The 58645-nt window shown below is 47.0% G+C and overlaps 5 protein-coding genes and 1 long non-coding RNA gene across 22 annotated transcripts in view; 3 read left to right on the top strand and 3 right to left on the bottom strand.

The window, feature by feature from the left end:
• baz2ba (bromodomain adjacent to zinc finger domain, 2Ba) overlaps positions 1–3210 on the bottom strand; it is a 77310-nt gene extending 74100 nt beyond the window's left edge. For 9 of the 12 annotated variants that reach the window (XM_035526553.2, XM_081710330.1, XM_035526552.2 and 6 more), the window contains exon 1: positions 2943–3209. The gene's annotated coding sequence lies outside the window, so the exon portion shown is untranslated. Of the gene's footprint in view, positions 1–2942 lie in introns of all 12 variants that reach the window. The other 3 variants (XM_081710326.1, XM_081710333.1, XM_081710331.1) reach the window with 2 other exon arrangements.
• Positions 3211–10559: 7349 nt separating this feature from the next.
• marchf7 (membrane-associated ring finger (C3HC4) 7) lies at positions 10560–20895 on the top strand. 5 transcript variants are annotated; one of them, XM_035526948.2, is made up of 12 exons: positions 10610–10674; positions 12363–12434; positions 12636–12833; positions 14020–14187; positions 14281–14452; positions 14884–15054; positions 16502–17597; positions 18314–18483; positions 18937–19040; positions 19277–19378; positions 19534–19582; positions 20010–20330. In XM_035526948.2, exons 2-12 carry the CDS (start codon positions 12408–12410, stop codon positions 20108–20110), a joined length of 2358 nt encoding a protein of 785 aa, XP_035382841.2. In that variant the 5' UTR covers positions 10610–10674; positions 12363–12407; the 3' UTR covers positions 20111–20330. The 5 variants fall into 5 exon arrangements, with proteins under 5 accessions (XP_035382835.2, XP_081566450.1, XP_035382829.2 ...); XM_035526936.2 differs by lacking the exon at positions 19534–19582 and having other exon boundaries at positions 10609–10674; positions 20010–20895; XM_035526942.2 differs by lacking the exons at positions 12363–12434; positions 19534–19582 and having other exon boundaries at positions 10560–10674; positions 20010–20895.
• A 182-nt stretch (positions 20896–21077) lies between these two features.
• On the top strand, positions 21078–28636 carry fam171b (family with sequence similarity 171 member B). 2 transcript variants are annotated; one of them, XM_081710325.1, is made up of 9 exons: positions 21078–21408; positions 22496–22732; positions 23251–23343; positions 23693–23851; positions 24322–24492; positions 25342–25458; positions 25676–25799; positions 26058–27225; positions 27771–28636. In XM_081710325.1, exons 1-9 carry the CDS (start codon positions 21216–21218, stop codon positions 27999–28001), a joined length of 2493 nt encoding a protein of 830 aa, XP_081566451.1. In that variant the 5' UTR covers positions 21078–21215; the 3' UTR covers positions 28002–28636. The 2 variants fall into 2 exon arrangements, with proteins under 2 accessions (XP_081566451.1, XP_035388506.1); XM_035532613.2 differs by having other exon boundaries at positions 26058–27896.
• On the bottom strand, positions 28610–34069 carry zswim2 (zinc finger, SWIM-type containing 2). The gene is given in 10 exon segments (XM_081707499.1): positions 28610–28745; positions 29112–29533; positions 29769–30005; positions 30632–30692; positions 30822–30958; positions 31079–31217; positions 31793–32018; positions 32188–32227; positions 32309–32383; positions 33001–34069. Coding segments are annotated over 9 exon segments (1479 nt in total). The 5' UTR covers positions 33151–34069; the 3' UTR covers positions 28610–28745; positions 29112–29119.
• Positions 34070–35620: 1551 nt separating this feature from the next.
• LOC145653710 (uncharacterized) lies at positions 35621–42075 on the top strand. The gene is made up of 2 exons (XR_014119866.1): positions 35621–36353; positions 41579–42075. It is a non-coding gene; the product is annotated as an uncharacterized LOC145653710 (long non-coding RNA).
• Positions 42076–45016: 2941 nt separating this feature from the next.
• calcrlb (calcitonin receptor-like b) lies at positions 45017–58233 on the bottom strand. Its single transcript, XM_027018705.3, has 13 exons — positions 57806–58233; positions 52628–52693; positions 52291–52423; positions 51445–51558; positions 51055–51167; positions 50563–50654; positions 50313–50439; positions 49865–50018; positions 49643–49703; positions 49439–49505; positions 48622–48840; positions 47051–47092; positions 45017–46868 (listed from the first exon to the last, which is right to left on the bottom strand). The coding sequence occupies exons 2-13, from the start codon at positions 52676–52678 to the stop codon at positions 46650–46652; spliced, it is 1392 nt and encodes a 463-aa protein (XP_026874506.2). The 5' UTR covers positions 52679–52693; positions 57806–58233; the 3' UTR covers positions 45017–46649.
• Between the last annotated feature and the right edge of the window lie 412 nt (positions 58234–58645).

Genomic DNA, 58645 nt, shown 5'->3' with positions numbered 1-58645 from the left:
GAGGCCGGAATCATCCACGCCCGCACAGGAGAGCGACATCCTGTGCTGAACACAATCCAACTCTTAACTGAGACTAAGTTTTTTTGTTGGTTTTTTTCCCCCTTTTATTTTGGGCTTACCCCCCCCCCCCCCCAACACACACACACTTATTTTCCCCCCATAGCTAGAGACGTTCGTGGGCTTGGGTGTGCTTGAGAGAGCACAGTATGAAATCTCTTCAAACCCCAACAGCAAAAACAGGTCCTGACAGATTTGCTCTCCCTAATTCACAGTAAGGGAAACAGCACAAGTGTATTAGAGGTCTTCTTCTGTGTGCTCAGCTGCAGCGGCACAGACACACACACACACACACACACACACACACACACACACACACACACACACACACACACACGCACGCACGCACAAAGAAAAAGCCAACAATAGACACATTTCTAATGGAAGAGGAGAGTGGGTGAGACTGTTCCGTTTCAATTCACTGATACCACTAATGGCTTCTTAGCGGTTCCATGAAATCAAGCAGCTGTCAAGTCGATGCACCAGGAGGAGGGAAGACGCGGCAGCGTTCCCACCAGAGAAAAGCATCACGTCAGGATGTTCGCCTCAACATCTGCTCCCCCTGCACTCGCCGCGCTCTGCAGCAGCACGCATCCAGACAAAGACGGCAGCCGGAAACGCACACTTCCCCGTCTCACACAGACATGTTGTTAAAACAGCAGCCTGGACTGTGTGTAACGGCTGAGGCGACGCGCTCGCCGGGGCGGAGGGTCGGCTCGGTGCGCACCGGCTGCAAGGCCGGCTCCCGTTAAGGACCTCCTGGCGTTCCAGAAAGCCGGCTGGTGTTAACACTACGGCGGATTGGTGAACGTATTAAAACGTACTACGAAAACAAAAACTTCTTGGGAGCTGGCCGTCACGCAATCTAGTCAAGACACAACCTTTTTCTTGGTGTTTTTTTAGACAGCTAGTCAAGTTCTGTGTAAGCCTACTGAAGCCAAAACGATCATTAAAAAAAACCTGTAGCTCACGACCGACTCTCACCAATAAGAAGAAACTAAAATCACAAGTACGGATGCACTAATGCTGCCTCTTTAACCAATCCAGTGTGAGAAACGTTACTCCGACTAGAGGTTTAATGGTTGAAGACCTGCCTCTAACACACTCTCAGATCTACACCCACTGATTATGCTATCCACAGCATCCCAGCAACATTAATTCACTTAATTATGCTGTGACATTTTGCATAGAGAAATCATAAGGAAATGTTTAAATTCAGTTATAAAGGTGTTTTCCATTAGAATGTTCAAAATAATTTGATTGATGTCTCCATCTTAGCAGCACATTACAATGATATATTATTTTTAAATAAGTAAACTGTTTCCTAATTATTGCATGGAACATATGGTAGCCTACAGATATAAATTCTGTGTTTACAACAGTTAACAATTATATAAATTATGTCATAAAGGCAATAACCATTATAGCTTGATTATGACAATTCAGCCGGGACCACTCGCAATAATTTATAAATATCGTTGTTCGGGAATGTATTTTCTTTCTAAAAATAGACTGCATAACCATTTGATTAACATAAACTTTTAAGACGGTTTAAAAAAAAATCAACACACCCTGTTTGTTTAAATGATCAAAATATGATAGCAATTCAACTGTAATTCCTACTCCAAGCGTAATATTCCGCAACTAACCGGATCAATTTAAGACCCCAAATGACATCATCGTGTCGCCTGACACCCAAAAGGCCACTAAAACAAACACCCCTGTGATGTCATCCACCTGTAAACGGAATCGATTATGATTCTCCACGCAACCTTGATATTAATATTTAACTTTGTATATGTGTCAAAACGACGCTCGATTTAAAAACAAACAAACAAAACATGGAAACGGGTCTCAGAACGGCAACCCCCGGTCGAGTCCCGAGCCTCCGGTCAATAACGCAATATTTCGCTTAAACTTCGCATGACGTCACCGCCGGCGCTTCAAGACGTTTCTAAACTTTCTGGCCGTAACCGCGCGTGCCGGTTCGGTCCTGCGACCGGCGGGCTCTCCGCCCGGGCGCGCGAGACAGCCAAGATGGCGAGAGGCTCGTTGTTTGGAGGGCAGGGGAGAAAAAAAAATGGAGGATATTGTATTATACACAAAGGGATAAATTTCGACAAGTCGCAGCTGCTTCTCTTGAAAGGAAGCCGCGGAGACGAGAGCGCGAGAAAAAGCCCCGGACTCGCGCCGCGCGCGGCGCCTCCGCGACAAGGCTGTTTTCCGTGCGAATAAAGCGTCGAAAGTGCACCGATTCCTGGCGAAAGGGACCGGGGGGGGGGGGGGGGGCGGAAAGTGCACGGACGGCCGCTTTATCTTGTTTTGTCGATGAAGATCCGTTCGCGTTTGCCATCATCTGAGAGACGGACGTTAAGTAGAGCAAAGGTAGCGTCGGCTCCCCCGTGCCTCCACGAAATAAACGCACAAAAATCCAAATATATTTTCCTAACTGTGCACGGTAATAACGGGGCGGCACGGCCGTGCGCCTCTGTACGTGTTTAGAAACGTTTAATGTCATTTAATGTAAAAAACAGAGCGGTTGAAGCGCACGGGAGAGGCACAAAGGCAGGATTCCTACTATCAAGTCACTCGCAACATCGCCAACAGCAGCAACATTGTTCCCGTCTGCAAAGTTCAACCGCATCGCTATATAACGACGTCTGTCGCTGTTCGTATCTCAGGCAAACGATTCAATCGCTCGGACAAGTTTGTTTTGTTGTTGTTGTTGTTTTTTTTTTAATCCGCGAACGTTAAACGCTGGAGGGACGCGCGTAGCCACGTAAAGAAACTATGGAGTTAGCGCCGTCGCTAAAGAAATCAAGCCAGCCAAGCGACGACCTCGATCCGCCCAGAGAAAGAAAGCTCGCGGGCGAACGGAAACTTACCGTCAGTTCGGAGCCCCGGGCGTAATCCCGCCGCGGTTCCGCTCGGACTAAACACTTCGCCTTTTCTTTCCCGTCCGCGATCGCGTTTCGTGAGAGGCCGGTGTAGCAGGAGATGATGAAGAAGCGAATTGGGCAGTAATTGAGTCTCGGTGTGAGTGACTGCGTGTGTGTATGTGTGTGTGTGTGTGTGTATGTGTGTGAGTGTGTGTGTGTGTTTGTGTGCGTGTTTGTGTGCGTTAGTTACGGACGGCAGATTGAAGGAGACTCTCCTCTCAAGGTTTATTCGGCTTCACTTCAAGGAATCAAAAGTGACGTCAGGTTGCAAGTCCTTTGTAATAAAACTTTCACTCTTGAGTCGGTAGTCTAAATGACACCATTAGATCGCTTAACTGTTCAGATCACACCTTCAGTTTCCAGAACCACGGTATAGCCACAATCCGTCTTTACGATGACAATACCTAACATTGATTCGTAGTGAGTTGCAGGCTGTAATATCTCATAATGTCTCTCTTATTTAACTACGGTCCAGACTGGCCTCTGGAATGACTTAATGAATGTTTTTGGTGTTGTTGATCACATTAGTGTATGATTGATATTCTGAAATCTTGAAATATCCCGTGAAATAATTTATTTAAATCCCTGATTAACTGGCATTACATCCATGCATCCTGTCACCGTTATTATTACATATGTGGGACATAAAACAAAATAAGAACCCATTACATCAAAACCAGAGGAGTCCATGTAATGACATTTTAATAATATTTTTTCAACAATATTGCTTTAAAACTAAAATATATAAAATCTTGCACCGTCAGATTTAAGTGCAAATTAAACATTTAGACCTGACTAATGTAGTAAGACTAACCCTGATGCAAAGCATCAAAGTTTATTGTGTTTCTCACATCTTTATACAAAAACAAAACGCAGGGATTACAGATTGACACAGCTAATCTGATCCCCTTTCCCCTCAAATTATTAACGGGCCGCACGAGGCGATGATGTTCATATCTAATGATGTTTTCCGTAATCCGAACGCTGGTGGCATCACAGGCGCTGATGTCATTCCAACACAAGGAACGAAAACTTTTATGTCTCCCTCCCCTGCCTCCTGTGTTTGGCTCAGAAGCCCAATTAAAGGTGGAGTAATTGCAACAGTTCGGTTTAGCAAGGCGCTCATCGATCTCTCCTCGGATTTACACTGAAGGGGAGAGACGTGGCCCTTCTCGCGGGGGGCGGCCGAGCTGGGCACTGCGAGGCAGGGGTGACCATCTGTGCCTGATTGCACGCTCTCTCTAGCCCTGCTTACAATCAGGACCAGGCACAGGAGGGGCTCTGACCCAGACCGGGGCCGGGGCAGGGGGGGAGGGGCGAGGAGGGGGAGGGGCGTGGCCAGGGCCAAAGAGGCGAGGGGACAGATTATTTCATTCAACAAGAAAACAACAACGGGGGGTGGGGGTAGGAGCGGCAGGCCAGAGAAGGTGGGGGGGGGGGGCAGTTCTCTAGAGTTTAGCCTCCATGGAGGCCACAGATGATACCACCATTCATGGTCTGGGGCGCACACATGGTGAATTTTTTTTTCTCTGCCGTGAGACAAACAGACCGGTTTCCGCTAGGCCACACTGTAGAAGGCAACTGCTACTCTGCCAACATTGCCAGTTTACCACATAAATGAGTACATTTGGGACCTTTCTAGTCAAATCCATGTTCAGTAATGTTTGACAGGAGTAATAACCCTGCCTAAATTATGATTGGTAGATGAAATGCATATATTACTATAATTTTGGTTACATTCTGAAAACTGAGTAATTTCCCATATTATGTCGCTAATAGCTTCTTCAATTTGCCTAATATGCATGTAAAAAAAAAAAAGCAGTTATTTATGGCTTGTTTATCTTTCTAGGCCATTTGACAACAGATGATCAGTTTGGTCTTTTTGAGTCCTTCTGAGTTTGATTCATGACTCTGCAATGTTCATCATCACTTGTTTGTCCTTCACCTATTGAGATGCAGGTCAGAGGACAGTCAGGAGACAGGCTACTGGAACTGTTGTGAAATACGGTTACACCCCTGAAATGCACGCATGCATGTACTTTAAGTAAACATGCATAAGTCTGATTTGTGTGTGTGTGTGTGTGTGCCCTTGTTGATACTCCCGCCTGCAAGGGCGAGTGTGTGTGTGCATACACTCTCAGTTCCCCGCAGTAGTGAGACACTGAGGATTGTAATTGTGTTGGTGGGTCCTCATTAGGGCCTTTGTGTGTGTGTGTGTGTGTGTGTGTGTGTGTGTGTGTGTGTGTGTGTGTGTGTGTGTGTGTGTGTGTGTGCGCGTGCGTGTGTATTGGTGTAAAGGAGGGAGCCTCTCATCACTGCTAGCTGCGTCATTAACGGAGGCCGGGCCTCGCCACATGCACCCAGAATGTCAGACGTACCTCGGTCATTTGTAACATAATAAGTGCAAGTACAATGAGTGCAATGCAAGACCGGGAGGGGGGGAGAGACATGGGACATGCAGTCTTTAAGGCTTAAAAAAAAGCCTGATTAGAAAGTATAATGAGGTACCAAAAGACAACTGGTAAGGACGACGTCCCCTGAGACTGATGGAAAACAAATTAATGTGGCGATTTGGATTTAATTATTATTTTTCTATTAGTGCACATAAAGAGAGAAGAGATGCCTATCAAGAGAGCGAGAGCTGGGTATGCAGTTATTGATTTCCCCCACCCGCTCTCTCTCTCTCTCTCTCTCTCTCTCTCTCTCTCTCTTTCTCGCGTTTTCTTTCTTTCCTTCCATTTGGGCACAACACATAGGGAATACGGATTTTAATCATCTTAGTTTACCACGTCCCCTAATTCTATTAAAAACGCAAACCTTCCAGCACCAGAAAAGCACTTAATTTTCAATGACACAAATTTCTCTCCAAGAGACGTAAACGGGTGTCTTTACACAAATTACTGGCCTGAGGTTTTGCTAGGGCTTCTTTGTGTGTGTGTGTGTGTGTGTGTGTGTGTGTGTGTGTGTGTGTGTGTGTAATTGAATTCCGGTTCTCTCACTTTGGCCCTCCGTGAAATCACATGGCTGAGTGCTAATAATTTAAGAAAGAGACAATAGTCGCATTGGTTCAGCTTATTAATCTGTGTTTAAAAGCAGATAAAGGGGACGTCTTTCCCGTCGCGGGATCCAGAACAAGGGTGCCCTTACGCGTACTTGGCCCAGACGCGGCAGGGCCCAGTGGAAGCGAACTGACTGCAGCCACGAATGTGCCGAGATGTGTTTCTGTTAGGTATTCACACTGTTTGCTCCTCTGTCTGCATTGCTATTTGTATCCATAAATAAAAGATGACCTTTAAATGTTTACATAATTTATACGGCTATAAATTCTTAATATATCAGACTGCGAATGAGAAAGCGGCCTGCTTGATTAGGGATAAAAGCTGAAATGACATGAAGCCTGTCTGGTGTGAAGGCCGCCTCACACCCGCGCCGGGCAGATTTGGGGGGCGGGGGGGGGGGGGGGTTGATCTCGTAACTAACTCCAGACTGGAGATCATAGCCACTGTTAGGACCGCCTGTCTCCGCCTATTCAAATGAAGCCCCGTCACTTTGCAAGCTAAACGCTAAACGATTTGAATCGTTTTTGTCTCGTAAGGTCGCTGAAGAGGAAGTGAGGGGAGGCTGACTGGCTCCGATGGCTACTGTACCCGTCAGGCCCCGGGGGAGTTCACAGAAATGCCGGTGCGCATGCTGACCTTTGACCTCTGGGACGCGAGACGCTCACTAGCCCTTGGTGCGAAAGCAAGAGCAGCCTCTCCTTCCGAGGCGTCCATTATGCTGTCGGCAGAGGCAACAATGGGTTGTGATCAAAATGGTGGGATGAAGTAAACAGTGATATAGTCATGGTGTGATCCACACTGGGGGATAGTCATGGAGGGAGTTGGGGGTGACAGAGCACTGACATCAGCCCTTAGTCACTCACTCTAGCGCTCTCACACACTCACACTCGCGCGCACGCACACACACACACGCACACACACTCTCTCGGGGAGAGGAAGTCATTAGTGCCAGGGAAAGAAAGAATCTACTCGAGGTTCTGGAGCAAAGCATCTTTACAGAAAGCAGAGAATCAGTCGCAACGTCCATCAGTCAACGGCGAAGCGAACCATGGAGGGGAAGAACGCAAATTCTTCTTTCTTCAGTTCTGATGCTTGCGCATTTCCTGCCATTAGTCACCATTAAAAATCATGTTCCAAGGTAAAGTTGCACATGGAGGACAAATTCTCCAAAAATGACCAACTCTGTGCCTCTGACATGCACACCCACGCTCGCACACTCACTAACACAAGCTGTGTGCTGAGAGCATATTGCCCTGACCCGTAAACCCCTCTCCAAAACCCGTAAGCACTCTGTCCGTCCTTAACACCAGCGCAGCAATTCGGCACTCGCAGTTAGCAACTAGAGTTGACGTCCCTACCCTTCTTCTCAGCTAAGCTACATCAACGGGTGCATCGCCAGTGCAAGAGAAAGAAACGTTAAGGGGGTTAATAAGAGGGTGGGTGGTGTAGAGCAGGAGTATAGATTGCGTGCTTGGTGAGAAAAAAAAAAAAAAAAAAACTTCTGTCAAGCAGCCTTGCAAATTGTAGTCGCCTGTAAAAACCGATTGTACGTTCTCATGCATGTAGAGAACCCCCTACCACCACCCACCCGCCTCCCAGCACAGCCTGTGAAGCAGATCAATTCTCTAAGATTAGCTTTCAACTTTGCTCCATGCTTCCATCTGTAAAGATAATTTCATTTATTAACTCCAGCTATTTATTTTACTGCGCTGCCTGCAACGCCATGCCCTGACGGATGTGGCCTACACGGGCCGTTTCCCGCGGTGACGAGCGTGGTGGTGCAGCCACTGGACAAATGTGCCCGCGTTTGGCCTTGACACGCCGCTCCTGGTCACATTCTGCTCATCGGAGGCCACGGAAGAGCCAAGGGGTGTCACGCCTGCGCTCTTATGTTGACCGACTGCCCTCGGCGCTCGACTCCGCGGCAGAACGCGGCTACGGAGCTGCCGACGCCTCGCAGAGACAAGGAGCCGGAGTGCGGGTGATGTGAAGGTGAACACGGGATGGCACGTGGCCTCGTACAGCGGCATTCCGCTTAGAAACTTCCCGACGCTTTGGCCCCTTATCATCAAACTAAGTAGCCCAGTTCTCCTTAACCTGCCTAAAGATAGCTTGCCATGTGCCGTGGGCCCGACTTCAGGCTCCGCTTCGATTTAAAGGAGTCAGGCAGAAGGAAGGGAAACCTGAGTGCGTCCTACCACAGTGAAGGTATGTTCCATGTCATTTACATGACAAAAAAAACCAAACCAAACCAACCCCCCTCAAACCTGCTGGTCTTTGTTTTCTCTGCATACTGTGTTTTGCTCCAGTGGAATAAGTGCTCAGGAGAAGACCCTGTTTCTAAACGCGTGTAGGGTGTGTGTGGGTGTGTGTGTGTGTGTGGGGGGGGTTAACGGACGTTTGTCTTCCCTCGCCCCGTCGCTCGAATCGAAAACGTTCGCGCCGACTGTCAGCGGGCATCAAACCCTCTCTCGTCTGCTTTAATTAGTAGTTTCAGGTCAGCACTGCCTGCGCTCCAGGCGGCCGCGGGGCCAGACGTTCACGGGAGCCTCCGTTCTGTCAGATCAAAAAATAGGCCATCGGTGGCGCGCGGAGAGTAGCCACGTCTCAACGCCACCCCGGCAACACCCGGCGCGCGCACGCTCGTGCGCTCATCCCCGACGAGCCGTCCACCTCCACGCGGCGGGGTGGTTTTGGGTGGAGCGCACATAATCACAGCGGTCGCTGTGCACCTGGTCGTCTGGATAACGCTAAACAGCACTCAGGCTCCACCGTTCAGATCTCTGCAAGACTCCTGCAGCAGCGAACAATATAAAAAACTCTCCGTGGACATACAGCGCTGATAAAACATTAAGCATTAAAACAGAAAAAAAAAAAATAAAAAAAAAAAAATATATATATATATATATATATGAGACTCTTGAGAATAAACTCATTTATGGATTAGTGGCTGTACCCAAATATGTTTTTGTCAATATTACATATTTAACCAGTGTGTAAAGCCTTGTTTGAAAGGATCAATGTAGACTGCATTTGTTTGTTGAAACTGGTGCAAAGGTGTAAACAGGTTTTGAGGTACAAAGTTCAGCCATCAGATGCTCTTTGGCAGACAGTCTCTGCTCAAGCCGACGTGCAGGCAGCAGTAGTCACGTGAAAGGGTGTTAGGAGAACATTTGTTCGCTCCGAATTCTATTTCTGAGCACCAGCCAGGCGGTGAGCTTGCCACTCGGACCGTGGCGCTGTCGTCGGGTTACCTCCGGCAAGTCCGGAGATCTGGGGAAAGGCGTGGGAAAGCTTGGCCCGTGTGTGTGTGTGTGTGTGTGTAACGCTGGAAAAAGTGGAGTGGGCTCCAGGCATTCCTTTGTGATTACACATCTGTGGAAAAGCAAGCCAGACATTCCTGCTGCTGTATGTGACGCCTGCTCACTTCAGACCCGATCCTTCCTCTCCCCCGACCCCGTCATCAGAACCAAAGGCCGACTGAGTCCGCGCGGCGGTGCGACCCGCGGAGACGCACCGTCTTTGCACGCGGACGGGGTCTGAGGCCTCGCGGTTGGTCCATTTTTACAAGCGTGGATCAGAGAACACAGTACGCAAAGTGCTACGCTGGGTACCCACATCACAAGTACGCGTAACACGTAAAAGGCATTTAAAGAATTGACCCTGTCCATGAGTAATTGAAGGTGGAGCAGAGGGCCAGACAGGCAGGGCCTACAACCCCCGGGCTGATGCTGGTAAGGTCTGGTTTTACTGAAGTACTTCCTTTTGTTTGAAGGTTGGCTTAAGAACAGGATGATTCACCTGAGTATAGTTACATAAAATAAGGTTTTGTGGTGGATAAAAATATTTTAATTGTACTTTATTGATGTGGTTAAATGTAGACTGGAGGTTGGTGATTTTAGGAAATAAAATGTGATTATAACTTAATGCGAACATAATTGTAGGTATTTATATTACATATCCTCGGTAATCAGTCTCACTAAAATGCCAAATCAAACATCCACAGACAGTAGGCTACGCATTAACATATTTATTATTATGAAAGCTTCTAATCGCTACCATGAGTGTATATTATTGCATTAAGAGCTAAAAGTACAATAGCTGATGTTTGTTATTGTAATTAATCTCTCATTATCGCATTCGCAGCATTTCCAATTACCTCCCTGATAGGGTAAATATGACTCCATGCAAACTGCACTGCAAAGCCAAGACTGTGTGAATTGATTACGCCACACCGCCCTCTGCTGACAAACGAAGCCAAAAACGAATATTTAATATTTAAATATTTAATCACAAAGGCATTGTGCTTAGTGTGTGATTGTTTCACTGCTTAACGAAAACAAATGCGCAATAAGAAGTTTTAAACATGTATATATCATTTATAGAACAGAACCTAATGTAGCTGCAATATTGCCTTTCCCGTTTCTGTCTCGCCAACGAAGAACAGAATCAGCACTCGCGACTATTCGATTATTATTTGCACGAGAGCGCGCCCGCGACCATAAACAGATGACGCGTTTCTTAAAGGTACGCGGCGGCGGCGACGGGAGTCACGTGACACGCCCTATATCAACACGCGGGGCGCCGTTCGTGCTTACACCGGAGACGCCGGAGCGGAGGTGAGCGGCGCTATAAGGCGCGTTCGCCATCCTGGTGACACGTTTTTATGGAGAAACGTATTTTTATGTTTTTCAAAAAAAATATTTTTGTGTGCGAACTTTATTGTCGTAGCCCTTGTTGTTGTTCGCGAGCTAGGCTAGCCTGTTAGCCGCTAGCTAACGGGAGGCAAAGCAAGGCCTTCGTGTCCGCCTGGCCGCTTCACTAACTAATGAAGTGCTGCTGTTATTTCTTATTGTTTATCTGTACGCGTAACGTCAAGCCGATTGTGTTTGTTTTTGTGTGTGTTTGGTTTTATTATGCGGGGGTCCTGTTTTACCTGCTAGCCGACTAGCTTAACTTAGCTTGTCTTAGCTAGGTATTTTCCACTTCCATGAGTTGGGTTTTAATTTTAGAAGCTCGTTGCTCTATGTAAGACGTGTTGTGAAAACCTGCTCTGAAGCGGTTTACCCAGAATATTGTCAATATAGTTTTTGCTCCAATCACTATCATTTTGCTTGGATATTAATAGTTTTGTAGCATGTTGGAGTAAGTTAGGTGAGCTCACCACGAGTCATACGGTGCCTAAAACCGGGCCTGAAGATTGTGTCCAGGCCAGAGAGACGTGTTGGAAAGGTGTGTGTTTGTGTGTGTGTGTGTGTGTGTGTGTGTGTGTGTGTGTGTGTGTGTGTGTGTGTGTGTGTGTGCGCGCGCGAGCGATCGCTCTAGGCTAATCACGAACAAAACCAAAAACTCCCAGCACATTAATTGCTTATTGTCGTGCACATTGTGACGATAAAACCCGGTACGGTGCGTTTTGAATGATTTGTTCAGTCCACGTCTTGTTGAAATTGGGTATTTACTTTGAAGGGTTAGTAAATAAACGGCAGGTCTCGTCTGTTTTGAACGCCGAAGCGCTCGGTTAAACTGTCAACGGGCGTTGCAGCTGCGGAGGAATGTAACGGACATCTCTGCAGATCAGGTTTGTTCGTTCGTTAGTGCACTAGTTGTGCAAGGATAACTGGATGCTCATTCTTCCCAATCCCCCCCCCCCCCCCCCCGAATAAGGGCTTTTTGGCTTGGTAGGGTGTGTGTTGGTGCATTTAATAAGGTGAATACACACCCTGGTGTGTGATTCATGGTTCAGGTCACACTTTTCACATCGAGTGTAACTGGTGTGAAAGGTTGTGCTTTGCCTAGATCATTATGCGCAGAGTCAGAGAAATGCCAATGGTTTAGTGTTTGTCAGAGAGAGAGGGAGAAACATTTGAAATGTAGCAGGTGTTCTCCACCGCTTTAGTTTGTTCTGGGAGAACTTTCCAGAATTAGCTGGTGAGCAAGGAAGGTTCCGGATGAAACTAGTAGCAACTGGAAGTTCTGTCGCTCTGTCTCTCTGCTAGCAGTTCTTAAGCATGTGGTGCTTTCCTGTCTGCAGGTTAAGTTTAGCCACTCACATCTTTGGCAAGCACGAGTTGGAACATGACTAGAGACCCCAGGCACAGGGTTTAAGCCCTGTTGGCAGGAGGGTGCTATTATAGACACTGCACTGTAGACGGGAGGGGCATTTATAGAGCAGCTGAGGTACGTTCGCGCCGATACTGCAGAGTTTATAAGATGATGAGACGCGATGGCTTTTTAACCTCGTGTTTTCGCGGGTTGTAAGGCGAAATCTCAGAACAGTTCCTAATGTATGACCGTTCTTTGGGTCCAGGGTTGAGGCTGAGATCTTCTAGAAACCAGCAGGGTGTCCTCATCCATGCAGCACGGTCTACTGCTCTCGATGGTGAAAACGCGTCAGATCATGTTTGTTGATGGCCTTGTTTGCTCATCATAACTCATTAACCCAACTACTCGTTGTCCTCTGTTTTGTCCTGACGACACAGATGTATTATTGTGTTATTACTTGTATATTAGTTGTAGCAAATATTCAAGTTCATCATTGTGTTGTTTTTTGATTCTCTGCCCCCACCCCCCCACCCCCTAGGTCCACTCAGAAATGGATTCGAAGTCTCGTCGGCTGCCGTTCTCAGTCTCGGGCCCTTCCTCCCTGTCCTCCCCCACATCCATCTCTTCCTCTTCCTCCTCAACTCTCGGTGCCGGGCGGCTGTATGGCAGGGCAGGCGTGCTGGCCACCGACAGCCTCAGCAGGGGAACCGTGGGAAAGCTAGACCCTGACTACCAGGTACGATCCAGACGTAGCTCAGCTGGACATGGTCAGCTGCTCACACGGCTCCGAAAGAAGCGGAACATCTGGGTCTGTTTTTATAGGATCTCCCGTCTCGGTATGAATCGGAGTCCCATTCGAGTCCTGCACCAGCTCTGTGAGCTACGTTAGCTTGACTAGCCCTGTTCGAGTCCTGCACTCAGCGTTTCTGCTGCACCCATGGAGAAGTCTCATCTTGTGCCAGCTTGGGGCGAGGGAGAGGTTTAGAGGCCAGGTTACCGCCCCTCATGGCATTCTGCCAGCTTCACACAGTGCAGCATTCTGTGTAGGGTTACCGGAGCCGCAAAAGTTGTTTTTCCCCACTGTGAGGGAGCAGAGCCTCCCATGCAGAAAAAACAAGCTGAACTCCGGGCCGTGACATTACCTGCAACTTGCCCTCGCCGGCCTCCAAAACACCACTGTTTGTCTTGTGGTCGATGGTTTGTGGGCCGCTGTAACATGTCTCTGAGGAGGCGTGTGCCTTCATCAGCCCTGCTGGCTCTGCTCTAATGCTGTATACAGAGTTAATTATGAGGATTTGGTTCTGGAGACGTGTGCGCGTGCGCTCAAGGGCACAGCTAGGCTAAGAGCAAAGTGTTCACTCTCATTGCCTGGTGCTGTGATACGAGTGTCACTGAGTCTGTGTGAACACCTACTAGCTATTTTTATAGTCTGCTTGAACTGGCTTCATGTGTGTGCAAGTTCACAAATTCCCATAGTTCCTAGGACCTGCCCAGTGAATTGATTTTGTTAATCATTCACTGTTGTCCTTTTGGTGTGCCACAGGTGATAGATTTCCTTAATGCACAGGTAACTTACTTGAGTGTGCCCAAGTCATTTACTTAATCACAAATGTGTTGTGCTATTTGAGCAAATGTGCTGCTTTCAGAAGATGTTTGCTTTGGGAGCAACAGTCATCATTGCGGCCCTTCTTTTAAACAATTGGTTTGGCAAAAATTTTTCTGTTCCTCTTAAGTCAAGCGTAATCCGTTGGCCCAGCCAAGTTTGGTGACTGTTGTCCAAAGTGAAATATTTGTTTGTTTTTTGTTTTTCTAAACCATTATTTTAATCATGGTGCAGGCCATTTTGTAATTTGAGTTCTTTAATATATACCAATATCACAACAGCATGATATTCCATATGTAATGGCAACCCTGTGTTCCAGAGCCCTTGCCTTCCTGGAATCAGCAAAGATTACATCTCCTCGGAGAGCTCCCACTCCAGATGGAGGCTGTCCACTCCCCACTCCTCCTCCTCCTCCTCCTCCCCCACTGTATCCCGTGATCGTCCATGGGCAGGGTCCTCTTACAGTGGAAGAAGCAAACCTCTAAACGTTAGCCATCTCTTTCTTTTCTTTGCTTGATCGTGGGCTGTTGATTGACTAGTTTGGAGTGACGGACACGTCATCCCCTGCTGTGTCCCGCAGGTGGACTCGGAGCGGCGGCTGGGCTCGTACTCCGGGCTCCTCTGTGCGTCTCAGGACAGCGAGTCTAAAAGAGCCAAGCTGTCATACACGAGTAGGGCGGCGTACAGCAGAAACCTGCCTCCCTCCTCCGCCAGAGGCTGCAGTACGCGTGCCAGCCTGGGCTCCATGCCAGGTACTCTCCTAGTCCGACGCGGGCCGTGGCCAACCTGGGCACGGCTGGGTTCGCGGGAGAAGCCTCCGTATCGACCGTGGCTCTCAGATCCACTACTGAAGGGTTTGAGCTATTGACTTCAGAAGTGTAGAGAGGTCATTTGATTTAAATGTGGAGAAACTAATGCATTAAAACCACTAGTGTTTGTTGATGCTAAGATGGTTGGGGATCTGTAGTTGGAGGGCATGAATATGAAATATAACATGGATTGTGTCTTGTTGCAGCACAGGTTATGCGGCTTTTGTTTCTGTCCTGTGTATCGGCTTGTTTTTGAATATATATGAAATTGATTCCACAAGCAGTTAATTTGGTGGTCATAATATTTTGCATGGCTGATGTAGAAAACATTTTTCTGACATGCAGAAGATTGACCAAGTGTCATTGTGTTTTAGACTCACTGTGGAAGTCCACCATCAGCCCTCTGTCCAGATCATCTTCAGCCTCCTCATCATCGTCTGCAGAGGGGCTGTGGTATCGCAGGGAGCCGGAGAAGAGGTCGGAGCCAAACCAGTCCAGTTTAGGAGAGCCCAGCTACAGACCCACAGTTCTGACCTCCTCACTGTGTGCGTATAGCTTTAGCCCCGCCCTCTGGTTTAGCTCTTAATCAAATCAGACCCACAGTCCTGACCTCACGGTATGTATGACGAGGCGGGTAGAGTGTTTTCAAATGGACATTGAAACCTGTAGGTCTAAGCATCAGCATGCTTTGATCAGGGACAACTTTGAAGGTGACCAAACTACTCCTCAACCCCTGGGTCCAAATATCCAAAATGTCTCTCTGTGCTCTTAAGTAATGATTTTGGTGTGGGTTTTTTTTTTTTTTGTTTTTTGTTTGTTTGTTTTTTTTAATTGATTTGTAGAAAAGAATTTAAGTTTACTAAGCAAAGCTGTTAAACTACTGATGAGTTCGTTAATCTTCACTGCACTGTAGGCGTCGTAGCCAAATCAGAACTCAGGATTTTAAGTCTCTTTCAGCTGTGTATTTACCATGAGGAGCCACCATATGGCTTAGTTTGCCTATTGGACAACTTCTACTTGTTAAGCGAGCTCTGTCTTGATTGCTGTGGAGGACCACTTGCTTCCTCCACCGCAGGTGGCTCTACATGAGGGCTTTCAGCAGGTTTGCCACACCTGTGTCAGGGCGAATCTGAGCGTGCTGTGCTAGTCCCAGCTTGCGCCAAGGGACAGATCGGTCGACTCCACCAACCAACACGTTTCCTTTTGTGTGGATGAACTGTAATTTGAACTGTTTGTCTACGTGACCCAGTGTGACCACCTGTAATTCAAATGAAGTGTTGCATCATCTAGAGTACTGTGGCTTCTGTTAGAATGATGGTCAGGCACCGTCTTGTCAGTATGTCTGCCAAGGGAGCGAATCGTACACGGTTTTGGCTCATTTAACAGCCGTTACCTGATCAGCAGGTTGTAGTTGGGCTGAAAAGTTGATCTCCACTGACAATGTTTGTCCCTCCCAAACTGTTGTACAGAAACTAGGAAAACTCACCTGAAGTTTTGTGCTGTAACTTCTGAAATGACTGAGCACTGCGTTTCTGAGTGAAGCGCAGTAGGTGTGGAAAGTGTCTGTGATGGGAACCCAGACCTAACAGTGTGAGCTCGGTTTAGCATGCGCTCCGGTGACCAGCTGAACCCGGCGCAGGCTGGGAGGGTTTTCACGAGATGAGCTGAGCGGAAACATCGAGTTGTCGCAGTAAACGAGCCACGTTGAACTTGTTGTCAAAAAGTGACATTGCGGTTTTAGCCACGTTGGTCCCCTACAGGGTACAGAAGTCCTGAACTCAGCAGATGTGAACAATAACGCAAGGGTACAAGAAAAGTGAAGCTGAATGGAAGTGATGGTAATACAATTTAAGTAGAGAAGGGATTTTGTTCCAATTTCCTCACTTTCATTTGATATTTGGATAATATTTAAATACATATGTGTGGGGCTGTGGTCCAGCAAATCTGAATATTTTTGCAGGTCAGTTTTCTGATGTCTGTGGGTTATTTCAGATCGCCCGGAGCGCGTGACTTCCACCTACGCGCAGGGAGCACGTCCTAAAGAGGGCCTGTACTCCTCACGCAGGGAGAGCAGCACGTCCAGCCGGCACCTCGCCACCGATTTCCTCCCTTCCCCTCTGCATCGCAGCTCCCGTAGACTGGCCTCTGACTACTCTCCCAGTTCCCGCCTCTCTCGGGACACGCCCGTCTCCAGCTCCAGCCAAACCTCCGCCTCCTTCTCGGACCCCTCTTTCCTCTACTCCTCGAGCTCTTCTCCATACACGCCCCTCTCTGAGCGCCATTCTAGTCCTCCTCAGCCAAGCCCCACCCCTGTCCCAGCACCATGTCCCGCCCCGGAGGACGGCGAACCGGACGGCAGAAGCACAACAAGGCGTCTGCTGTCCCGCCTCTTCTCCAGACGCTCCAGTCAGGAGTCTGGCTCCGCCTCCAGCTCCAACTCTGCCTCGAGGTCATTTGACTCCACCTCTGAGGAGGCATCGCCCAGTGAGACCATGCCTACACTCAGTAGCAGGGAGAGCACTGAGGAGGAGCCGAGGAGCTCCGACCCAGTGCAGGCGTTTGCGTTCCTGCGTCGACGCGAGCAGAACCTGGCTCCGGTGAGGGCAACTGTGGGGCCAGAAGTGGAATCAGTCAGGGCTCCCGGCGGCCTTCCCTGGCTCAACTGGTACCGTTACACGCCGCTGTTTTCCCGCCGCCGGAGAGACGGCCGTGATGAGGGTGCTCGCGCGGAGCCCCGCAGCTCGCGCTCGCTCCCGCTCACCAGCCCAGACAGGCAGAAGACTGCAGAACGGGATCCGTGTCATGACGAGGCGGAGCAGGAGGAAGACGAGGAGGAGGAGGGCGCGACAGCCGCTCCTCCGGCCGGAGCGTCGACTGTCTCCTCGGCCCTTGTGCAGGAAACCTCTCGTCTCCCTGGGCGGAGCCTTGTGGCTGCAAGGGTGATGTCCAGCCCCCTCTTCCGCCTGCCTGAGAATGTGATTATTGGATTGGATGTGGGAGTGGAGGGGCGGAGTCAGGCTGATGCGCAAGCGAAGGAAAAGCCCACCCCCTCCAGAGACCCTGAGAAACTTCGGAAGATTCAGGAAAGGTGAGAAGACGTTCACTGAAACGCTGTCTAGCTGAAAAAAAAAAAAAAAAAAAAAAAAAAATCACTGCAGCAGAAGTTAACCTTCACAGTTTACCCAAAACTACACCACCACTCCTTCCTCTGGCGTGGCCTACTGGCCAGGTTGTGTCCGGAACGGCTCAGTGTTGGTCTTGAGTTTGGTGCTGTGTAACGTACGAGCCCGTCGTTTCCATGGTTGACGCAGCAGAAATCGCTGGACAAGAGCTGCTCAGTAAAGTGGGTCTATAGGACAGCAGTGTGGGTTCAGCAGATACCTGAAAATTCTTAACTAGACACAGACATATGACAACTGGAAGCCTGTCCTGAGGCAGACTAGGTACTGGACTTATAATCAGAAGGTTGTGGGTTCAAATCCCACCACTGCCAAGTTTCCACTGTTTGGTCCCTGAGCAAAACCTTTAACCCCTCAAGTTGTACTCAGTCATAATTGTAAGTCACTTTGGATAAGTGTCAGCCAAATGTAAACTGTACTCATTCTTTTAGTCAATATTAGTCATCCCTTGTTACTGCTCACCAGTGAGTGTAATGGCAAAGCACTGCGGAGACGTCCGCTAAACAATTCCCTGTAGGCTAATTAGGAGTGCGCTCCAGGTCCAGATTCTCCTGCTCTGTGCCGTTTGGGTGCAGATGCCTTTTTTTGTTGCTCCGTGACTGACTGCTCCCCTGTTTCTCTTCAGCTTGCTGCTGGAGGAGTCTGACGAAGACGAGGGGGACCTGTGCCGGATTTGTCAGATGAGGGAGGAGTCGAGCTCCAACCCGCTGATTGAGCCCTGCAGATGCACAGGCAGCTTGCAGTATGTGCACCAGGACTGCATCAAACAGTGGCTCCGCTCCAAGATCAGCTCCGGTACGCGCCTCCTCCTCCTCCCGCTCTCTACACTCCCGGGGCTGTGGAATGCCGTCTGAATGGAGTTACCTGGCCTGTGCATTGTAATGCATGTAAGGCACAGAACTAATTAGAGGTGCGCAGTGTAACTGGCAGATATAAGGGAAATATTTGGTACAGGCAACCATGGGCAGAGGTCAGGGTGGGGCAGAGGCTGGGGTTGTGCTTATGCAGTATTACGGTTTCCTTTTGAAACATGAGATGTCGCGTTAAGACCAGATCAGACCACTAGGCACCAGGGTTTCAGTGGCTTGACGTCACCATGGTAAACGTGTTGCCAGTATTTTTGGTGAGATCGGGTTAATGAGCAATGGTCGTCTTATAATTTAAGATTGGGGGGGGGACTAACCAGTTAATGACTAGCTTGTGCTGTTGATGTCTCTGCTTCTCCCGGTCTGACCCTCGGCTTGGCAGGTTCCACCTTGGAGGCCATCACTACCTGCGAACTCTGTAAGGAGAAGCTGCATCTTGACATCGAGAACTTTGACATCAATGAGCTCTACAGATCCCATGAACGGGTAAATGTGTCTGCGTTTCACTGACCTGAGGGTGCAGTGGTGGCATTGTGCTTGGCCAGATAGCGTAAGCCAAAGTCTGAACTGGAAAGAAACTGTTGGTCATAACGTTACAATCTTGAAGTCTTCACACATTTAGAGATGGTTGGAAATCTGTACAGCTGGTAGCATCCTTGAAGTGAGCACAAGTTGATCCATAACTCCTGTGCTGTCCACTGCATGCCTCTGTGTTTGGCCAGTCGGAGTACGAGTTCATCAGCTGTGGCCTCTACCTGGTGGTGCTGCTACACCTGTGCGAGCAGAGGTTCTCCGACGTGCTTGGGGCAGTCAACGAGGCTGGGGTAAGCACGTTCTCCCCCTCAGGGGCCTCGGCCTGGCGGAGCCGGACCTCTGTGTGCAGCACATTTTGGCTTTGAATTGTGATCTTGCATAACAAATGTGACTCCTGCTTGGAAAAAAAATAGGGAAAAATCCCCTCTTCCCCTCTCTCGCTCAGTTTTTCAACTTGGCGAGAACCCTTCACGAACACATGGACAATCTTGAAAGTACGTTCTGAATCATTCTTCCTTCTTGTCTCGGTTGTTTCTCACAACCCCTCTGGCCTTGTCTAAAATTTGTAATAGCACGACACTGCCGTATCAGAGTTTGATAAACTTTGTGGGTAAGTACTGTTTGAGAGGACTGATGTATTTGTATTTGGGGTCTATTAAAAGGCAGTATAGTGCAGAACTGGTGTGCTGGGGCACAGCTTCTGTGATCTACATGCATGTTCGTATCCAGTAACATGCTGAGTAGTTAAGGGTGAAATGAGAAGGTTTTAAATCGTCCCTCAGTTACTGCCTGTCCTTAAGGCCGCAGAGTGCTGGCTATTCGCTCCACATATTGGGCAGAAAGGTTTATTTAAATTCTGTATTTTTCCCACTTGTAACTGCTTGCATGCTCATGTGGGTTTGTTTCCTCTCACTCGCTCAGGCTCCTACGCTGAGTCTGACGAAGAGGATGTACAGGACAACAGGCCGTCCATTGACTTCTCCGACATGGACAACGAGGGAGAGGAGGAAGAGGAGTTCTAGTCTTGACAAGGACAGGGGGGGGCGTACATCCACCTCTCGGCAGTCCACCTGGACTCTGTTATCCAGTGCACAAAGACTCATTGGTGCCCAGCGACCGCACCTAGACATCGACCATAGTCCGACGCAGGACTCTCGATATGCAGATGGACTTGTTGGGGGGTGGCCCCACCCACCAAGATTTTCTTTGTTTTTGTGTCTGAAGTTGCCGAGTGCACAGCCAAGCTTTGTAGAGCGTGAGGTAAGAACCATGGGAGGGGTGTGTGGCGAGGGTGCTCAGACCATGCTGAGGAGGGGGGTCCTGTGGATGGGCACTAGCATGTGGATCAGGAATGGGAAGCTTTGACTCTTTATTGAAAATGGTGGGGAAAAGAATAAATAATTCACTTTAATTTGTTTTATGTATCAAGTGGACTTGTGTTTGAAGTGAGTTTTCTCTGAATCGTGGACAAATGAAAAATGGGAGACTGGATGAGAAGTTTGTGGTTTTCCATCGTTTTAATTGCTTTCTGATTATAACTTGCTCTGCTTAATTATTTCCTCACTTTAATTACAATAAACGTCTTGGTGTACGGAGGTAAACCGCGTTACGTGACCCGCCTGCTTATTCCGTTCAAACTGGGCGCTGTGTGCAGGATTTGTTTAAAACCGAGCGATGAGCAACCTTGTTTTAAAAAAAGATCCGACTGGATGTTCTTATAATTTTAAGGTCTCCAAACGAATAAGATTATAAAACGTGCAATTGACAACGTTCACGGATTTAAAAAAATAAATAAAATTAAAACAAATCTGGCGTGTGTCGTGTGTGTTTTCAAACGGATGTTTGGTTCAGCTAGCACTCGGCTAAAAATCACACGTTAACAACGCTCCTCTCAAACAAAGCCCGTACCGCTCGGTGTGGCGAGCGACTTACTTCATCACGCCGGTAGAGGGCGTGGACTCTACCATGATGACGTAACGCGCGCGCGCACACACCCGACGAGCACTGGCTGAAACGGCGGCTCGCGCGTCGTAGGACGCCCCGGAGGAAAGCGGAGCCCGCGGGCCGAAGCAAATCTCCCCCACCACCGATTCCTGCCTCGTTCCGCGCAGTTATGTCTCTCTCGCCATGCCCTGTCTCGCGGCGCACCTGCTCCTCTCCGCTCCGCTGCTGCTGCTGCTGCTCCGCGAGGCTGGGGCGCTGAGGGCCGCGCGGGGTGGGCTGCATCCCCCCGGCCTCGCCTCGCCCTCGGAGCACAATGACATCGACGCACAGGCGTCCGCGCACAGGGGACGGCAGGACGGCACCACCGAGCCTCCAGGTAACGGTCGCATGGTGTAATATGGGACCTCTCGGTACCTTTTGGGTTGGGTGGCCCTCGGTGAAATTAACGTGTGTGTGTGTGTGTGTGTATATATATATATATATATATATATATATATATATATATATAGCAGTGACGCAAAATAAATGTCACGTTTTCAAATTAAAAGGGTTTTGGTCGTCGCCAAATGGGCGTGAGCCGATGCTTGCATTGTCGTAACGCAATTAAGTAACCTCTCCGATCAGGTTTCACCGTGCTGGCCCCATCGTTGCGCGTTTATTTCGTGCACAGATGTCGTGGACGTGGCGTGCGTGTGTTTAATCAGGTCTGCAGGCTGAACCGCCACGCTGGAGCGGATTGGCGACGGCGGCTAACGGAATTAGAGAGCCGGTCAGCCGTGTGTGAGGTTGTTTTGTGTACATCACGTGTCTGGCGTGTTCTTTCTCTTATACAAAAGACTGCTCCGACGATGCATTTTAACGTATCAAGCTATAGCCTTTGAGGGTTTTTAAAGACACTTTTCTATAAAGTACGAATCCGTTTAACTGGTTCTCTGGAGCAGTCTGTTTAAAGTGGTCGACACGATCCATTAAGTTATTTGACTCTTCTTAAAATGTGTAATTCTGCGTTCCTTCAGAATAACCTTGAATTCTGACTTATGTATCTCTACGGTGACCTTTCTGGTTGAAGCCAAAACCCCCAAAACCTCCAAATGAATGGATTTGCTTTTCCAAGTCAATGAATAATTTCATTATGGTCATGCCCTTTGACGCACTGGGAATAGCATTACCCCTAGATGCAGATGTGGGGTTCTTGCTCCTGTGCAGACAGTTGGCACTTTGATATATTTTTTAAATGTCTCTGTCGAAGATGCAGCTCTCTTCCACATTATTGTTTCGTGATGATGAGATTGAGGCAGGAGGTCTCTGACATTATTAAATAATACCGGACAGTAACAAACTTTAACCTCCCCAGTTGAAATATAATATACAGGATCTAGTTTTTGGATGTTAGGAGTGGCTCCTGCCTCAGGTGCACTACCCGCCTCCTGAACCGACTGTAACTCTGGACTCCGCCCCTCCAGAGCCCTCGTCACTGACCCTGAAGGTGTCGGTGAAGGACGCATCCAGCCAGAGGTTCCTGAGCGGCGCAGCTGTCCTGGTGTTTGTGAACGGATCGCGGCTTCGCTCCAGCCGCACCCAGGATGGCGGAGAGGTTCTCCTCACTGTGCCCTACCAGCTGGGCGCCACCCTCACTCTGGTGGCGAGCATGGACGCCTACGTGCCCTCTCAGTTCCGTTGGAAGACCACGAAGATGCCCAGTAAGCAGCGCACGGTCCTCCCACCCGCACGTGTGCCTCTACGCTTTGTCTATCCTCTTGCATCTTGCCTTGATGAGGGGAAATAACAGCTCCCCTGCGTGTGTTCTCCCCTGTCAGATCTGGAGTTAGTCTTAATGAAGTTTACACTGCTGTAGTAAATGCAACGTTAGGCAATATATATTATATATAAATATTACCAAGTAAATGCAACGTTAGTGTTTTCTGTTACACTAAGTGGAATTTTCACCCACCCAATCTATTTTTTTTGTAAGCCGATTATGAGTGCTGATTATATGCAGATCTTATTCTTCTAATAAGATTTTTAACCAGCTGTTCTTTGGCATCAGATACACGAGTATGCAGAACCTCATAATAATGGCGTTTTCACGCAGTGTTAGGAGAGAAGGCTTTGTGTGAGCTGAGCCGTCGTCGTGTAAAGTTCTGGCAGCGTTTTGACTAATGGGTGTTTGAGAGCTTCTGTTGACACGTTTGTTTTTTTTTCTTGTTTTCTCCTCCAGTATTTTCTTCCGTTACAATGTCCCTCCTGCCACAAACCCAAGGCAACATCTGGCTCTTTGAAGACAATGTGTTGATAACAAGGAAAACAGCTGGTGTGTTCCCATCAAATCAGCCTATTTTAAGTTCATTTGGTGTGCATCCACAAGGCTTTGTTTCCTGGAAAATATATAGTTTCAATGGTTGTTGTTTCTTAACTAGTCTTTCTTGTATGTGCTTGCTTTCTAAAAAAATAATGTGCGTGCTATCAGCTGCAGGTGATGTAATACTCTTATGGATATAGTGTTGATTTAGTGGGGTGTTCCGCTACCCAATTTAGTAGTTTAAATGTAGTAGTTTAAATTACACCAATGTGGCCTTCACAGTGACAGCATTCAGACCTTTCTGTTAAGATTACTTGCATATGCACATCATAACACGTTTACTGTATTATTTTTTCTGCAGATCTGTCATCTCAGCCAAACGTGCAGTTCCCCAAGGACCTCATCTCGCTCCCAGAGAACACGACCATCTCCATGGTGACTGCCTATCTGACAGTCACAGCCACACCCCCAGAGAAGGACAGCCACTTCTCTACACTGGGGGTCGTCAACAACAAAGGAGGTACACAGACATGGCCACTGCGCGCTCACAGTCGTGCACAACATCACACGGTCATATTGCTACTTTTGATCTTGCGTAATAACAAAATTTACTCGGTGCTACTAGCACCGAGAACTTTCGTCTTACACCATAACGGAGTAATTACCACTGGATGTGCTTTCTGATCTTTGAATAGGAATTACCGAAAGGCAACAAGCTGACAATCTTTTTATTGGACTCATTGTTGACGCGGTCAAGTCAATGGTTTCTGCGTTCCATAATGTTATTCAAAATAATTTTACTGATGAAACCATCTTTAATAAGTATTATAATTGAATTGATCATGTTTCTGGGTTTCATTGGATAGAACTAAATGATAAATATTTTGTTAACACATGACTCATTTTTACGGCTTATATTAAATATGTACGGTTTGTGTGCAGCCTCACCTGTTCCTAAACTAAAGGATATTATTCCATTAAATGTTTTAGGATACAAGAGTGTGAAACTGAGTCCAGTGGCAGTGCTCAGCGCTCAGCTGCTGTCCGGCGGGAAACAGCTGGATGTCAGCGGTCCCGTGCAGATCACTGTGCCTTTACCGTACCACACCCGCCTCCGAGCCTCCGACACACTGCCTGCCTGGGCTTTCGACATGACCACAGGTTGGTGGAGAACCTTCTGGAAGAGCAGATTCCTTCAGAAGAAAATGAATTTTCAAGGCAGATGTAAATAGTTTTTGTTTTTATTCCCCTCTGTCCCCCGAGCCCCGCCGTTTCCCGGTATAGACGCCTTTTTGAGTGCCGTTTTAAATACTGCGCTAGGCTGAATCGAAGCAAGATTTTCGCTCCATGCTTCATCAACGTCTACGGAGACACGAGGTGGTTGTGTGTGGAGGATTATGGGAACGAACGCGTTGTGATCTGTTGACGTGTTGAGCTTTTCTCAACTTTATGCACACGAGAAGCAAGTTTCACTGGATGGCAGCCAGTCACCACCAGGTGGAGAATCTTGTGTCCCGTCAAACCACAAACTGAGATCAGTCTTGTGTCAAGATGGAGAAGAAGATTATCACTGCTGTTGGGTTTTCCTGTACATATTCTATATTGTATAAAGACATACTTAAAAAAAAAAAATGGAGCATGAATGAAGGCTTCTGAAATAGTTGATTGTCCTGGTGGGTTTCAATATTTGTTTTATATTTTTCTAATTAAGCTATTAACTTGGAATTTTACATATGATGTTAACATACTTAAATAGCTGAGCAGGTTAATCATTGAGTAAATGGTAAAGCATTTCCTAACTTGCGCTGGATAAGAGCAAATGCCAAATGCCGTAAATGTTTGAGTTGGTTTTAGTTTTTGGGATGGTCGACACTGTGGGCGCTCCCCCAAACAGTCAGCAGGGGGCGAAAGCAGCGTGCCGCTTCTCTGCAACTTGATGTTAACGCATCTTCACCGTGTGCTCAGACTTGACTTCTGACGTTTCGCCAACACACGTTCTTTTGGCCCCAGGTACTTGGGTGAACAAAGGCATCGGCTCTGTTAAGATGGGAAAAAATGGTCTGGTGTGGACCTACGTGGCCCCTCACCTTGGATACTGGATGGCAGCGTCGTCTCCCATGTCTAACGGTAAACACACACCATTTTCCATACAGCATAACACACGTACATAAATCCATGCATGATTTTTACACAATCCATCCATGCTTTTACGGTGAAGATTTATGAGGTATTCGAGACCTGCGTTCACCATCGGATGCTTATATGTCCGAGGATTAAGAGCTGCTGATTTTTTTTCTTGTACAATACCAACCTGGTAACCAGATTTCTGCTTGTGAAAATCCAGGTTACATGGGACATGCAGCTTCGATGGATTTCATCTCGTACCATACGTACCTCCTCGTGGGCATTTTGGGTGGCACTCTTGTGATCATCATTGGATTTTTATCTGTGATTTTATGTCACTGCAGGTAATAGCTTTTAACACCCACTGCTGTTGTTAGTGCCTTAGTAACACAGAACCCATGGTTGGCTACATGCCTAAACTTTGACATTAAACTTCGTTTTAATCTCGTCTTAAATACAACCTTCAACCCATTTTGTTCCTTATGCTAACATTAACAAATTTGTTTTAGTCATCGTAAATTTAACTAGATTGGTAATCTGGCTAAAAAAGGTCATCTGCATATTCAAGTGAAGGGAAGTAGAATGTGCTGCTTGCTTTGCAGAGATTTGAGCCATGAGGTTGAGAGAAAACGATGGAACTCCACTCGTCTGTCAGTTCTAAAGAAAGACCAGATGACATCCACCACCTTGGATGAAGCCCGTGGGCCATTGTACCACAACGGCGACAGGACCTACTCAAGAGCCGTGGGCCATCCTGACGCGTCTGCCTCGCCTCGCCATCAGGCCAGCTATAACATTTACATTGAAAATGTCTGTCGTCCTGGAGGGAACCTGTATGAGAACACTGGGAGTGCAGGACTGGAAAACCTCAGGCCTCCAGTATCCAATCTGTACGTAAACGGCGAGGAAGCAGCCAGGCTTAGGGAGATTTCCGAGAAGAGTGGCTCGCGGCAGGCTCCCGAAGAGAACGTGGTATATCGAGATAAGCTGTTCCACATCTACAACCAACCCGTGGCCATCGTGCAGACTCCAGAACTCTTCGGCGCCCAGGTACAGGCTGATTCGGCTGGGAACAGAAGTGCCACGTTCCCCCGCAACGGCTTGGAGCACGGAGCCCAGACCGAGCGCAACTTCAAAGACAGCTTCACCCAGACACTGCCCAAAGTCCCTCAGCAGGATAGCGAGGACCGTGCTGCTTTGGAAGGCCCACCGACTTCCACTGCCAACCCAGGAATCTGGGGACGCTACAGCCACTTGCTGGAGTCGGTCTCCGTCCCAGGAACCCTGAACGAGGCAGCCGGAATGGGTCCATTCCACAGTGACCTGCAGGGGGTGTCCGAGCAGACGCTACTAGAGCTGTCCAAGGCCAAGCCGTCTCCACACCCTCCTCGGGCGTGGTTTGTGTCCTTGGATGGCAAACCGGCAGCTCAAGTCCGCCACTCCGTGATCGAGCTCCAGGGGAGGCACCGGCCGGGCAGCAGCAACGACACCAGCCTGGACTCCGGGGTGGACATGAATGAGCTGCAGCAGTCATTGCGGAAGAGCGAGCGTGAAGGCCCCTCCGTTGCCAGCATGCCCAAAGCCGCAGGGGGCCGCGGCCAAGAGGAGCACGACTTGAGCAGCAGTGAAATTGGAAGTCCCGAAGATGCGTCCCTGAGGAACACCCTGGAGGGCAGCAGTGCGGCGATCCCCAACATCCCCGAGGACAGGGACGCGGGCGACACGTCGAGCGAGTCCAGATCCACCCCTCCACCTCGCAGGCTGAGAAAGGTACGAGACAAAAGGCCAGATAAGAAAACGTCCCGACACGTGCGGGATGAGAGGCCGCAAACAAAACGCTAGCCCCACATCTGGCCAGCCTGCGCGCACAGCCTGTGTAGAGCTTTTTGGTGTTTGCCAAATGTATCTAGTTTCGATCGACTTGCCTTATAGTCTTTTCATCAGGAAGGGTGCCATGATTTAATAAAACAACAAAAACAAACCAGTCTGTCTTACCCTTTGGAGCGTAGCTTTCTAAACGTGAGTTTCCGTAGTCTTTGTGTCCCTCCTACAGCGTAGCTTCAGGTCTGACGCCAGCACATCATTGCTCCAGACGCGTTTGCATACAGAGTCCCGTGTTTACATTACAAGATTGCATTGCCGTAGCACACGTACTTGCATTCACGTTCACCTGTTTTTCACTGTGAGCACAGCATCTATATCCACAGAGCTTTTCCGAACGGATGAGGAGTCCGTGTAAGGAAGTGGGCGTTTATTTTAGGATGACGACGACGATGATGGAGTGTATGCGTAACGTGCTCTGTTTTTATCTTTAGTTCAGGTACAGAAGAGACATAACTGCCACAGAGTGCCATGATATGAGTAACAACACAGCACTGTACAAATTCCCAGCACAGAATTGCAGTACGTGTCTAATGTTGCGAAACGCACAAGAGTCACATGCGTTGCGTGTTTCGTCTGCATGCAAGGGACTCATTTCTGGCAAGGAAAGGGAGTTCAGGAAGAGGAACCTTTGGGGACGTAGGGTTTTTCCATTACTTATTTAATGTTGTTTGCATGCAGCTCATCATTTTTACAGGACAATTTAATGTTGTGTGTGAGAATGTAGCAGCAAATACCAGAGATTTTGCTCAGGTTCCGTCCTGTTTTACAAGGCCCTAAATATTTCAACCTATTTGATTAAAATAGAAGGTTATATGTACATAAAACGAGTGTGTCCTGACTCTGCTTTTTTGTGCATATTGTTTTGGTAGACAATATGAAAGTGACCAATAGTCTAAAATCTGTTTCTTTACTGAATGTGCTGGTTTGTATAGTTTTTTTGTTGGTGGTGTTGGTGTGTTTTTATGTAGCAGATCTTTTTTGCTGATTGTCAAAACACTGGTAGATGATTATGGATTAGCGGAAGAATTTGACGGGTAATTTCATTTGACATTACAATGATAACAAATAGATGTGCATGACTGAAAAGATTGTTTTCTTTGTAAGTAGTGTAAACCACATTTTTACAAACACTTTTCATATTGTATTGTGTATTATTTTTATTCATTTAAAAATATGTAACTTGTAAACATACCACTTCTAAAGGCGCTTAAGGGAAAATTCTCCCATTCCTTGAATGCTTTGCTGACCAACGTGTGCTTTGCCCTTTTTGTGCACATCAATAAAGGAACTACCCAGATTGTTGGCTTCCTGCTAATGTGACAGGACGTACCCATCACATCTGCACAGTGTAGCCTCAGGAAACGCCTCAGCTGTTCATTGCTTGTCCTGGTCACAGACACAATGAACTGTGCAAATGAAAATATGGGCACAATGATGGACAGACACAACAGTGCAGCGTGAGAGGTTAATGTCCTTGTGAGATATCTATCCTGTTAGCTTAAAAAGAGATGATCAGTCTATGACAAGTCAATGAAGAAATGTTGTATTAAATAATTAATCCAGAAATATCTGCTATAAATTCTTCTCATTATGAACACACCATAACTCTACTTTTGGTTTCTTTGGTGTTTAGCAGTGAAAGGTACGCTTCTAGTCCATGGTTCAAGGTCACTCGAATCACATCTGGGCTGCGGTCTTGCGCCCCAGCCTCTGTGCCTCAGAGGTCTAATCTGGCCATGGAGAGTGCTCGTTTTGGGTTGGGTTTTACTGACCTGCTCATTTACTGATCCGCTCTCTTCCTAGTGGCTGATCCTGGATCTTGTCCCAGAGGCTTGTCCCTTAATCCCAGTGGATCTGAGCTGTTAACTCCAGAATACGTGTCATTGATGCAGAGGCACCGGGTGCCTTGGACGAATGTTTCAAATGACAGAGGTGCCAGTGGACCTTCTCTAGGCAAGTCAAATCTTTCTGCCATCTGCAGAGCAGGTGCCCTGACGGCCCGATCCTGTAGGCCAACACCTGGGATGAAGAGGTCTGATCTCTGCTCATCAGTGACCCAGGTCTGGGCACCGTTCGCCGGGGCCTTTACCTTCCCCCGACTGTCATTCCATGTGAGGGGGTTGGAGATGTCCTGCCAGTCCAGTGGGCAACAGAGGGACTGATGTAGCCATGTCTCAATACACCCAGCATGGAACTGCCACACCAAGAAAATGGAGGGAATTGCAGTTTGGCACAGATTCTATCCTTATGCCTCAATATTCATCAGGTTTTAACATTTTAAAACCTAAGGTTTTAATATGAAACAGCAGATCATCCTCGACATTTTCACTGTCAAGAGTTCACAGTAGTTTAATTCAAGGTTGTTTACATTAAGAAGTATTTACATTAGCCAGATGTCAGTTAGACAGGGTGTGGAATATGTTAGCTACCTTGTGTCGACAGGGGAGGGTCTTAACAAGCTGGCCCAATCGGAAGCTGCAAAGGCAGAGGCGGCATTGCATGCCCACTTCCAGGAGTCTGGAACTCTGACCAACTCATGTTGCCGGCAGACTCCTCAAAACGCATTCCGGAAGCACATCTGTTATGACTTTGGCCTTGCTACTGCATGCGCTAGCAAGGTTCAATGTCAACTGAAAGTGATTTCGCGTAAAATACAGCAGCAGTAACTAAGACCAGAAGAACACAGTTTATGAATTGTAATGGTCCATGGTTGCGGGATACATTGTAGGTCCTAGATCACCTGGTGTGCACTGCCTGAGCGTCTGTTATCTGTGCTTGAGTGCATAGGGGACCTACACTGTGTTCCAACAGTGCCAAGGCTGGTTTCGTTTCTGCAGAACCACAAGGGCAAATTTATCTCAGCAGTGACAGACTGCAGATCACATGTTAAACCTTACACTTTTGGATCACCTACTACCTAGAGGATACTGTCGGATGTTCCGCGTCCCCACTGATAGCTGAGATTAGCTTTAGTCGGTTAGTTCTGCCCAGACGGAGAGAACGGAGAGGCAGAGCTCAGCTGTTCTGCTGTTTTTAAAAGGAACCAGTTATCAGAGTATGGCCAGTATGCTGGCTTTAGACTCAGGCTGAAAGCTGTCCTTATTTAGCCTGGCTTTAGACTCAGGTTAAACGCTGTCCTTATTTAGCCTGGCTTTAGACTCAGGTTAAACGCTGTCCTTATTTAGCCTGGCTTTAGACTCAGGTTAAATACTGTCCTTATTTAGGTTGGCTTTAGACTCAGGTTAAACACTGTCCTTATTTGACCGGTCTTTGAGGGAACATCTGAGTTAACACAGTGTTCACTCTCCTGTTTGGTCCCTGTGTTCTTCACCATCATGAGGGCTCTGAATCCACTTTATAAAGAACCAGTGCTGAGGAGCCTCCGGAGGCCCGTGGGTCAGGGGTGCCCCCTCAGCGTGTGTTAGATGCAGCTACGTCGGTCGATGGCTATCGTTAAAGCTTATCTTGGTAGAGGGACGTGCTAGAGGAAGAACGCGTTCACCCACTTGAAGCACGTGTCGACTACAGGACAGAGCCTGCAGTGACTGCACGGGACCCCGAGGTGCTTGTCCAGACGCGCTCTCTCTGAGATCATACACATTTGGGCTGCAGCCTTTACCTGTGGGTAAACAGAAGAGATGCGGCTTCTGTCGTGCAGCCGGCCACAGGATCACCACGGTAACCACCACCTCACCCGATTTAGCCTATAAGTGTCTCATCACTTCCAGGTCAGCCTTACCTCCTTCTGAAGCACAGATAAGGTTCCAAAGTCCTTCCGGCAGAGAGGACAAGTCACCGTGGCAACGGCCTCTGACCTGCTCTGATGGTCAGCCCATACTTTCATACAGCAGATGTGAACGTTGTTTCCACATCCAAACCTTCACAGTGACAAAATCAGCATGCACTTGAGGAAAAGGTTTCACGCTTTTTCCATGCTCAGAAACGTGTTCAGAAACACATCTGTCCTTCTAAAATAAGCCCCCAAATACCAGTATGATTTTCAGCTTTGAACCCCTTTCCCTCCAGATTCTCGTTCCTTATTCTTGTAACAACAACTTTCATATTCGTTTCAAGGTAGTTATCGAACACAGTAGTCACCAAACAGATTAACTTTAAAGTTATAACTAAATAATAAGCCTGGAGTTGAGGAAGTTAACGTGTGCTTTCCTTAAGCCAGAGGCATAGCCATTCAGCCTCAACGATGACGGTTTGCCAGGTCTACCAACTACATTATGGCATTTTAAAGTTCAAAAGATCAACAGCAAAAGAAATCTATGATGTCTAATCAAAAGGTTAACATTTCATCAGCTTACATGACAGAGAAACCAGTGACGTATTTTAATACTGGGTGTCAAAACTTTGCAGTACGTTACAATCCTAGTCTAGCAACAAATGAAATAATTAAGTCCACAAGGCACATGTGTTGGCATTTAAGTGAAAACTCGTACAGAACCTGCAGTGCGTGACAGGAAGCCTCTTCCTCAGAAGTTCCTCCTGACAGATGGGGCAGACATCCTCCTCTCCAACTGCCTTCTGTCTGAGTGTAGCTTCCTCCTGACTGGAATCAGGAGACTCCAGGGCACAGGGGGTGGTGTCAGGTGGCCAAGGGGTTCTGGTCCTGTACACGCCCTGTAACACCTCCAGGATCTGTCGTTCCACAAGACCCAGCTGGAAGCAGTCTTGGTGGGAGAAACCAGAGGAGGAAATTGGAGGACTTTATTTTCAGACACCAAAGTCTGACTGTAGGAACGAGAGAGAGAGAGAGAGAGAAAGAAAGAGAGAGAGCATGCGCTATGAGCAGTTAGACTGCTAAGCAACGCACATAAAGGGATAAAATATAAAGCTCACATTCATGATCCTTTGGGAGTCTAAATTTGCGCATCAAAATGAAGGGAAAGTACTTAGAGTGCTTAGACACGAGGAAACTAAGAAATGCAAATTAGTTTGTTAGACCAAATTAATGCGCTTACCAGCAGGGGTGCTTGCAAAGCTCCTCTTTTTGGGACGTGACACAAGTGCACGAATGAGGGTGACCGAGGCACACCTTCACCACACAAGCGCACGAATGAGGGTGACCGAGGCACACCTTCACCACACAAGCGCACTAATGAGGGTCAGCGAGGCACACCTTCACCACACAAGCGCACGAATGAGGGTGACCGAGGCACACCTTCACCACACAAGCGCACCTTCACCACACAAGCGCACGAATGAGGGTGACCGAGGCACACCTTCACCACACAAGCGCACTAATGAGGGTCAGCGAGGCATACCTTCACCACACAAGCGCACCTTCACCACACAAGCGCACGAATGAGGGTGACCGAGGCACACCTTCACCACACAAGCGCACGAATGAGGGTCAGCGAGGCACACCTTCACCACACAAGCGCACTAATGAGGGTCAGCGAGGCACACCTTCACCACACAAGCGCACTAATGAGGGTCAGCGAGGCACACCTTCACCACACAAGCGCACGAATGAGGGTGACCGAGGCACACCTTCACCACACAAGCGCACTAATGAGGGTCAGCGAGGCACACCTTCACCACACAAGCGCACGAATGAGGGTCACCAATGAGGGTCTTCACCACAACTTCACCACGGAAAAGCTGCACTAGGAGCCTGAAACGGCCATTGAAAACCAACCGCAAACTCACTTTGTACTTCTGGGGTTCCTCGTCTTGTTTCAAAAGGAATCCAGTCGGCCCAAATTCTTTCAAAATAAACATGGTCGTGTTCATGGCTCGATCTTGGTGCCAGCTAACGGCATCGCTGACTGGTTTCCTCCACGTCGTTTGACGGAACATGACCAGGTTCTGTTAGCTGGGTTAGAAGCTCCTGTTTTAAGCAGACTGAGTACCAAATAACTCTGGCACTATGAGCAAATGTGCTAACAAAAATAACGTTTGTTGGCTACTAAAATGTGAAGTACAAATACTTTTGTCAGGATTCCGTGTAAATGCTACCGTAGCTGTCGACACGCTGGATTCAGTGTTACTATGGTAACGCTCCACTCTGCTTGGCAGGCGGTTGTGAACAGTCCCGCTAGATGGCGCTGCTGGCCGTTAAAGCGGTGGCTCGCTGTTCCATTGTCTGATTAACATACAAGAACAACTGATGCCGCCGTATAGCAGCTGAGTGGTGCGTTTAGTAGGCCGACTATTTTTGGATTTTTTAATATGTCCTTTTACTAAATAACCTAAAAAGTTATATATGTCGGCTGTCACATGCTAACGTATTGAAATGCAATTAAACTATTTTATAGAAAGCTTTAAAAGAATGGGGTTTTTTTTTTATAAATAGTAATTTAAACAATCCGTTTTGTCCTCTGCCCTTTATTAAGCAGCCATTTAAAAGGACTTCGTCGGAAAATCTAGGTCACGTAGCCCGGTTGTGCTTGTTCCTGGCACGATGAGCCCCAACCGGGAGCTTCCGACTCCACCTCGGACGAGGACCGAGGCGGGGTTGCAGATTCCTGCAGAGCCGTATTGCCTCTTCTCGCTGTCTCCCGTTAGACGTCTGCAGAGGGAGGTCACGGCGAGCGCGCCGTCGGTAACGGCAAAGACGTGCACGCCTACGTCACGGAGGCGAGTGCGCGCGGCGTTGTCGGGAGATCGCGCGGCCCACAGCCGTCAGCCAGCGTCGCGCACCTGATCCGTCGGAGCAACGCCGGTCATTCAGCTCGTGCCAATGTGCGAGATGCAACTTTATCAACGATCACGACACCGCGAGGTCTGACTCATAGACGCGAAACTGCTTCATGTGATTTAAGGACGTGCACAGGTTCCGGTATACTGAAATGCAGTTTTAAAACATACCTTGTGAAACATGTGACACTGGCTCGTGAGAGCGGTAGTGGATGATACACGATGTTCCCACCTCTCTAAAACGGTCATGAATTACGTCATCAAAACATCTGTTCACCCAACTCGTGCGCGTAATTCACTTTTTTTCTTTTTTTTCTTTCTTTCATTTATTTATTTATTTATTTATTTATTTATTTATTTATTTTTTAATTTTTTTTATTTTATTTTATTTTTAAGGACGTTTCGGTTTTGACAACACCCATTTTTATTTCCACGTGAACGTGGATGAACGTTTCAATTAACGTGGCCGTTCCTGGGGCTGCCCGCGGTCAAACCCGATTCGTTTTCCCATCCACGTGTTTTCCGTTTTGGAGAATCCGACCGGCTGCTCCCGTTCCGTTCCGCGCTAGGCCAAAACGACCGGAACGATCTGGAACGCCGTGTGGGGAGAGACAGCAGGAGACAGGTGGAGAGAGAGAGGGGGGAAGGCCTGCGTCCTTATAAACGCTTCATGGCTATAGAAGTAAGGACAGTCCTGGAGTCTTGGCTTTGGTCCAGAGGTTCTCCCCAGACTAACAGCACTCCTAGCAGTGCCTACAGTGCTCCTGGGAAACAAACTGAAGCCATCAGGGTAATAAAAGCGTGCCGTGTGTTTTTGCTCAGGTCGGAACTCTTTATCTCAACACTCTCCCCATAACATGTCCAACCAAGAGAGAACTCCCGTTACATGTCTTGAGTCAACTGCCCCACGAGATCTCAGAGCTCATCTGGCGGTTGCACATCACGCTTTTCCCCCCTACCATGCCTCAGTGTGAGTGTGTGTATGAGTGTGTGTGTGTGTGTGGGTTGGTGAGGAGGGGTCTCCCCGTGGGGACCTGACGCAGACACAGTCCTTGCTGAATGCTCCAGCCATTCCAGCAGGGCCAGCCAGGAGTGTGTCCCCACGTGGGCGTGTGCTGTGACCCGGCACGGCCACTGGGCCCCGAGCTCCTCCTGAGCAGGACATGGAGTCAGGACATGGATAAAGAGTGAGACATTGTGGTATATGACGGGTAACAAATCTATTCATCTATTATAGTCCTAAAGCTAGCTCACACACACACACACACACACACACACACACACACACACACACACACACACACACTACAAAGCTTCGTAAATCACATGAAAGAGACCTAAATAATGCTTCATGTGTCATTTATAGGCTCAAAAATCCACAGGCAACTACGTTTTTAACACTCCCAGAGAGGGTAGACTCCATTGTCCCAAACATGAAACTGTTATGAAACCAAATTCTAAACGTCCACTACAATCTTAGAACTGCTGGTTTTTATGAGTAAAAACCATCACTGAAAACCATAATTGAGATGCAAGAAATCATGTCCAACAGTGCATGCACATTCATAACAGGTTTGTGTCTCTGGTTCCACCCAGTCACATGACCCCTAGGGCCATGTGTTGATGTGGCTGTAGTCATTTGTTACTTATATTTGATCAGTGAGTTTTTTTTAATTTTCAGAGGAAGGAACCACACAGGAAAGGAGTGAGCTAAAAGTTCACGCAACACATGTTGCAAGGTCACCACCTCATTCAGCACCAGTGTGTGTTCCCTCGCACACCGACATGCACTCCCTCCCTCGCACACCGACGTGCGTGTTCTCACACACTAGCAAGCTTGCACACACTTTCTTCAACACATTTATTGACACGGCGCTGTGAAGAAACCATCCGCCACAGGAGATATGAAACAGCTCCGAAGGCCATGTTCGCCGTGTCTGAATGAACCTACGAATCCTAGAGTTCTTCATAACCTCTGTCTGGAACATATTTACCAAAACGCAGTTCAGTTCATTCTCAATGCTGAGGTCAATGACACGCCAGGGAAACACTGGAGCTTTAATCAGCACCGTTACAGCTAGTTTTAAAAAACCAGGGTGGCCGCTCGCATTCATTTTGAAGTTTTCGGTCTCCGCGGTGCCGTTGCTGGTTATTCCCCGGCTGGTATGCAGAGGGCGTGGAGCGCCGGAGACCTCTTCGACCCCGATCAATTGCCGAAACACAACACCCACGAGAAGGGAACTGGCCGGGCGGGCCAGGGACCGCCCCGCGGGCTCTTGTTCTGGAGCTCCCCCCCGGGGGTGTCGCCGGGCTGCGGTGGAGCTGCTCACGACCGCCACCCGGAGGAGCAGCTGCATCAACAGGTGCGATGTGGTGTATCGCAGCTCGTAGCCAAGCGTAACGCGTGTCACGATGGCCCTCGGGCCCAACGCAGGCCAGCCGAGGAGAATAGATAAACTGACTCGATATGTTTTGGCTACGGAGTAAAACTCACGAGCTTCTCATTGTCTTCTCGTTCGTATGCATTGTCTCCTTTGTTGCAATACTTAGGTGACTTTACAGCATTTTCAACAGTTCCGCCTATTCTTCTCGGGCCAGACATGTGTTGTCGACTCATAGTTCACTGGTACTGATGGTTCTGAAGACAATAGAAATTGTTGACTTTCTCGGTGTGTTGGAGGTCCATAAGGACAGTGCTTGGAAAGGTGATGGACATCAATTACCAAACAGCCCCAGTGCTGCTCTGTTTACCACCAGAGTACTCTGTACATCATCAACCTTTTGCAGAGACCTTGTATTTCCAAGGTTTTCAGATTCTTTCTTTTTCTTGGGAGATTTCGCGTGGGTATGTCTTAGTGGGTCTCTTAGACCGAAGTCAAAAATACTCAGACTTAAAGTGAGGATTTGTGAATATGTGAGTATTTAATTTCAATGCTTCTTCAGACCTAGAGCTTTCCTTGAAGAAGCTGGTCCTAAACGGGTCTGCTCTGGTCTTAAACTGGTCTGCTCGGGTCTTTAACAAGTCTACTCTCTTCTTTAACAGGTCTGTCCTGGTCTTTAATGGGTCTACTCTGGTCTTTAATGTGTCTGCTCTGGTCTTAAACGGGTCTGCTCTGCTCTTTAACAGGTCTGTCCTGGTCTTTAACAGGTCTACTCTGGTCTTTAATGGGCCTGCTCTGGTCATTAATGGGTCTGCTCTGGTCTTAAACGGGTCTGCTCTGGTGTTTAACAAGTCTACTCCGGTCTTAAACAGGTCTGCTCTGGTCTTTAACAGGTCTACTCTGGTCTTTGACAGGTCTACTCTTGTCTCTAAGAAGTACAGCATGGCTGTGACCTCTTCATTCTTCAGTCAATGGAATTCACTGTTGCCGTGTAAATTTGACTCAAATGTTTTCAGTTATGAAGAAAAAAACAAACAAACAAATGAAGAGATTTTGATCGCTGGTGAATAAGCGCTTCGAGAGACACAAATCAGCTTCTATTAAATGTCCTGAAATGAAAAAAAGAAAAACCAAAGCTTCTAATAACGTCATTAAATAACATTTACTGTCTGTGTCAAATCCGCTACAGTCACAGTGACGGACGCTGTAATCATGGCTAAGCGATGTCTGTTCTGCAGTCGTAAAAAGCCGTAGCACTCACACCCTTGCGGTAATGACATAAACACGGCCCCTGAATATAACGTCTAACCGATGCTGGTCTGAGACGCTGAACGCAGGCAAGAGACACCCAGAAACATCTGTTTCTGCTTGGACGGTCATCCGAATCCCTGCATGCAGCTCCTCCTGCCTCTGCAGTCTAACCAGGCCCAGAGCAGAGCACAGGAGCTCAGAGTCACAGGAACCCAGCAGTCGTACGCCCGCCTCGTCACTCAGCTGCCGCCAGAGGCGCGGGTGGCCGCAGTGAGGGACCCGAACCGGACCGGACCGGAACGCCCGAAGCCAGAGGACGGTCGGCACCCTCTGTAGAGCTTATGGATCAGACCATGCGCCTGTGAGGCGGGATGCAAAACAGGGCCCAGCAGAGCTGGCGCAGAACAGATAGCGAGGGGCTCAGTCGTACAACGTCAGCCACTCCCCGTTTCGCAACCCACCAGTCGCGTGGACGTGCACCGTGTCTGGTGCGGAGATCCAGCATCAGATCCAGCCTGGTGGAACAGTGCAGGCTGAGGGTCAGATCAGGGGTGGTCGAGCAGGAGAAACACGAGACCCTCCAGGACGAGAGTTGGGCAACGTGAATTACAGCACGCATTTCCCCAGCTTAGGAAATACCTTTCTTCTTGTAAACAGAGCTGCACTTAATAACCAACTTCATACGTTTGTTTGCTCATATGGCTGTTACGAGCAATAAGCAAGAAATGTTTTGAATCACGAGTTTCCCTTTTGTAATGTAACTCATAACACCAAAAAACCCCCCCACAAAAACATCACTCCGACACAAATAGAGTTAAGGCATCTCAGAAGGTCGCAACATATAAAGCCCTGCTGGCGTGAGCCCAGACAACGGGGTTTCCCTGGATGTGTCGGGGGCGCGGGGAGCAGCTGAGAGAAGTAGCCCAGGGGGGAGGAGGTTCAGGGCACGGGGGAGGTGGTGGGGGAGGGTCGAGGAGGATCAGTGCACTGGGGGAGTGGAGGCTGGGCCAAGGGGGGGCAGGTCTCACGGGAGTGTTTCCTGACACACCCAGCAGTGGCCGTGCCTTTGTGCTCTACGGTGCCGCCTGGGCTCTGAGCCCCTTCTGCTGCCTGCCCCTCCGCCCGCACCCAGCCCTCTGGGGGAGGTAAACATTTCTCATTTCCCTAGGAAGTGAATTCGGGCCGTGGCTAAATTGGATTAATCTCCGGCTGATCCCTAGGGCGCGCAGTTACACAAGGCCGAAGTGCGGCGATGTGAGGGGGCCCAACCGTGCCCGAGACCCTCGCCGCCACTGTCCACGGTGACGGCAGTGTACTGGCAGGGCCCTCCATCACACCATTGTGCATGCGTGCGTGTGTGTGTGTGTGTGTAATCTATGCTTTCCCAGACTCCCACCTTATCCTTCCTGTCTTGAAATGCCCCAAAGAATGATGGGAAGGATATTTTCCCACCATCTGAAGGAGCCGCTCACCTCCGTATGGCCTCTGCGTTTCGCTCTGCTGGGGGACACACTCTGTGCATGCATGTGTGTTTGGCATAAGGGGCGAGAACAGCGCGCCAAATCGCAACATCTGTCTTCCCTCACGTCACGTTACATCATTTGGTGACCTTTCACCTGCTGACGACAGACGCAGAGGCTAGGATGCAGACGGTACACATCGAGCTGTCTTGAGTCTCAGACAGTGAGCGAAGCAAAATTCTCAGACAGTGAGCAATCCATACTTTCAATTAATTGCAATAAACGAGAAACAACTGTTTGTGGAGGGGCGTGAGATACCTCATGCAAGCACTGAGCAGCTCTGTGGAGCTCTTTGGAGGTGTGTGGAACTCTGTGGAGGTGTGTGGAGCTCTTTGGAGGTGTGAGGAGCTCTGTGGAGCTCTGTGGAGATGTGTGTGCACTAGAGTTCCGAAAGAAGTGGATTTCTCTACAGGCCTATGGAAGGTGACCTAGAATCTTCACTGGGCTAGGTGTAATTGGCAAATTTTGCCTGTGCGTACAAGGCACACATCATTTAAGACAGCACAATTCAATGGATCTGTGTATTTGTATTCCTTATATCATTGGATCAACTAAATTATGTATGTGTGTGTGTGTGTGTGTGTGTGTGTGTGAAAATCACTGATGGAAATGTGTTGCAGACGTTTTCCATCCAGCTGTTTTTAAACTGCCCACACACAACACTGCTATTTCTCAACTGCCCAGATGGTGTTAGTGTGTCAGTTTTAAAATCCTTTTTGATATATAACCGTGACTTTCGCCAGACACGATGGAAATCGTGACTTCTGTGACCCAAATAAATGCGACAGAGCAAAACCTTCGTGAAAGGTGCTACACTTCTTGTTGTAGTCTCAGTGAAGAAGCCGCCGCCAGCCTCTGCCCTGCTATGAATGTTCTGCATATTCCTATTAAACCTTATCTATAGCACTGTTCTCGCACTTCTCCCGCTGGAATTTGGTACTTTCTTTTGAAGGTCAGAGGTCGTGGGCCGCCCCGCCCATGTCTGTGGTCTTTGGCCGCGGTTCCCGCTGACGGACAGGAAAGCCTGTGTTTTAACATCCAACCTCTTTCCCAGATAACGGCACTGCCCGAGCGAGCCGCGGCCAGCCCGCCGCAGAACAATCACAGGAAACTGGGAACGTCGGGGAAAAAAAAGGCACTCTCTTCGCGAGACAGCGTAGGCACACCTCGGAGCGCGAGGGGAGGGAGAGGGAGAGGGAGAAGGAGAAGGAGAGAATCAGAGATGTTGAAAGGCTGACAGACTCAGGAGAGCAGAAGAGGAATGAAAAATTGGTAAATAAGCAAGGAAGAGCTGCATGAGCTCACTGGCCTGAGCGACCACTTCCTGGGATGAGAACTTCCTGTTCCCAAGATTCCATTTCCTGTTCTTGATAGCTGGCAGTAGTGCTGGAAGGGTCTCTCTGCACACGGCCCCAGCAGAGACAGCAGTGATGTGTCCTTTGGAACGTATTTCCTGAAAACACATCCAAAGTGGCCCTGTTTTGTTCTCTCAGTGCCTATATCACAGAAATCGAGTGTAATATAATGTAGTGTAGAATGTTCTTTGTATCATCACTTTGTAACACCTGGTAACGCCCGGTGACACAATTTTTATTTCTGACACTGGGAAAAATGTTTCAGAATTCCACGTTTGTTCCTGTGCCTGTCGGCGTCACACTCAGAAACTGCCGTGTGCTGTCCACGTCTCTCAGACACCTGGCGGCAGGCGTTGTGTGTGTGATAAACGTTGGCCTTGCCCAGTTACCTCCTGCATGGCAGGAGTCAGAGAAGGAACTGTGACCAGGAGCAGACCTGCCCTCTGTTTTCCTGATGTTCAGCCATCTTTAGTCGCCCCGGGCGTGTCCAGGGGGTGCGTGCGAGCCCGGCGGGTTGCCCGGCGATGCCCCGCCCTTCTTCCCCACCCAGTCATTGTTTGCTGGAGTGGAGGGATCCTGTGCCGGCTGCAGCACAAGACTAGACGTCTGGGTTTTCCAGATGTATGTTACATGTGTGTGCGTGTGTGTGTGTGTGGCTGTGTGTGTGTGTGTGCGTGCGTGCGTGCTTGTGGCTATGTGTTTGTGTGTGTATGTTTATATGTGCGATGTGTGAATGTGTGTGTGCGTGGTGGCTGTGTATGTGAGAATGTGTGTGTGTGTGTGTGTGTGTGTGTGGCTCTGTGCGTTCGTGTGTGTATGTTTATATGTGTGTGCGTGTGGCTCTGTGTGTTTTGCGTCTATGTTTATGTGTGTGCGTGTGTGTGTGTGAGGGTGTGTGTAATTTGGCTCCAGCTACATTACCTCTTACGCCTGATTGCAGACCCACAAACAGAGCACTTATGTTTCTTATTGCGAATGAAGTGTTTTCAGTGACGTGTATGTAACGCCTGACCTTCTCAGGCTACGATGTTGTACACTCCTCTCACACTTCCACGTTACATGAACTCACATCTTTGTCCAGTTTGTCTACAGCATTTCGCGTCACTGGATCTTCTGAGGTTTGGAAGCAACGTTCTCAGTGGTCCAGAGAACCGATGGCTGACTAGACACTGTCAGAAACATCAGGAGGATATTTCTGCCGTTCCATGAACACTGAGTTGGGGTCTTACTTATCAGAGTTCTTTGAAAACACACCCTGTACAATCCGAGTGAGATCTCCTCCACCTATAAAGGCAGCGGCTTCTTATTGTCCTCCATCAGGCATCACCATTGCCCTTTCACACAGTCTGCGTCCTACCAGCTTCATACCAACCTCAAATGTACTAGGACGTCTGGAAGAGCTCAGTCCGGTCACAAAAACTTTATTTACAGTGTTGGATATGCCCACAGAAAATGTCCTGGTTTGTATCACGTGTCCCACCTGTATTACATGTCTCACGCATCTTATGTATATCATGTGTATTGCCTTAGCACATTTTTTATTGTCCCCAGGCAATAAAATGAATAAATAAAATACTACAGATGTGTTTATGTAGGCTGTTTATGTGTGCCACATAAACAGATGGGCAGATTGAGAACGTGGTGATGCGCCCGAGACACCGGCAGAGTGTCGGCCTGTGTTTCCCTGCCATAGCCCTGGCCTACACCTGCTGTTACTTGGTTACCTGGTCCCCCCCCCCAGCAGGTACGGCCCCCAGGCAACCACGTCCGTGGCACATGCGTCTTTTTCCCGCCTATCTGGTCTGAACATCATGAGGGTTTGACTGAGGGTTCAGAAAGCATGTTTCAAATTTACCCAGAAGCCCCACTAGCTTGTCAAATGCGGTATGAGTTAAGCGCTGGTGAGATAATGAGTTAACGTGTCAAAATGTATGACATCAGCAGGTCATGTGATATGTCTCAAATACAAATGTTTTTACTTACGCACCGCTGAACACTGGCCTGGGATTAATATCTCTGTGTTCAGCTGCTAAATTACTCTTGAAGACTCCGCAGGGTTTGCTAAAATTATCCAGTGACGCTACATTTTCATCTCTCATACAAAAGTCACGTTTGTCCGACATTAGGCATGATGTGACTGTCAAGCCATCATGACTGCAGGGTATCCAGAGTTTTTTTAAACACGCGTGTATGAAAAAAAAAAACACCTGGGTTACACGTCAGTCCCAGTGACATCACAAGTATGTAAAAATGTGCCCAATTGGTGCTGAGTGCTGACTGATTCAAGCCAACACGAATGTGTCATGGAGCTCTGGGAATGTCTACCCAAAACAACCCAAGCGTCTGTTTTACAGCTGACACAAAGCGTCTGCTCCAGTTGGGGGCTTTCCTGGTATGTGGGTTAACGACATTTGGAAAACTAAAAAAAACTAAAAAATCAGAGTGGGAACCTGGTAATTAGAACTAACTAATTAGGTCTAACAGGACTAGACAGGATTAATCAAACGCCGCTGTTGTACTCACTGATTCACAGTCACGCAATAGGCAAATGTGGTACAATAATGAACCACAAGAATGCTGTAACACAATACTCACAAAGAACACCATGTAAATACTTCATAAGGAAAACAGTTTGCACTGTGTAGCTTTGTTTGCTTGTGAGTGTCTTTAACATTCTTTTACGGCTATCATGTGGTTGGTCTATTTATTTAATCATTGTTGTTCTTGGACTTTGGTACAGGAAACTCCATGTCTCAGAGAAATTCACCCCCAGTAAGCAAATGTTTCATAGGATTGTCCAAGAAGACATCACTTCTTATAATACATCTTAAAATGTTCCAATTGTCTTTCTGGAAAAATAATCTATTCCACGTACATCATGTGCAGTCCGTTAAGACACGGTGGACATGCAAGAAAACGTGCGGGGAGGTGTCGCTGTTCAAAAGTGCGACGGCCATCGGGCACACGCAGGATCTGCCGGTCAGGACGCGGTCATAGCAGGAGATGCCGCCAGCGGCACTGGACAAGGGCAGCAGTTCACGGGAAGGAGATCGGAGCGGAGAGGAAATGCTGCGTTGCACTGACGGCGAACCGACCATAAACAAGGTGCTCGGTCCGGTCCTTGGCCAGACCGCCTCGCGACTCCTGCACTCAGGGCCGGAGGAGAAGACGGAACACTCTGGCGTCAGCGGACGCTCAAAAGCAGAGAAGGTTTTTGGACGTCAGGCTTTCTGAACGTCGTGTGGTTTTTTTCCCTCCCATCTTTATTGCCAGAATTCACACCATTTGACCTAAACTGTCCCTTTTTAAAAATGAGACGCTGGGGTAATAATCAATTAAATGCCAATTTTGCAGTGTCCAAGGGAGAAGGGAGGCCTGCTGGGTGTAGCGTTTCATCCCTCGGGCCCTCACGCGCTCTGGGGCCGGGATCCGGTCATCTGGTGGGGAGTGACGCAGGGAAAGGGGAGGGCTCTGTCCCCGGAGCGTTTTACTGTCGTGCATATGGAATCAATGCACAGGCATCACAATGCCCAGATGCTCAGCGTGTAGCACTGAAACGGATTCGAATTTCACCCAAAGATATTTGCAAACACGCACTGGTGGACGTGCATGCAAATACACACACACACACACACACACACACCTGCACGCACGCACAGACACGGATACACATGTGGGCGCAGGGTTGAATTCTGGTGTCAGCAAGAGTGTGTGGCAGCACCAAATCTGAAGGCCCTTCCTGTGCAGTTCCCACAGGCAAAAGTACATGTCAGCTGTGTGCTGTTTACTTCTGCATCTCCATTTTCCATCGTGTGTGTGTGTGTGTGTGTGTGTGTGTGTGAGGAAGTGACACATCCTGTTGGACTACAGCTACCACCGGCAGTCACATTTCATTTAACGGCATGACCTTCAGCAATATCTTTAGCCACCTTCCCAAACAGGGCTCCACTGGGAATGCCAGGGAAAATGCAAAGATTCCAAAGAGTTTAGGAAGCTAGCAATATCATCAGCACTACGTGAAAAAAAGTAACATTTTTACTTTTACGTCTTTTTCTTTACATTTTACATTTAAAGTGAATGCCACCACAGAAATGTACATTCCAGCTGAATGCTGTGGTGTGCTAACAAGTTCATGATTGTACATCAAATGATGAACCATCATTTCTGCTCCACGTTTAAATTAGCATCAAACAGCAAGGCCATCTGTGACCACTGGTGTCCCCCTGAGCAACTGTGCAACTCCTTCAGGAAGACGGCAAAGGAAGCAGATATTTCCTTAAGTTAGTCCAAGTTTTAGGTTTAATCTCTGGTCTCCTCTTTTTTCTTGGTAGCCAGAGATTTAAGAAAACACACCTCTGGTCCAGTGTTGCTTGCTTTGTAATAGACGGAGCTGGGTGTATGTACGCTTATTATGCAAGACTAGTGGTTCTCTAAATGTAATTTATGTGCATGCTCTCATGTTCATAAGTACAAGAACGCTGATTATATACAAGAAAAAATACTGACCAAGACTCCTAAATTTGTTTATGACCTAAAATATATTTGCCTATAAGTACAATAACTTAAAAGGTTATAATAAAATACAATTTGGCACAAAGACAGTCCAACATTGACGTGACTTTTTTTGACATGCAGCTTAACACAAGAGTGGAAACAATCTTCCGGAACTTTCTATCACCTGTAAACCATAATTACATGGAAATGAACTGAATATGCAATGAGCCAATCAAAATGTACGACGGTTCTTTTCTCATTAATAATGTCTAAAGCATAAAATAATACTACTACAAAATATGAATACTGACTGTGAGCATAATATGCATTTATAAATATACACAAATTCCACTCACAAAAACATCCATTATACACCCAGGATGAGAAATATATTTACATTTTCCAAGTGTGAGTAGTTTCTTTTTCCAGCATGTGAACATTACATTTAAATGCCTCAAGATGATAGGAGAAACCGGACGAAGCCCTTGTATGTTCCAGACATAAAGACTCGGTAAAAGAGTTCATTCAGAACCTGTGTTGTCTTTAGACCTCAGACAACTGCAATTGTGCATGAAAAATTATACAAGTTGAGATCACTGAAATGGGATACTTATCAAGCTTGCTAACCTTGGTCAGGTTTCCCCGTAAGACGATTAAAGTTCGACGCCATAAATTGGACGAATCAAAGGCGCGATGACGTGGGCTGACAGCTGTGGTGATGTTATGCAGTTTCTTTTATGGTAAGACCTCCACAGCACATTTCTGGATGGATTTGGTTTGGTTCATATGTTGTGGGTATTACCGTCTTCTAAGACTACCACTGTTAAAGAGGAAACTTAATATGAAGTGAAAACTCGAATCTGGAATCATGAACCATGCACAAGCGCTGTGATTTTTCAGACAAACTGGACTTTTGATGTGTGATGTATGTAGCCTTTAAGCCATAATTACTTTCAATCAGTACATTCCATAACTAATAGGAGAGCTTTTCCTTGTTATTGGCTCAATTTTAAATACAGAGCTCTTTTCAGAAAGATTGCATTTAAACCCATCAAGTGCAGAATCACTTCAAACAACAGATGGAGTTTCACAATCAACAAGCCCTCTTTACAGAGACCAAAATGGGGTTTTTTCCCCCTAAATCTCACAGAACTTGCTTTCAATGCCAGAGGGAGAGTCATCTGCATCTCCTTCTGTAAAGTCTTTTGTCATTGTTAATCCTCTACACCGTCCTGTTTATGGTGGGAAGCAGAGCCCAAGGGAAAAGCTTCTCAACAGTGTTCAATAGTCAATAGGTGTGCAGTAATGTATACACTAGGCTCTGTCTGTATGTCATGGTGTGTCCTAGCTCATAGTGAGAGGACTTTTCAAATGCCTCTTGGCTCCAGGACACCAGGATTTCTCCTTGATGCAGTCAAAAAAAGATTCCAGTGATCCCGATACCTTAACTTTACGACACGATGGAGACAGACATAGACATACAAGTGGAGATATGTGGAAACATCTCAGTGGAGACGGATGGAGATATCCCAGTGGAGACGGATGGAGATATCCTAATGGAAACGGATGGAGACATCCCAGTGGAGACGGATGGAGAAGCAAGGTCCCCGTTTGCACTGTAAGACACACGATCCTTTCTGAGCTTCTGCAGAGTCTCCTCAGATATACAGGTTATCCGAGCGGAGGATGGTGGTGGACAGGCCGTGGAAGTTCTTGCCATTCAGCGTCTCCATGTGCCCATCGATGCTGTGGCACCGGTGCACCTCCGTCATGGAGGAGGTCGTGTAGGATGCTGAGCGCAGGGCCTCCGTGTTGGCAAAGGTGCTACCGAACTGGATGCGGTACTGGTTCCAGTGTCTCCGCAGCACACCCTGGACCTGTGAGCCACACAGACAGCGACAAGTCTCGGTTCTGATTGGTCTGGACCAGGTTAACTAAATACACCTCAGCAAAGAGAACAGATGATACATGTACGGAAAACCAAAAATGTGCCGGTTACTAAAGAGCGAGCCCAGATCTCCACTGTGCCTCCAATTTGTCTTTGAAATAACTTACTTACCTCTCCATTGAAGAAACAGAAGATTGTGGCCACTAGGAGACCCTAGAATTGGCAACAACAAAAAAAGCACTCAGAAATAAATTATGTTGGAAATCTCAACATCAAAGCATTCACATCTGTGTTAAAAAAAACCCCCCAAAAAACAATGGCTTCCATTCGGGTTTCTAGGCATGCATGGAGCGAACAGATGGCTTGGGTCAGCTAATCGGCCTTCTCAAAAAGCTCCCTTCGCCTGTCACAGCCCACACTTGGTAAATGGATCCCTGGTACAAAACGTTAACTCATAGCATTAGCAGCCTACAGTAATGCATCCTGTTAGAGTACAGTAGTAAATTATAGTCAGATAATACTCATCTTCTTCACCTACTGGCTTTAAGATATCAGTGACATGCCAGCAGAAAACAGTACACTAGTAATACACATAAGAAAAAAAAATACCCCAGCAATAAGCACAAGCTGGTGTTCCTATTGTCAGGTTCTTTATCGCTTCCAGAAAAAGCATCCGGGTTTTCTTTCACTGCTCAGCGGTTTCACCTGGCCCTTCACAACTCAGAACCACGACGGCAGGACCTTCCGCCCAGAGCGGTTTCTCTGACAACAGTGTTCAACGTCGGCCAGTGCAGGCACCACTTTTTTTTTACTGAACTGATCAAATACATTCCTTTGAAAAAACAAAAACTCAAATCTGCCCATTTTTACATGCACAAGAACTTCGCTGTGACTATTAAATCTAACCCTGCCTGCTACAAGGGATTATTCAAAGAACCACTGGGCCTGAGCGCGGAGTTTTTCAATCCAATCAGGATCTCCTGCAGACAGAAAAAACAGCAAAAGCCAGTACAACCAGCCACACACATTTATGTCCAAAAGTAAAACTTCTTGGTAAACAGACATCCGTCTGAGACACGTCTGCAAGCCAAATCATCTGCTTTCAAATGGTACAGACATTAAATTGAGCCACTTGAGAGGATGAAATGTCTCTCTGAGGTAGGAGAAACAAAACCACCGTGGCATTTAAGTCCACAGGAAGGTTTTCTGGTAACCAGACATCCTTTCGAACTCAAGGTCTTGGTCTGAGACTGCATCCTGACTGCCAATCATTGTACGTTATGGTTATCTCAGTACTGGCCTTTGCGGTACGAATTTTGCAGACAGCTAAACAATGCGAATGCTCTAACAAAACAAAACAAAACATTTTTTTATTGTGTGTTGTGAGCCTCTTGGCCTATCCCAGCTTTGAAAGTCCTGTGGGTGCTTTGATGTACCACAGCATTTGCATGCAGGCCAGTCTGAATATAACCTCAGTACATTAATCTAAAGTCCTACTCAGCACTACACACCAGCAGTTTATCATCTCGATTTCTCAGACACTTGTCCCACCCTTCAGGGTCTCACTTTCAGAAGGCAGAACACGAGACCCTTTTCTGAGAGGGCTACACCAACAGTCTGGGACAAACTCCTGCAGCTCTCCTGCGCCTTTCCTGGGGTCCTCTTCGGGTTCTGCTGAGGTTCTACTGAGGTTCTCCTGGACTTCTACTGAGGTTGTACTAAGGTTCTCCTGAGTTTCTCACCTGGTAATGCATCAAGATGTGAATGATGTACCCGTAGATCTCAGAGGACAGGCGGCCCTCGAGTTTGTAGGGGAGCAGGATGAACTGGATCCCCAGCAGAGGCACGAGGATCAGCGTGGCCCTCACTGCCTTCATATAGGGGCTGAACTCCGCCTGGTGGGTCACCTTCAGCTTGGTTATCAACACGCGAACGATGTTCAGGAGGAAGAACAGATTTACCTGAGGAAATCAGAGACAGCGAGACAGAGAGAGAGAGAGAGAGGTGGGGGGGGGGTTGTATAGTTGGATAGTACAGGTGCATACTAAATGGATTAAGGTGCATACTAAATGGCCAAACTTCTCAAAATTGAGTTTAATGTGGACGCATTCGCGCACAGAATGGCAGAGTTGCGATTTTGAACTGCTCTGTGTTACAAAACAACCAATAGCTAGCATACTGTCGGCGTTAACAGTTGAAGAAGGAACACAGGATGAAAACTGCAGAGCTCCTTCTGTGATCTCAAATTACAGAGCAAGTTTTCAGCACTAAGATCAGAAAGTACTAAATAAAGAAAAATATTTAATCAGTAAAGGAATAGTCCCATGAAATCAAGCCATTCTCTGTGAACTCTAGTGAGAATTCGAATTAATCGATTCAAATTAAATACCCACTCGAAACACAAAGGAGAAGAAGATGTACTGCTGAGGAGGTGGAGAGAGAGAACAGGAGAGAGAAAGAGGATGGGGAGAGAGAGAGGGGGAAAAGGACAGACAGAGAGGGAGAGGGGGAGAGGGAGAGAGGGAGAGAGGGAGAGAGGGGGGGGGGAGATTTACTCACCAATAAAGCAGCACAAATAGGCCCATGGATAATATAAAGCAGAGATGTGTGTGAACTGATCCAGCAACTGCAGCAGAAGGAAAACAAGACACAGCTTTTCCACACTGTTACACTCCAGGTCGTCGTGCAGCAACCTACAACAACTCGGGAAACGGGCCTTGGTCTGCCGTGCCTCCGCCGGGCTTGAACAGGACATCAACTTACTTGTCGTTGTAGTAATAGCTTCTCGCGACGGCGTGTATCAAAGCTGGAATGAGCGGGAATCCTGAAGAACATGTGACAAATACTCAGCCACAGTTTGTAGTATTGATAGCGCACGGTTTCTTTAATCCGTGTGCAAGGAACAAGAAACAAGCCAGGACAGCGTAACCGAAATAAGAGGTTTGGTATAAGACGTATATAAGATATAAGACCTAACGAACGCACCCCAGCCCAGGAGGTAATACCACAGGAGGCGCTGCTTGTCAGCAAACACAGCCACGACGATGAGCGTGTGAAGGTAGATCCCCTCACACAACATCCAGAAGTACATGCAGCCCACGATATACCCCTGGATGAAGGCCGAGACCTTACAGCTCACCTGGGAGTGTTGGAGAAACAGCAGGAAATGACACAAAAGTAGATTAGGCATCAACAGAACGGACGAGTGATCACAGTATTAACATTTCTGACTGAACTGTTCCTTTAAACATCCTTTAAACTGTTCCTTTAAACACCTTTAAACATCTCTGATCAAATCTGATGTTCTACATGCTTAAATGTACTTCTAGTGTTATTAATGTATACTCAGAGTGAATCTGATCGTCGGAACAGACCTGGTGGGTGACCTAAGCGCTTGTCGTGGTACACAGCGATGAAGACTCGGCCAACTCACCGGGTTTGCACGTACCAGCTCTTCATTGTTGACAACGGCAGTAAATATAATGATGGTTATGATTGAGTTGAGGACGAAGGAGGTGAAAAGGTTCTTGTGAAGCGTGATCCTCTGACAGCTTAAGCTCCTGGAAGAGAGGACGCAGGTCAGCGCGTGCGCACGGACGGAGGCCGCATCGTCTAACAGCTAATCACTGGGGGAACTGGGCGGGTGATGCACAGGAATAAAACGCACGGCCGTCTCGACTTACTTGAAGTGGAAGAATATTCCCAGGGAGGCAAACAAAGATATCAATGACAATCCATGTCCAATCAAAGTCAAATAGTAGAAGTTCATGTCTGTCTAAATAAATAAAAACATTAATAGAGTTGATCAAATTGCACCTTATAGACAGACAGATAGATAGATAATAAAAATATATCTTTATTGTGCTAGTTGAAGTTTCTGAAGTAGTACGGCTTAGTTAATAAAGACATATAGCATCTTCAAGATAGAATATGTAAGACTAAGATGAGACAGATAAGAAGGTGAGATGGGTAAGAAGAATGTGAAATGATCCTTTGTAGACTTAAGAGTGGCCAATCACCTTAGAAGAACCAAAAGGCCTCATTTCACTGCCAACTGTGTATTTCTGGATAATAACCTAATATTATAATATAATACAATAGAATAACATTTGCTCCAACAATACGGGTTGTGCATTTAAGGTACTTTAGTCAGACCACGCTTCACGCTCACTCACCAGCCTGCGCTCCCTGCTCACTTGTCTACAGTTGGTGTAATTGGTCCATGTTCTGTTGCTCTCTGGGTGGACAAACCAATGTCCCGTCTCCATGCAGATTTTTGTGACCACCTCTGAAAAAACAGCATACATCTTACTGAGAGTGAAAATCCAGTGCTGAAACAGTGATCAGATTTGCAGCATTATCTAGCTTGGAAGTTCTCCAGATAGCGCCCCGATCTTTAGAATCAGAAACATCAGAAAATTCCTTGTGTTCTGTCTGTCCACTGTTAACAACGGGTTTTACCCAATAGCTCGCACGTGTATGTGAATACACAGCGATACAGGCGTGTGTTTGCGTTAAAGAGATGCTAAACCAATTCGCCTTTGAAACCTGAGGAGGAAACGTACCCGAGGTGTCGAAGTCGTGGTAGTAATCAGGGCACTGCTGTGTGGCAGTGATGCCAGCCTCCAGGTCGTCCCAGCAGAGCCAGCCGTCCCACGTGTGGTTACACACGGGCCCCGCTGCAGACAGACACAGCGCAAGGGTCACGGTACCAGAATTCACTCGTTTGGTTTGTGATGGAGTTCAAAAGCATAGAAAGAATTCTGTCCAGTGAGATGACATTGATAAGCGAACTGTACAAAAAAAACCTGCAGCCTGCGTGTGGTGCTCACCAGTACTGTAATAACGATTATTGCCATTTAAACACATTTTCACCTAGTTGGTCTGGATAGTCTCATTAAAATCATTTGTCTCAGCAGTGTCGTCCTGAGGTCATTGCATTTTCTTTGAGTAAGGGTGACACCCATGCACAGCTACATCTAATGACGCACTGTGATCTACTGACAGACGGCTGCAATGCTCCACGCGGGCGCTCTCAAAAAATTGGCACAGTTGCAGATGTCTGCCTGGAAGTGTTTGGAACCAAACCAAATGACAAGAATATAGCGCTGAGTGTTTGCAGATGAACAATGCATATTGTCAGACAAACCCAAGAGAGTTTACGATGGCATTCCAATGAGTCAGTTGTTGCTTGCTCATAAAACCGAAGGGACATCTAGCATCTAAACTTAGCTTTGCACGATATAGTGAGCCAGTCCACCACAAAGGTCTCTACCTGGCTGTAATTAGGCATACTGAGGTCTTCATATATACATTTATTAATAAATCTACTTCCATAAGATCCAAAGGAAAGCTTCTCTGTCCAGGGGGTTCCAAACACGGCAGAATTCAGGAGAACTTGGTCTTCTCACCTATTCGATCGTGATTTGTGCCCTTGGTAATCTTTTGGTAGCACTCAAACTGCGCTGACACGATCTTGCTGCGGGAGATGCCGATCGGTTTTGGTTCGGTGTCGCTCTCCTCAGCATGAGCCATCCTTAAGAGCTGTTAAGAGTGTCAAAAACAAAGACCTTTTACCAACGTAAAGGACACGGGCAAAATCCAAAAAACATTACATTCTCAAAAGTTTGCAGAACCAGAAGATGAACTATAACAATAATATAAGGCAGCGTAAAGAGAACGCCGTAGAGAATACACATCCCATCTATGCATCGCTGTAGTGATAACTGTAACAGGGGTTTGTAATACCTCACAGGTTGCACACAGCAAAAGGAATGAGCTTGTCCAATATCCGAACATTGCTTGTCTGCTCACCTAAAAAAAACAAGAACTTGTAAACAAAGAGGGACAAACGGCACAAATCAATTCTGCTTAAGGAGTGAGGGGACCCTCTATGTCCTGGGTTGTATTAATTAAACAGACTCCTGTTTATTCTCCTTAAGAGAATATTCTTTTCACAGTTCACAAGAACGTACGTTACAGATCAAATGCATATACAGTCAAAATCAGAATCAGAGTCTTTATTCGCCAGAAGCAACAGCTATACAAGGACTTCCTCTTGGTGCAGCTGTCAACAGCGGACTAAAATGTAATACAGGAAAGAGATGGACACAGATGCACAGTGAAAGTCCTGTTCAATTCTGATTCCTGTTCTCTGGTAAGCCCTTACGCCTGGCCAAACATATGATGAACTGCATTTCCAAGGCACAGTGACAAAACTAAATGTAGTTGTCATAAACACGCGTACTGTAGTTTTAAAAAGGGTGGAGGACTGTTTGGAGCGCTTCACTGAACTGAGAGCCCATAAGAGACCTACGCCTGCCATTAGATGGGCGGAGGGTGACGTCACAGCGTTGCCATGGCCGTGAAAATTCATGGGCTTTATATTTCATATGATTTTTTTTTCCGCTTTTTTCTGAAACCTCAAGTTCAATAATGGTTTGTGGATTTAAATCGAGGCTATTGTCTAGTGTAATGCCAGGGCATCTGACGGTCTGGCAGTCTCCAGCATGTCTTCTGTCTCGGCTTGAATGGTTGGGTTGGGGACATGGCTGGTTTCCACTGCCTTTCATTACTGGGGGTCTGGTATACTGATGGCTTGACCAGATAAGGTCTTTACTTTTGTAAATTTGGTTTTTGAAGTTACGTTTATAGTTTCCTTTGGCTTTAGCTTTAATGGATCTGCTGTTTAAATATTTTTTAATCAAATAGTATGTAAGTGGGCTAATCCAGGTTTAAGTCTAGGTGTTTCCCAATAGTCATTATTGGTATCAAATTATCTTTTTATATAGTAATATAATCATATTTAATGTTTTCAGTTCTAATTGTACTACTAGATGGATGGATGATGGATTGAAAAAGAAAAAGGGAAAGGACCTATCTGAATCCCTACGGTTTTGAGGGTTAGTCCTGCTGACGGAGTTATAGTAAACTCCAGGTTTTCCAAGCAAACTCCTGGGAATCGGATGACCCGCTGTCCCAAGACAGGACTGTGGCACCATGGAAAATGGAAAATGTCCAGACCTGCTGGACATAACAGTGGACATAACGATCTGCTGAGGGATCTCCAACTACCGCAACTTAAGGGCAGCAAGAACGTCCTGAGATATGTACTACAAAAACCCCACTGTAGGACCTCTGATAATGTTGACCGTGGATGACCGTGTAGGTGAAAGGTACTGGTTTAGCAGAGCTTAGCAGAGTAAGCTTGTCATAAGATGCTCGTGGATTTGGGAGAGCAATGCAGAATTACTTTTTCAGGCAAATAACACACAAGGCCTTACAGAGCGAGACATTTATGTAAGTATATTTTTTCTTATATTCACAGTGACGCTGATCATATTTATCCATAAAATGAAAGGCTACAAGAGGAAACTTCAGGAAACTCTCAAGGCTTATTAGAACTTTTATCCAGAAGTTGTCTAAATAACACAGAAGACAGTTCAGTCCAGACCTCTAGTTGTGGACCTCACCACAGACAGTCTGAAGCATCTCCAACGTTATCTTTGTTTAAATCAGGACATGTCAACACATTTGCAGCATGGGGGACCAGAAGTTGTGTGATTTAAAAAAATAAAAAATTTTTGGACTCCAAACATTTCCTGCTTGGACAAAAGGAAGGGAAACCACACAACCAGGCTCATGTGTGGAAAATGATCCGCTTGCTTCTTTGCTTCTATGGAACAGTATGGAACACAGTTCTGAGAAGTGCGGATAGGCATACTGAATCAATAAGATTAAGGATTTTTTTTTTCCTCCAACATCCACTTGAATAGAAACATGTTTTACTGGCAAATGGCAGTCACCGGAATTTAAAGGAAACGTATGACCTGATCATTTTGCAAAATAAAAGTCACCTGTTGTTAAGTGCGAATTCATTTACAGTTAATCACCACATTCTATTTGGTTCAGTTTTAGTTGTGACTTTGTTGTGACTCCCAACTGGGGCTCTTGTAAAATTAAGGACTCGGCTTCGTCTGAACCGTGGTGTTTGATTTCACAGGGGCTGATAAATTGTTCTGAATCCCCTGTCCTCTATCTGTTCCTTTGAACTCTTCCTTCCTGTCTCTCTTACATCATTCCTTTCCTCAGCCCCTCTTGCCGACTGTGTGAAGAAGGAGAGGTACGTTTGTACTAAAAGAATGCTTTACTGCTCTTTTGCGGGCCTGGATGGAAACCTCCTGGACAGAGTGTTTGCCGTGTGGGCCGAAGAAAAGATTTTCAGACACCGAGAGTCCAAACAGCTGTGGCAGGAGAGAAGCCACAGTTTAATGTGATGCCATTTTGTTTAGTTTTTGAGAGTTCAGCATCAATAAAGTACATGACCTTGGATTTCTAACTGGGGCTAGCTATTTTAGTTAGGTAACTAAGCAAATCTAGACTAAAGCCCTGATTAGTCTGGTTTCTGTAATTGGGATCTGAAGCCCTTTCCTCATGAACGATACTACAAAAGCCGTCATACAGATGGGCTCCACGTTCCACTACCAGGTGGATCTGTGGTAGCATCAGTAGTTGGTCATGAGGTTCACTGTACCGTGGCATATGGAAATAAACATGGAGGATCGGAAGACCTACTGTACCTCAGTTTGAAAAGCTTTAGAGCCGTGAATTAGCGCTATTTTTAAAAACATTTTAAAAACCAGCAAAAACATCTCTAGATGATATTGATCTTTCTAATACACTGACACTTTTTCATGTCAGCCTAGATCACAAAGGTGAGGAAATCTTTAAACTGAGGCAAATGTTTCAGATAATTATCCTTTCCTCAGCCCCAATTATTGTTACTGTTTTGTTTTTATTTAGATGGTGGAATCGCCACATAGTGATATCTATATCAGGATTTCCTTGGGTGTGCTTACAGTCACACCCAGAAGCTCAAAAGGTGACATTTGTTTTTCGTTCTGCAAAGCAGTCAAAACATTGGCATCTTTACTGCAGTCCACATGTGCCCTGGTGAGACACAGGACAGCACCGCACACACCAGCATGTCTCCGTCACAGAAGGAGTGCACAAAGTTGGGAAGAGCAAGTCCGTAAAACCGTCAGCTCGCGGATCACCCCGGTGCACGCTGAGGGGATGAGGTACAGCACGTTAAGTGTTACACTGATCAGGGCAGGAAAAGGTTTCAGTGTACTGAACCGTGCAGCGTCACATGTACCGGCGGCACAGATGGATGGTAGAAAAACAAAGGGGCGAAAAGTGGTCACTTCTCATCAGAGGGGGTTATGGGATATGACATTCCTAGGTGCTTTTTCTCTCTCCCTCATTTCCTCTCCCTTCTCTTCCTGTTTCTCCCTTTCTCCCTCTCTCAATCATTTTCCATTTCTCTGCTTTCTACCTCCCCACTTTCTCTCTCTCCCTTCGCCTGTCTTCTGATTCTACCACTTTCCTTCTCCCTCCTCCTCCATGATTCTCTGTCTGTCTTTTTCTTCTCTCTCTCTCTCTCTCTCTCTAGCCTCCTAGCTGGGCACCCTCCACCCTTAAATCAGGAAGCCCCTGTCAGCCATGCTGAAAGTTTGTTTAACTTATGTCCATTCTGGAACCACCCATGGATATCAAGCCAAGCTTTCCATGGCTCACCCAAAGGCCTACAGACTGGTCATGTTCCATAAGCTGATCTACAATAAATGGTTCACCCGCCCCCCAACATACAACCCCCAAATACTTCAGAGAAATTCAGAAATTAAGAAAATAATAAATTATTCCTCTAATAACGTAAATAACTCCCATTTTTACACATATAAAATATTTGACATTTTGGATTCATTTGTAATATTAATTATTATATTTTAGAATATATAATACATACATAAAATAGATTTTAGAACAATAATATACAGCTAGACGCCCCCCCCCCACACACACAATATATATATGGAATAATAGAGATAGTTCATTAAACAGACTAGTAAACAGACTAGTCAATAGATTAGTAGTCATTTCTTGTCAAAGTAGCCTATGTGCTTCAGGATTTGATGCCTACTTTACAAACATGAGACATTAGTCCCATTATCTTTATTAAGTTCATTCGCAATGTTATAGTCCTGTACACCTACATCTACCTCGTTCTAACCGCAAACTCGAACTTGTTTTACTTGAAATGTGTATGTACATCTCAGTACACATTACTACACACTACTCACTATTGAAAATTCGAGCAATATCAGCTTAGTTGTTAGGTCCATTTTTGAGTGTCAAGTTAATTTCAATAAGACAGTTTCAGTAGTGTTGCCAGAAAAAAAGCAGGTTTAGGGCATCCAGACCTGTAATATAACTGGGTCTTATATCTTTCAAACCTCTTGGCTCGCCAGATGTCACCCAGACCACGGGGTCGTTTGAGTGTCCACAGCAGGACTTGGGGGGGAGCTCTCCTATCGTGTTGACGGCATTTGCTCCATATCTGATGCCTATTTCGTAACTTCACTTGAAACTTCCTAAGCCTCGGGGAACTTCAAATTGAAGTCAACAAGTGGAAAGACGAGCGTGTTTTGTGCTGTTACGGGCATCCTTTGATACATACAGACAAGCCAATCTCTCCCATCAGTAAAATGTCATCTGGTACTTTAATCTTCATTAATAATATCAATGATAATTCAACTGTCCTGACAAGTTGGCTGAGTATCGAGCCCGGGTCATTCATTGACGTAATTTTAATAGTCCAACTTTGTTCTTCAGCACAGTAATAAAAGGATTGTTTTTATACAGCTGGCCAGATAACAGCAAGACAACGACGAGACGTTTACAAATTAAACAGGCTGACGCTTCAGCTAATAAAACCCCAGTAACAGCAGCTCCGAGCACGAGATCTCGGCTCGTGGTGAAAGTTTCCACCTTCGCGCTGCACCCGCAACATCCCCCGCGGACAAACGGACCGTGTTAGTGGGAGAACACGCACATGCATCGACATTCACGGACCGACTTTCCTACCTCGCCCGTTCCGCAGTTAATCCGAGGCTCGCGAGCAGCTCAGTGGCAACGTCCTGCACCGCGCGCGGCGAGAAGTCGGGCCCCCCTGGCAGTGGAGCCTCGCGCTTCCTGTGACATCACTACTCATCTGCACTGGATGTGTTGAACCTTGTGCTCCTTTAGGTGAAGGTATCGCTCTCCTTTCACTAATATTCAGAAAGGGGGCGAGTAATCTATTCTCGCAATACTGCATCACCCCCTCATTTCCCCCAATTTATTTTTGCATGAAATCTAAGTTTGTCTTTTGTTGGCGTGGATTTTAAAAGGCAACAATAGTCCCGATCCAACAATATTTTGCAAGTCTAGCATCCTTTGGCAGATCAGTCAGTTTTTCTCAGAAATAAATGGAATGTTTTTCTCAGAAATAAATGGAATACCTTAAACAAGCAGCGTTTATACCCTACATACCCTACGATAATCCCAGACCAGGTTCCTAACAGGAAAGATTTAAGTTCCCCATGACTGTAACACCCCCTGGCGTGTACACACTCAAAGGATTTACAGTGAATGTTTCCTTTGGCAAACGGATTAAATATGGCCGTAAATAGTGGTTTGTTTCTGACACAGTGGCGTAGGTTTCGTTTCACCTTTTGGGAGGCAAAGATAGCACATTGTATGAGTAGTGTGAGCAGGAATGACTGAAAATGGCAGAAATACTTACAGAAAAAGTATGCCTATGCGCTGACAAGACATTTTAAGATCTAACAAATAGGACCGTTAGAATTTAAAAACATGTCAATGACAACTCAAATCCCATTTTGCCCCATGCAATCTCACCTAATTCCAAAACTTTCCTTTTTT

Source organism: Electrophorus electricus, chromosome 3 (assembly GCF_041902795.1).
Source record: "Electrophorus electricus isolate QZ-2024a chromosome 3, ASM4190279v1, whole genome shotgun sequence".
Classification (NCBI taxonomy): Eukaryota; Metazoa; Chordata; class Actinopteri; order Gymnotiformes; family Gymnotidae; genus Electrophorus; species Electrophorus electricus.
The sequence above is the reverse complement of the archived record's forward strand: the minus strand, read 5'-3'. Positions and strand labels throughout refer to the sequence as shown.

What these genes read in the sequence shown, in the direction of transcription:
- calcrlb (XM_027018705.3), bottom strand. Translation starts at nt 52,678, where the DNA reads ATGTTCGGATATTGGACAAGCTCATTCCTTTTGCTGTGTGCAACCTGT. An exon ending in CACAAATCACGATCGAATAG is followed by an intron (nt 51,559 to 52,290) that starts GTGAGAAGACCA and finishes GTCTGTCTGCAG; the next exon opens with CGGGGCCCGTGTGTAACCAC. An exon ending in AGCTATTACTACAACGACAA is followed by an intron (nt 49,506 to 49,642) that starts GTAAGTTGATGT and finishes CTTCTGCTGCAG; the next exon opens with TTGCTGGATCAGTTCACACA.
- fam171b (XM_081710325.1), top strand. Translation starts at nt 21,216, where the DNA reads ATGCCCTGTCTCGCGGCGCACCTGCTCCTCTCCGCTCCGCTGCTGCTG. An exon ending in GGTCGTCAACAACAAAGGAG is followed by an intron (nt 23,852 to 24,321) that starts GTACACAGACAT and finishes TAAATGTTTTAG; the next exon opens with GATACAAGAGTGTGAAACTG. An exon ending in GTCGTCTCCCATGTCTAACG is followed by an intron (nt 25,459 to 25,675) that starts GTAAACACACAC and finishes GTGAAAATCCAG; the next exon opens with GTTACATGGGACATGCAGCT.
- marchf7 (XM_035526936.2), top strand. Translation starts at nt 12,408, where the DNA reads ATGCAGCACGGTCTACTGCTCTCGATG. An exon ending in CTTCGGAAGATTCAGGAAAG is followed by an intron (nt 17,598 to 18,313) that starts GTGAGAAGACGT and finishes GTTTCTCTTCAG; the next exon opens with CTTGCTGCTGGAGGAGTCTG. An exon ending in GGGCAGTCAACGAGGCTGGG is followed by an intron (nt 19,379 to 20,009) that starts GTAAGCACGTTC and finishes TCACTCGCTCAG; the next exon opens with GCTCCTACGCTGAGTCTGAC.